Raw genomic sequence first — 72,089 nt, 5'->3', positions numbered from 1 at the left:
AATGAAAATTTGAAGATACCTCCTCTTTCAAAAGCAGATACAACCACCTCTGGTAGGAATTCAGATGATCCTATTAAGTTAGGTGATGGATTAAATACCAGGATTTGACGGAGAGGATATCTAACTTGGAAACAACTGTTGCTGATATGAAAGATCAATTGAAGCAGTTGGTGGATGCTTTCAAAAGTCGACCTTCTCATCAGCAGTTATGCCAAGAGCTTTAGAATTCGGTACAACCCATTCTTGTAGCTCAAAGGGAACTGGCTAAGATTCAACTTAATTCCCACATGAAGCTAATTAGAGTTATGGTTGACGTAAGATACAAAGATACACAGGCTGACATCAAGGGCATAAAAGAATGCATTGCAAAGTTAATTGGTACTACCCCTGCACCTGTGTCTGAAAAAGACAATGAAGATGATGCTGAAAAGAGGGAAAAGGATTTCATGAAAAACTTTGGCAAACCAACACCAAGGAATCAGCCAAAACAAAATCCAAAGCCTGCCAAGCATACTTCTACAAAATCTCCTGAAAAATATGATACTGGTAAGAAAAAGGGAATTGATGATACCGTTAACAAACAGAAAGATAAGGAGATTGAACAAAAGCAGAAGAGGAAGCATACAAAAGAGGAAGATGAAGTGCTCAACATTGGAACCTCAAATAGAAGAAAATCACACAAACACAACAAATCTCCTATTGTCATATTTCCTAAACCAATATCACCACCAAAAAAACCAACCACTGTTGCGAAACTTAAAACCACTACTGAACCTAAGAAGCCAGATTCTGATACACCTAAAACAAAACTCTCACCAGATTAACCACCTGTCAAAAAGCAGAATACAAAATCCTCATCACCACTACTAACCTCCACTGAAACAATTGTTGATGCAACAAATGTTTCAACACATGTTAAGACAACAGTGGTTGAGACACCAGTTGTTTCAACAGTTGTTAGTCAATCCACCGATTCTACCCGATTTCAATTCCCATCACAATCAACCCTTACACTCATAGCACCTTTTTCTTCCCTAACTCCTCCTTCTCCAAAATCTGTTTACAAAAGAAAGAGAAAATTCATGGTGCATGAAGAAGAGAAGGAAGAAAAAGATATACCCGCACCAATTTTGTTATCAGCTACTCCATTCATTCAAACTTCACCCAAACCATTCGTCCCACCTCCATCAACAAAGATCAACCCATTGGCAGTAACTTTCCCTCTGGAACTGCCATCAACAAAGATCAACCCATTGGCAGTAACTTTCCTTTTCGAACTACTTGCAGTTCAAGATGAAATGAATCAATTTTACACAGAGGATGATCCATCCAAAAGAACCTTCCCATCTCTTCATGGATTCGAAACTCCAAAAGAATATTTATGAACATCTGAAGCTAAAGGGCAAGCAAGCAGAAGATAAGGCAAAAGAAGAGTGTAAAGGGCTAGTAATCAAGAATATGAGCCGGGTTAATGTTATAATCATTGTTATGTTTTGTATATGATTGGGGTTCTTAGAGATTTGATGCTAAAAACCCTTGTTTGATCGGTTAAGGGGTTGGTTTGAAATTATAATTGTGTTGATTGATAAATTGCAATTATGGAAACTGTTATAATTGGTCAAACGAATTGATTGAAATCAGTAACTGACTTGCATGATTTAAGGAGATATACTACAATCGCACAAGCTTGTCGGTCGCACAAGATCAGATCGCACAAGCTCTGGTCGCACAAGACAACCGCACAAGATTAGTGCAACTGTTAATATACTATGTGCAACGTAGGACTGCATGATCGCACAAGACTTGTGGATCGCACAAGACCGTGCCGATCGCACAAGTCTTGGGCCACACACACTGTTGGGCTATATTATGTTGATTGGGCCTCAAAGCCCAATCCCAATCGCACAAGGATTGGTCAGTCGCACAAGACCATCCGGATCGCATAAGTCACCCGGATCGCACAAGATACCCATTTGTTGTTAATTGGGCCGAGTATGCTGTTGGACTGCTTAACTAATTGGGCCGGGTTTATGATGGATCGCACAACATGTTGGGCCGGGTACTATTGGGTTTATATTTGAATCGCACAAGTATGAATGTGTTATGCTCGTGACTGTTAACTGTTTACCATGATCAATACGTGTTGAGAACCTATTAGTTATGTGTAAACATACGTCCATTACTTGAACCTAGTCCTGACTTGTATGGTAACCATGCTAGGACGTGGTTGACCACTTATAACTCAAGTACCCTTTTCGTGTATCTACCGAGCAAACCAAGGTGAGTTCACACTCTTACCAAGGCATGGGATTCCCGGTGGGTAGGGAATGGGATTAAAGGAATGGGATTGAACAATTACTTAGACTTACATTGTTACTAGACTATCTACCATCGTCCTCGGTCGCGAAGGACCCTTACGTAAAACCTACGTAAACTTGTGCTTACCACTGTCCTTAGGTTTCGAGGGACACTTACGTAAAACCTACGTAAACTTATATCTACTACTGCCTCGGGTTATGAAGGGCACTTACGTAAAACCTACGTAAACCTCACGCGTACCACTGTCCTTGGGTTAAGAAGGGCACTTACGTAAAACCTACGTAAACCTCGTACGTACTCCAGTTCTCGGGTTAAGAAGAACACTCATGGTTACAACTAGTCTAGTACATACAACATGGGAAGCCCCCACTAACTGAACATACAGCATGGGAAGCCCCCACTAATTGAACATACAAATGGCTTAGTTAATAACGCATAGTTATGCAACGAACTTACTTACTGTGAACTCGCTCAACTAGTTGTTGACTCTCTGTTACGTGCCTTGCAGGACCATAGGTACTCATGGAGCTTGCACGGGAGGCACGGTCGTTGTGGGCACGAATCATGGATGTTATGTTAAACACTTTTATGACATTTCAACTTAATACTTACTCTGGGTTTTTACAGTATTGCTTCCGCTACACGCTTGTTTATGTTTGGTATTAAAAACACCTTTCTATTGATGAATGACTTTTACTATTTACTTATATGTTCAATATAATTGGTGGCTTGATCCTGGTCATGTCACGCCTCCATGCGGTGGTACTCCGCGTGTGGATTTTGGGGGGTGTGACAGATTGGTATCAGAGCCATTGGTTATAGAGAACTTGGTTTTAATAAGGAGAAAACGTTTTTATTAAAACCAGACTATAACCTGTACAGTGCTCAACGATCCACAACGACGCCTCGTTCCACGTGCAAGACTCAACATTCTAGGTAATATGGTATATGTTTTATTACCTACTTGCTAGATTACATAGAACTTTGCTCATGGTATGCTTAGATACACATAACCCCTATTGCTTGAGAACACTTGTGTGCTTACTCTCTTCTGTCATCGCACTTTTCGCGAACCTCCCTCACTTATGTTCCCTTTGATATGAAGATCATGAGTGGATGTGTTAACATGACTCAAGCCCAGTTGACGGCTCTCATTAACGAACAAGTTGCTGCGGAACTTGCAGCCGCCCAAGCAGGAGGTCAACACGTTCAGCAACCTGTTTGCACTTTCAAGAATTTCATGAACTGTCGTCCTAGCACGTTAAGTGGCACTGAAGGAGCAGTTGGACTCCTCCACTGGTTTGAAATGCTCGAGTCCGTGTTTGAGATGTGTGAATGCCCTGAGGCTCGCAGGGTAAAATACGCCACTGGTACTCTAGAAGGCATTGCACTGACTTGGTGGAATGCGCAAGTGCAGATTTTAGGATTGGCAGCTGCTAACGCCACTCCTTGGAACGGTTTCAAGGAACTTATCAAGAGGGAATACTGCACACGTGATGACATCCACAAGTTAGAAGTGGAGTTCTTTCATCTGAAAATGACAGGGTCGGAAATTGAAGCTTATACGAAACGGTCAAACAAGCTGGCCATCTTGTGTCCAACTATGGTGGACCCTCCAATCAAGCGCATTGAGTTGTATCTCAAGGGTCTAGCGCCAGAAATCCAGAGCCATGTGACATCGGCTAACCTCGATAATATCCAGGACATTCAACGTCTTGCTCATCGCCTCACTGATCAGGCAGTGGATCAGAACAGGCTGCCAAAACGTATCAGTGCTACTACTACCGCTACCACCTCCGCTACTCCTACTACTCCCAGTGACAACAAGAGGAAATGGGAGGGGGATTCCAGCAAGGGTTCAGCCACAGTTCAATCCCAGGTTCAGCAGCGAAAGATTAACAACTATCAGAGCCCTGGTCAGCAATCTTCGGGCAGTCAGGGATGGGGTGTGTATCGAGGAAATAACCCAAGGTGCAACAATTGTAACAGACACCACAGCGGCCAGTGCAACAAGGGTCTTTGTCAGAGGTGTCTCAAGATGGGTCATGAGGCCAAGGATTGTAAGAGCCCACGACCTGTAACTCAGAATCAGCAGCAGCAGCAAACACAGCAGAATCAACAACAGGGTAACAAGGGATGTTTTCATTGTGGCGCTGAAGGTCACTTCAAGAGACACTGCCCCCAGTTAAACCGAAACCAGAACAAAAACAACAACAATCACGGTAATGGGAACAACAACGGGGGAAATAACAATGATGGGAACAACGTCACAAGGGGTCGTGCATTTGTGCTGGTAGGGCCGTTCAAATCGCTCGCCGCTCGTCGCTCGCTCGACGCTCGTTCGGAAATTGCTCGGAAAATGCTCGTTCGATTTGACGCTCGGTTGTAAATGAGCCGCTCCGCTCGGTTCGGTTTGTAAACGAGCCAAGCATGAGCAAAGGTCCGCTCGGCTCGGTTCGGCTCGAATTATTATTTTTAATTAGTATGTATATACATATACATATACACATACATATATAAACATGTATACACACACACATATATATACACAAATATAAATTATACATACACACACCTGTATACACACACACACCTGTATATACACACACATTACACATACATATATACTTAAATATAAATTAAATTTATAGTTTAATATATACCATTATATTAGATTTTGGTCCACTATATACAAATTTACAACTATATCTATACGTACTAGCCCAACCACGTCAATAAAAAAAATTAATATCAAATCTAAAAGTTAAACCCTAAACCGATAAACGAAAGGCTGCTCATCGCCTTAATGTTTCATGTCGTTACCCTAGGTCGATCGTCTACTGCTCTCAACGTAATTGTTTGTGCAATATGATCATCGCTTCGTTGGCCACAACATTATTATTCATTAGAAATATATTATACCATGAAATGCGCATGTTTTTAAAGACATAAAAACTCGAGAGCAAACATTGTCACTATCTCTCTCAGCAAATTTAAATCGGGCGACATAATTGTCCAAATTGCTCGAACTTCGCTCGACGCTCGCTCGAAAAATTTATGGCTCGAAAAACGCTCGCTTGATTTGAGGCTCGGTTTTAAATGAGCCGCTCCGCTCGGTTCGGTTTGTAAACGAGCCAAGTACGAGCAAAGGTCCGCTCGGTTCGGCTCGGCTCGTGAACAGCCCTATGTGCTGGGGCAGTGTGATGCCAGGAATGATCCTAACGTGGTTATGGGTAAGTTCCTTCTCGACGACTTTTATGTTACTGTATTATTTGATTCGGGTTCGGATGCCAGTTATATGTCTCTGAAAGTTAGTCAAATGCTCAAACGTACACCCACACTTTTGAACACTAAGCATGTCGTAGAGTTAGCGAATGGTAAAAGTCTAGAGGCCACACACATAGTTCAGGGTTGTAATCTTATCCTCCTTGGTCAAACTTTTTCTATCGATCTAATTCCCATAGCTTTGGGTAGTTTCGACATCATCATTGGTATGGATTGGTTATCCCAGCAGCAAGCAGAGATCTTATGCAAGGAGAAAATAGTTCGTATTCCCCGTTCTGGTAAAGAACCTCTCGAAGTTCAAGGCGACAAGAGTGGTGCAGTGGTTGGCATCATGTCCTTCCTGAAGGCTCAAAAGTATTTACGAAAGGGCCACACTGCCATCTTGGCACTTGTTACTGATGCATCAACGAAAGAGAAGAGATTGGAGGATATCCCAGTTGTACACGACTTTCCTCAGGTGTTTCCTGAAGATTTACCTGGGCTACCGCCTCATCGCCAGGTCAAATTCCAGATTGAACTAGCTCCATGAGCAGCACCAATAGCTCGTGCACCGTATCGCTTAGCTCAAACCGAACTGGAAGAACTGTCTAAATAACTACAAGAGCTCTTGGATAAGGGTTTTATTCGTCCTAGCTCTTCGCCTTGGGGAGCTCCAGTACTATTTGTAAAGAAGAAGGACGGTACCTTCCGTATGTGCATAGATTACCGCGAACTGAACAAGGTGACAGTAAAGAACCGCTATCCTCTTCCACGTATTGATGATTTGTTCGATCAGTTGCAAGGATCGAGCTGCTACTCAAAGATAGATCAGAGTTCAGGCTACCATCAGCTGAGAGTCCAGGATGAGGACGTCTCCAAAACAGCATTTAGAACACGCTACGGCCACTACGAGTTTCTTGTCATGCCATTCGGGCTAACGAACGCACCGGCAGTCTTTATGGATCTTATGAACAGGGTGTGCAAACCTTACCTGGACAAGTTTGTGATTGTCTTCATCGATGACATCCTGATCTACTCTAAGAGTCAGGAGGAACACGAACAACATTTGCGACTCATTCTGAAGCTCCTTCGAACAGAACAGTTATACGCCAAGTTTTCGAAATACAACTTCTGGCTTCGCGAAGTCCACTTTCTAGGCCACGTGCTAAACAAGGACGGGATTCATGTGGATCCATCCAAGGTAGACTCGATCAGGAACTGGCCTGCACCACGTACACCAACGGAAATACGCCAATTCTTGGGTTTGGCAGGTTACTACAGAAGGTTCATTAAAGACTTCTCAAAAAGTGCGCAGCCGCTTACACTACTGACACAGAAGGGTGTCACCTACCGTTGGGGTAGTACACAGGAAACTGGTTTTCAGCACTTAAAAGACAGGCTCTGCAGCGCACCTATTCTTTCATTGCCAGAGGGCATGGACGATTTCGTGGTTTATTGCGAAGCATCCATTCAGGGTCTTGGATGTGTGTTAATGCAGCGTGACAAGGTCATTGCTTATGCTTCGCGCCAACTCAAGGTTCATGAACGGAACTATACTACGCACGATTTAGAGCAGGGAGCTGTTGTTTTTGCACTTAAAATATGGCGACACTACCTGTACGGTACCAAGTGCACTATCTACACCGATCACAGGAGTCTCGAGCATATCTTCAAGCAGAAGGAATTGAACATGCGTCAACGTCGATGGGTTGAGCTACTTAATGATTACGAATGTGCCATCAAGTACCATCCGGGCAAAGCCAATGTTGTGGCTGACGCCCTCAGTCGAAAGGATACTACGCCTAGGCGCGTACGAGCACTACAACTTACTATTCAGTCTGGTCTTCCTGCTCAGATACGAGATGCTCAGGTAGAAGCATTGAAACCAGAAAACGTCATGGCTGAAGCCTTACGTGGCTCAAGGCAACGATTAGAACGGAAGGAAGACGGCGCCTATTATGTAACGGGGCGTATTTGGGTCCCACTATATGGCAACTTATGCGAGCTTGTAATGGACGAAGCACATAAGTCTCGCTACTCGCTACATCCAGGTTCGGATAAAATGTACCACGATCTCAGAACTACGTATTGGTGGCCTAGCATGAAAGCTCACATAGCAACATACGTTAGCAAGTGCTTGACTTGTGCGAGAGTCAAGTCGGAATACCAGAAACCATCAGGCCTACTTCAGCAACCAAAGATACCACAATGGAAATGGGAGGAAATTTCCATGGACTTTGTTACTGGCCTGCCTAGATCTCAACGTGGGAACGATACCATTTGGGTGATCATGGATCGACTCACAAAGTCTGCACACTTCCTGGCTATTAAGGAAACGGATAAGTTCTCCACTCTAGCAGACGTATATCCTAAGGAAGTTGTCTCAAGGCACGGAGTGCCGACCTCTATTATCTCTGATCGAGATGCACGATTTACTTCAGAACTATGGCAAGCAATGCACAAATCTTTTGACTCTCGATTAGACATGAGCACGACTTACCACCCTCAGACGGATGGGCAGTCTGAGCGCACTATCTAGACTCTAGAAGACATGCTTCGGGCGTGTGTTATTGATTTCGGCAGCAGCTGGGTAAAGCATCTCCCGTTAGTGGAGTTCTCGTACAATAACAGTTACCATACCAGCCTCCAAGCCGCTCCATTCGAGGCATTGTACGGACGTAAATGCCGGTCACCTCTCTGTTGGGCAGAGGTGGGGGATAGTCAGATCACAGGTCCAGAACTTGTAGTTGATGATACTGAACAGATTGCACAGATACGGCAACGCATGGCGGCGGCTTGTGACCGTCAGAAAAGTTACGCTGATAAGCGCAGGAAACCACTCGAGTTCCAAGTTGGGGATCGAGTGCTACTCAAAGTCTCACCCTGGAAGGGTGTGGTTCGTTTTGGCAAACGAGGCAAGCTCAATCCGCGGTATGTCGGACCGTTCGAAATCATAGAAAGAATAGGCAAAGTGGCCTACAAACTAAACCTACCAGCGGAACTCGGTGCAGTTCACAACGTTCTCCATGTGTCGAATCTGAAGAAGTGTCTGTCAGAGGAGACCCTCATAGTTCCTTTGAAGGAGCTCACTATCAACGAACAGTTGCGATTCGTTGAGGAACCAGTCGAAATCACGGACCGGGATGTTAAGGTCCTCAAGCACACCAGAATACCTCTTGTTCGAGTTCGTTGGAACTCCCGTCGTGGCCCAGAGTTCACCTGGGAACGCGAAGACCAAATGAAGCAAAAGTATCCCCAATTATTCGCAAACAGTACAACCACTACTGAGGCTGAAGCTACTGTGGAATTTCGGGACGAAATTCCAAACCAACGGGGGGAGGATGTGACACCCCAGGAAAACCATGCAACTTAACTAGCTTCCTCAGTGAGTACGTACCAAATTTCGGGACGAAATTTCTTTTAACTTGGGGATAATGTGACAACTCGTAATTCGAACCTATCTTTGTGTTTAATGTAACGTATGTGGACCCTATGTGATTATGTGAACCTTGATGATTAATGAGATGTTATGTTGTTATGATATGTATGTATGTATGTAATTGGATTACACAAAACGAACCGATCGCACAACAACCCGATCACACAAGCCTTTGGGCTTTGGCTCCTTACCACTCTCGGCCCACACTCTCTCGTAATCGAACCAAGGGCAACCCAAGGGAAGGGTTCGGCCCACTCCTTTTATACGCATACAAACACCCATCGTTGGGGTTTTTGTTCTCTCATTAGTTGCAAACACAACACACACACGCAAACCCTAGCTCTCTTCTCTCTCTCGAAGTCGTCGGCAACACACCCCATCTCTTGAAGCTTTCTTGATTCGGACCATCCTTGTTTTACCTCATAACCGGTTAGTAATTCATGGTTATTATTTGTTAGATGATATTGTGAAGTATGTAATAATTCATGAATGATATGTGATTGAACATGAATGAATGTAATTGGCCATACATGTGTTTTGATCCGTATGGCTTGGCTGTGTTAGTATGAATTGGATTTGTTAATGATGAATGAAAACCGAATGCTTGTTAATCGGCTGTGATATGTTTACGTTAGGATGATTTATTGTGTTGTCATGATAGGATGTATGCTAGTAATCAAGAATATGAGCCGGGTTAATGTTATAATCATTGTTATGTTTTGTATATGATTAGGGTTCTTAGAGATTTGATGCTAAAAACCCTTGTTTGATCGATTAAGGGATTGGTTAGAAACTGTAATTGTGTTGATTGATAAATTGCAATTATGGAAACTGTTATAATTGGTCAAACGAGTTGATTGAAATCAGTAACTGACTTGCATGATTTAAGGAGATATACTACAATCACACAAGCTTGTCGGTCGCACAAGATCAGATCGCACAAGATCTGATCCGATCGAACAAGCTCTGGTCGCACAAGACAACCGCACAAGATTAGTGCAATTGTTAATACACTATGTGCAACATAGGACTGCATGATCGCACAAGACCTGTGGATCGCACAAGACCGTGCCGATCACACAAGTCTTGGGCCACACACACTGTTGGGCTATATTATGTTGATTGGGCCTCAAAGCCCAATCCCAATCGCACAAGGATTGGTCAGTCGCACAAGACAATCCGGATCGCATAAGTCACCTGGATCGCACGAGATACCCATTTGTTGTTAATTGGGCCGAGTATGCTGTTGGAATGCTTAACTAATTGGGCCGGGTTTATGATGGATCGCACAACATGTTGTGGATCGCACAACATGTTGGGCCGGGTACTATTGGGTTTATATTTGAATCGCACAAGTATGAATGTGTTATGCTCGTGACTGTTAACTGTTTACCATGATCAATACGTGTTGAGAACCTGTTAGTTATGTGTAAACATACGTGCATTACTTGAACCTAGTCCTGACTTGTATGGTAACCATGCTAGGTGTAACACCTCGAATTTTTGTGTCCAATAATGTGTTAACACGTGTCAATTGATTACACGTGGCACGGATATTAAATAAAGGACTAATATTGACAAACCTTGAAAGTATATAAATTCGAGGGTTATAAATGTCAACAAGGGTAAATATACTGTATAGTAACCCTAAATAATGCTTGTACCTTCAAACGAATAAATCATAGATCGTACGGAAGCAAAACGCGAAAGAAAGTGAGAGATTACAAGCTACAGGGGTTAACTGTGTCAACATGTTTTAATTATACCTCTGAGTGACCCTTTAACGTTCCCAAAGCTTTGTAACAGTGTTATACACTCACCAGAATATAATGTATAAATTTCGCGAAGTTTCGTTATGAAACGAGAAAGTTACGATCGAATTCGTAGGAGAAGGGTTAAAAGCGTCAATAATATAAATTAAGGCCTTCCGAATAATAAATAAATTAACCAGGGGCTTAACGATACTGGTAAATAACGCGAGGTCCTTAATTGTAATTAACCGAGGGCCATATCGCAAAGTTACCCCTTCAAACCCGAAAGGTCAGGTAATTAATTACCAAGATTTTTAATCATTACAAAAAGATTTGAAAAAGATTTAATTTTAACCCCTTACGGACCGTAAAGGGTATGCCTTACGGACCGTAAGGAAGTGAATGATTGTATTTGATCCGCCTATGGCTTACGGACCGCAAGGCCGAAGCCATACGGTCTGTAAGTGATGCCCAGCGACAGATTTTTGGCTGTTGGCTGTTTAAAGCGGCAAAACACTCAATGATGGGTCTTCCAGACGTATGGGCGCCCCCTACTCGACCCATAACACTTAGGGACACCTGCCCATCATCCATGAGCACTTGTAGACCATTGTGTGATGATCTTAGACCATGTCTTTGGCTATAAATAGCAAGCTTGTGTTCATAAGTTCATCACAACTCAAACACACTCATCTGGTCATTCCAAAAGCTCTCAAGCTTTCCTCTGTGTTCTACAATCAAGTCTCAACTTCTGTAAGTTGCTTAGTTCCTTTGTAGTTCAATTTATGCTTAGTAAAACACTAGAAACCAAACCGTCGTAAAAACGGTTTGACTTTAATATAAATCCGAGATGGTTCAGCCTTATGACGAATCAAAAGTAGTTATGAGTTGGTATTTATGTGAGTAATAAACCTCTAAAAGGGTTCCCTCTGATCACCACTCTAACTAGCTCAAATATCGAGTCAAACGAACGGTTAAAAAGTCAATAGAAAGCTATTTTTGCGATTTATGCATAATCTGTAATGTATATGCTATGAAACCTGTTTAGACACTCGTAAAACATGATAATAAGTATGTAAACTTGTTTGCGCTCGTTTGAATCGACCATTTGCTATATTGACCCGGTTCGGAGCCGAATGTCGCAAAAGTTTGACTTTTGCTTTGACTTCAGTTCTGACCCGTTTTAGTAAGGTATAGATATGCCTTAGAACTCTCTTACGACCAGGTTACATGTTGGTATAACCCTCTGTGACCGGTTCATGAATTGTCCGAGTCTTTTACGCATTTCCGTTAATCGCCTAAAAATTGACCGTAACGGCCTTTTGAAAATAAAACGAGTATTTCGGACACGTGAACGGACCAGAACCTTGCTTACTAAATTATAAGCATGTCCTTAAAGTTTCACGTCAATCCGAGGTCTAGAATGAGAGTTATGCTAAATAGCGCAATTAAAGTAAACTTTTGTAATTAACGGCGCAATTAGCATAACGCCCATCTAAACCAAGATTTCGTCACCAAAACTTTTACCCACTGTTATAAAATAATATTTTTGGAATTTTAAAGATTTTTAATAATTTTTACCCTGCTCATAACCTGCGGTTATGGCTACGGTTCGGTAAATACCGAATATGCCCTTTTCGGCCAAAACTTGAGTTCTACAAGGTCTTTTGACCCGATTCCAGTTGCTACTGATTTTAAATAATAAATAAAGTATTTTAGACTTTATAAACTGTTCGGGAAACTCAGATTTCCTGTAGAACTCGAAAAGCCCTTTAAAAGTCTTTAAAATGACCGAAAAGCCCCTACGGGGCATAATATTAACTTAAACTCGTTACGGGCATCACGGAAGGTATCCTACTGATATCACAACCTCTTTAAGGCATATTGACTTAGGAAATAAGCGTAAGACTCTCATGGTTAACCGTTTCGCCTATTGCGCGCACGGTTCGGCTTATGAAACTAGTTTTCATAAATTAGCCGATACGGGTCAAATTATATTGTTTGAACCCCAAAATCCAGAGTGTGATCATTGAACCCATATAAAACAAGTCTCTGAATTTGTTGGGTCAGAATCACATTCCATTCTCGGTTCTCGCCTTTCGCGCGATTAAACCATATCTATATATCGGAACCAACCGGTCTAGGCTACGGCTAATATAAAGACCCGTTAGGATTCTAAGAGGTTAATTAAAACCTTCGTTCCAGATTAGGAGCCCCAGTAAAAGCTATCGGTGATTTAATCAAATTAAGGAATATACTTGCAAAGGTAAATACTTTAACTTATTTCCCCTATACGGGCTTGGGTTACGGTATGTTAATACCGCTTGATTGAGCATTATATTTTTCCATCGCTTAGGTGGTTAATTAAATAATATGATCGGCTCATTTAAACAGTTTTGTTTCTTAAAAGCCTTTGGGGGGTTTAATGACCGTTGTCCCGGATATCCTTGGCATCATTTTACGAAATGGCCACGACCATCGACATCCCGGTGTAGGCGTACACCCGGTATACATTGTCGACATTAAATTAAAAGACGTAGCCGTTGGTTTTTATACTACGGTTTTACGCAATGTGGTGTGTCTATAAATCTCTAACCCGGCACGACCCGGCTACTGAACGCATAAAAGAACATGTAATACGTTCACAAGATTTTAATAATTTTCCCAAGTTATAAAAGGGTTTGTGCCTTGTGCATTCAAATCAATTTTAATAAACATTTTCAAATGTGTCAGTTGAATGTATTTACCAGTGTAAACTGACGTATTTTCCCCAAAAAGATTAAGTGCAGGTACTATACGAAATTGGCTGGTATTAGCTTCCTAAGCATCACGAATAGCCTCGCAAACTCGATGCCGTATCTGAATGAACAATATTTTATTATTTTGATCCGCTGTGGATACATTCGACTTCTGTAATATATTTGATATTACCACCAAAGGTTGAAGTATATATTTATCTTTAAAGCTTCCGCTGTGCATTTATATAATTGTGTGGTTTGACTATATTGTTGCCAACTACGTCACGGTAATCCCCCACCGGGCCCACCGGTGATACACGTGGAAGTCGGGGTGTGACACTAGGACGTGGTTGACCACTTATAACTCAAGTACCCTTTTCGTGTATCTGCCGAGCAAACCAAGGTGAGTTCACACTCTTACCAAGGCATGGGATTCCCGGTGGGTAGGGAATGGGATTAAAGGAATGGGATTGAACAATTACTTGGACTTACATTGTTACTAGACTATCTACCATCGTCCTCGGTCGCGAAGGACCCTTACGTAAAACCTACGTAAACTTGTGCTTACCACTGTCCTTAGGTTTCGAGGGACACTTACGTAAAACCTACGTAAACTTATATCTACTACTGCCTTGGGTTATGAAGGGCACTTACGTAAAACCTACGTAAACCTCACGCGTACCACTGTCCTTGGGTTAAGAAGGGACTTACGTAAAACCTACGTAAACCTCGTACGTACTCCTGTTCTCGGGTTAAGAAGAACACTCATGGTTACAACTAGTCTAGTACATACAACATGGTAAGCCCCCACTAACTGAACATACAGCATGGGAAGCCCCCACTAATTGAACATACGAATGGCTTAGTTAATAACGTATAGTTATGCAACGAACTTACTTACTGTGAACTCGCTCAACTAGTTGTTGACTCTCTGTTACATGCCTTGCAGGACCATAGGTACTCATGGAGCTTGCACGGGAGGCGCGGTCGTTGTGGGCACGAATCGTGGATGTTATGTTAAACACTTTTATGACATTTCAACTTAATACTTACGCTGGGTTTTTACATTATTGCTTCCGCTACACACTTGTTTATGTTTGGTATTGAAAACACTTTTCGTATTGATGAATGACTTTTACTATTTACTTATATGTTCAATATGATTGGTGGCTTGATCCTAGTCATCTCACGCCTCCATGCGGTGGTACTCCGCGTGTGGATTTTGGGGGGTGGGGTGTGACACCATCCCTTCCTAAAAAGCCAGTATACAAAGATGAAACCACTGTTAGACGTCGGTAGACCATTACATCTAAAAAGCTGTTCTCATCGGCAGATGTATCCATCACTGCCTTGAACCAAAGAAAAGACAACAACTGATGGATGAGGAAGATGAAAATAAGTATGCTGAGTACATAAAAGAGTCTATCAGAAATCAGTTACGATATGGATTGGATGATGCTTCGTTGCAGTTACAAGCTCAAGTTGCTCAAGCACTTCAGAAGTTGGCAAGCAGGTCTCAATCGCCAAACTCCTCTCAAATAAAACTTCTCCCAAGAAACCCATCAGATCCAAAAATACTAACGTGGAAGTCTGACAAACAGACCCATGAATTGACTTTGATCAAGTCTAATGGTAGTGTTGAAAAGATATCAAGGGAGAATGCACTTGGTCTGAATCCAGTTGACCTCCAAGATCTTTTTAACCTTCAGCTTGATAGGGATGAAGATGATACTGATTCCTTGGATTTTGAGCTCCAATTCAAAGGACAAATACGGGAAAGGTTGATGAGAGAAAAAAGATCTGCTGGCTTCTAAAGTCTGCTGATTCCTTGATTTAGTTTTGCTGAAAGTTGTTGAGGCAGGTGATTGTGTGTTTGTAGTTAACGTTTGTTGAACCTTAAGTTGTATTCAAATTCTATTAAGTACCTATGTCTATAAATAGTTTATATTGTCTTCTTGGGTAAACAGTTAATTTGTATGTAACTGATATATTAACTGATAATCTATGTTTATAGTTGTCTTTTAGTTATAATAGATAACACGTTTTGGTACGATATCTATACACGTATCTATATGTTCTGTTAATATGTGTTATGCATGGTTTTCTAAGGAACGACTCGTGTTTGCACATGGGTCTTACCGCTAGTATTAATAAAAGAATAGGTTTAATGCCACATGCCATTCTTTTCATTGATTTAGTAATAATAATGCCACACGTCATTTGCTACTTCATTCTTACAATTCTTATTTATATTTTTTAATTTAATTCTTTTATTAATATTAGATGTGGAATTAAAAGTATTCTTTTATTAATATTATATATATATATATATATATATATATATATATTATTGATTAGTTTTATTTGGATACTCAAAATATTTAAGGTTTTCGCAATGAACGAATAACAAAATATTCTAAATTAGTATTAGCGATAAAAACATTAATATAAATTATATTATCGGAAATTTAATATATTTAAACATTATAAATATTAATTATATAGTTTTTATTTCTTCAAATATTTATGCGAATAGCATTCTTTTCTTTTCTTTAATATAATATTAGTTAAATATATTATTAATTAGTTCTACAATAATTCTAATGGGTATCTAATATTATAATTAATAACCGTAGTTCTTTTTCTTAAGATGTGTTATGAATTATATTAATTTACTGATAGTATTATTAATATGTTATTATTATATTGATATCTAATATTATTATCATTAATATATTGTATTGTAATCAACTTAATATTTAAATGATGTAAAGATAATTAGGTTCTCAACGGGTCCAATCAATCCAATCGGAGAACATCTCCACCTTTGCATTTATGACTCTAATTTCCAGATCAATTATTAAAATGCATATCAGGATTTCAAGATTAAAAAAAATAGTTAATCTCAAGCTATCCATGTTCATCTAAATGGTAATCTATAAACATCACCGCTAATAATAGTTTTAACTTTACCAAAGCATACAGTTTTACCTTTTCTATTAACATACCATAAGATACCATACGCCCCCTATTATTCTTCAATATTTAAAAAAAAATCTGAATATTTTTCACAACAGAGTCATACTTGCTATGAAGTAAGTTGTACAGAAAGTAAATGATCACCTACTTTCATTGCTTCTCGACAGAGAAAAGAATAACTAAGTTATGTAAATTGGTGCACATATAAAAATAATTCACTTGTATAACTTTGTGCAGATATTGTAAAGTTACATGATTTATATCTTTAGATCTGTGTAATACACAAGCTTATAATCAATAATAATTTAATGCAAGTCAATACTTACAAGATGTCCTAAATGGAGTTATATTTTTAGGTTTGCCAAACCATTGATAATTACTAAAGGTGAGTGTTTTAGTAACGTTATTAAGAAATACTGATGGAAATAATGGTTTATGTAATGGAACTCGACTTCAGGAACTATCACTGTTTGATCAGGTTATTGAGGCATCATATTATCCGGAAGTAATACTAGCACTAGAACGTTTATCCCTAGATTTCGTTTAATACCACGAAATATATGGATTTTATCTAAATTGAAAAGAAAATAGTTTCCTTTTGCTCTATGTTTTGCCATGTAAAGTTGGTTTGTTTCTAAAAGAATCGGTTTTTACCAATGACCAACTGTTGCGTCAGCTATGGTAAAATAAATCACTTATGTAAATTTATAAAGACAATATAAAATTAAATAATTTATAATTTTATATCCTTAAACCTGTGTAGTACATAGGTCTAATAATCTAGTATACAAATATAAAGAAGTTTTGAATTAATTAATTGTAACACCCCAAATTATAATTATGCACATCTTTATATTTGTATAGTATGCTACAAGTAAGTTATAACCCCAAAAGTATTTATATATGTGAATATGTTAAAGTGAAAGTATTTATAAACATAATCGTTATTAAAATGGTAACTAGGATTATGAACCTAGTTAAAGTGTAAGTAAAAATCTTAACTTAGAGAATGGAATTTTCCCATAAAAATACAAACACCCAAACATGAGGGACCAAATTAGGATGGATGGAAAGATGAAATATAAAAAAAAATTATAAACCAACACACACACACTGGTGTGTGTGTGGGTCGACTGGAACAAGAAGAAAAGAGGGAAACCCTCTATCTTAGCAAAATCAGTAAATTGAAAGAGGAATCGAAACTTGATTGTATGCATGAAAGCTAATTCTCCATCATCTAAGCATTCTAAACATAAGGTATGTTGAAATTTGTAATTTGGTGATCTTGTATGAAATGGGTTTCAAGAAATCCATGAGCTTATGTGAAAATTAGTATGATGAAGGATTAGGAACTGAACACCACTTAGAACATGATTGATGCTTGAATTCGACTAAATTGATAATAAATGTAAAAACCCACTTGAAGTTGGAGTGTTGTGAGGAGTAATGTGAAATTTTTGTGTAAATTAGTATAAGGATTATGTATGAGGATGTTCATAACGAGAAATTGTTTGATGGAATCGATTTAGAATGAAAGTTACCTGGAATTTGATTGAGTTTGATGTTCTTGATGATATTGACATGATTTAGTTAAGTTATGCATATGATATTTGTACACTATGCTTATTTAATGGTACGCGCACCAAGTGTTTGTTAAAATGCTTGAATGAAATAATCTCATGTTAGTACAATGCTACATTGTTAGAATTGCGAAACATTAGTCGTGAACGCAATTACGTCAAGAAAGGAATGTAAACAATGACATGAGATTAATGTTTGTTGATTTTGAATTGTAGGAGTAAAGGAAGAAGGCTCAAGTCATTCCGGATCGCAAGCGAACTACGACAAAGGTAAGTTCTTACGCTTATGAATCTTAGTGATGTGTAATGTTTACGATATTTTATCATTCTAGATTTATAAATTTGCTTATGTCAAATGAGTTTATGTAAAAGTTCGCGTCATGATTATGGGTCGAACGAGTAGGAATGTCATATATCAAATTTGGAAATTTGATATTAAACCGAATAAAAAGAATGATGGAGATTGATATTGAATTCCGTTAGAAAGTGTATTTGATTGAATGCTTTGAAGTGGTCATCATCAAGTTCGAATGAATGGTTTGAATTCTAAGATTGGTTGTTCTTAAGTGACTAATTATATGTTATGATTGTAGGTAAATCGTTTTGATAGGTCGCGCCACGTTGGAATGGACACACCACCTCGCATGTTTCCGCTATGATACGTGACTAAACGGGTTAAAACTTTTGTTGGGAACTTCTATGTTATGTTCTGGCTTTTGTAAATATTTAACTTTAAAAGATTTCGGAACTCTTGTCGTTTATGTTTATGATGGTTATCTTGAATTTGGATGTAAACTTCTATGTAAGTTAACTTGGTTTGTTTAGGTCAAAGGTTTTATGGTCGATTTTATAAGTTTGTATGTTTGACCCGTTTCGTTTTTATGGTTAAAACTCCTTGTACGAATAAGAATTTTTAGACCTTACAAGTTGGTATCAGAACCGAAGTTTGAAGGATTCAAGTATCAGAGTTAAAGTACTTGAACTTAAACCGAAAGCTCATACAAAGGTGTGTTCGTTCCGAGGCGCAATGTGACGACTGTCGTAAGGGTCAATAAAAAACCTAATTAAACTACGTAGATAGTGTAAGTAGGGTATCGTATCCATGGGGAATTTGTAGTTAGCGTTAAAGAAATTAATTAAAACTAAATTATCTAAATTGGGGGTTTGTTTGTAGAACTAAAAGAAAACACAATTTGTCACGAAAAGTGTTATCAATACTAAGAAGAAGTAACCTCCATCCGGAATCCCGAATACTCGTTTTAATATAAAAACCCGTTTTCTGATTCAAAACACCACATAGACATGGCCTTGGGATTAATGGTTTTGAAAAATTGTTAAGGATAGTTTTTAATATTCACCATTCAACTTAACAACCCATTTAATTGTATCAACTACCCACCAAATTACCAACCCGCTAACAACGCAAGTATCTTGCCAATAACCTTGATAAAACAACAAGTAATTCAAACATAATAAAACGTTTATCAATAAACCAACACAAGTAGTCAAGTTATACTAGTTTGAACGAATCAGAAAAACAGAAAATTACATCAAACCGGGCAAACGTTCATTCGGGCAGAAGTCACAAGAAATTTAGCCGCGCATGGTGATCTTCGCCGCTTCAATTGTCATCTTGAATTGCTTCGACTTCATTGATTGGCTTGAGATATGAAGAATGATGAAAAGATAATACTTAATTCGTCCCTAGAATTCGTATATTGAAGGCTAAAGTTGTGATCATGGAATCAATTTATTATGATATATACACTTGTGATTTCATGGGTCCCCCTACTCCAAAATAAATGGCGTGCAATTCTCCTCAATCCCCCTCTCTTGACAACCGACTTCCACCTAAATTACCATGTGGGCTCGCTTCCTTAAAGCCCAAGATTTCAACAACCAATTTCTTTCTAAAACCCATTTAAATGCCTGATGTCATGACTTTAATTATAGTAGTTGAGCCCAAATAACATAGCCATCAACTCTTATATCACAATCCCTACAACTCTAAAATAAACATTTAATGTTATTGATGCAATTCATCTCAACATTCAATGTTAATTCATTTTTAATCTCAAAACACTTCTGAACTTACTATTAAAGTCTAATTAATTTTCATTCATGTATGTAGTTTACTTCGTAAGCTTTTCTTAATTTAAATCTTGTTTTTTTTTTACACTTCTAAGCTATGAACTCTTACAGGACACCATACAACCTAAGCACACTAAAACATACCCAAAACGACTCGAAATTAACTAAAATATATACAAAACTAATACAAATGCAACGTGTTTTTACCAACGCATCACAATGCAAGTACGTATTTTAGAATTTTGACATTTATATCCTTAGTTTGAAATGGAAGGGATTATGGTTAACTCATTAGAATAACCTGGGTAGGGACATCACAGAATGTTACTGGAGGTTTCGAAACTTCACGGAACCATTTCGGGTTGGAACGGGGCTCGGAAATGGATTTTTTGGGTTGTTTTAAGCTGAAACATCGTTTGCAGACCAGAAGGGGCGTCGGCGACGCCACCCCTGCTCCCCGACGCACAAAATTGCTGCCTACGCGAAAAACTCAGCGACACAACTTTCCGGAGGCCATCGGCGACGCCTGAACCGCCTTACTGTTTTTGTTTGTTTTGTTATGCTAAAGCTTCCAAACCAATCTGAACCCTCGTTAAGCTTTAGAAAAGCATTATAACACCAACGAAACCATGATTACAAGCCGGTTAACACGAATGTCACTAGTTAAAGTATGAATGAATAGAAAGTTGAGTACATATATGAATGTATGCTTTGATTAGCACATCTAGAATGTTTATAATAAAGAGTTATACAAGTCCATGACCTACGGGAATGAATTATTGAAAGCAAATAATGCATAGAATGTTAAAGAGGATGAATGGAATGATATCTAACATAAGTATGTGATTGTAGATGACGGACGAAGGAAACCCAAATGCTACGGAATAGATAAATCAGGATGAACTAAATAAGCTGATTTCAGATGAAGTAGTAAAGACACTTGATGCAAACATCCCACGTATAGCGCAAGAAGTAGAAAGTCAAGTGTTAAGAATGGTGGAAACCATGATGACGAGTAAGATGGATGAGTTGAAGGAAATGATAACTAGGGTGCAAGGCAAGAAGGAAGCACGACGGTGCACATACAAGGAATTTATGGCGAGTAAACCCGCATCTTATAATGGAGAAATAGATCCCGTTGAATGCCAAAGATGGATCTCCAATATAGAAGGGTTGTTCATTCGAAGTCAATGTGAGAAGGAAGACCAAGTCATGTTTGCCACGGGGCAACTACAACGGCAAGTTAAAGATTGGTGGGATGCGTATAGTAAAGAAATCGACGAGGATAAACTCCAAACCCTAACATGGCAAGAATTCAAAGAACCTTTCCGTAAGTATCATTGTCCACAATCGGCTGTGGATTGGATTCAAGAAGATTTCCTCCGTCTTCTACAAAAGAATGAAACAATTGATGAAATCACAAACATTTTCCTCGGTAAGTTGAAGTTTTGTAAGGAATTTACAAGAACGGAGAGAATGAAGATTATTTTGAAGAGTATATTTGTTCAAATATGTTTTGTGGCTAATGATGTACAAATAATTAAGAAGTTTCTTACAAAAATGATAATTAAATGCTTTAGAAACAAGTTGGATATTGATTAATATGAGCAAGAGATTGCAAGCTTATGTGATGATTATCAAGTACACCCATTTGTCTTATTGTGCTCTACAATAAAACATTTTTCTTTTTTCAACTAATTTATTACACGAGACTATAACCTATTGCCTAACAAAATAACTTGTTGATCCACGTATTATTGTGAGCCCAAAATCCATTTTTTTCGTTTATCTCATTTGACTCTTTCGTATTCTATTTCTTAATTTAAAAAGTTACCTTATTTCATTCATATCTTCTTCAATGTAATTATTATATCTAAAAGAATAATACCATAATTTCAATCATACTAAATCTCAAAATTGCGTTTTGTTGCTAAATCGTTATTACGAATTATTTGATGTTTCTTTTATTCAACCTGTGTAACACATACTTTTCTAACCTAGTGCGTACACACGCTTAGGCTAGAGGGAGTGACATACTTGGCCACCCCGAGTAAATCCACATAGGATCGGGTAAGAGGGGTAAGGTGCCCTCACCCCTCCGAGTAAGGGGATTGAGCTAGGTGGTTGGGTTTTCATACTCGAATGTGTGTGTGTGGGTATAGAGGGAAAAGGTAGTGGGTCCTGGGTAAGTTAAGTGGTACAATATTATTAGATGGTGGGTGTTTTAAAGTTTGATTGAGTAGTTTGTGTATGAGGTAAGGTGCCGCTCTAAAATTGAGTACTTCGAGTAGGTATGAGGTGCCATAAGTATACTGATTAGTTTGACCGAGTACTTTGAGTATTGGGGTAAGATGCCCCCTGCAGTAAGATAAATAAAATTGTAAATAAATCAGTAAGAAGATTATACCTCATTAATTTAACTTTTAATAACCATGGTATAGTCCTTCAAACCTAATAAGAAAAAAAAAACCATAACATCGTAACCGTATAGTTTGGGAAGATAAGTGAAAATAAATATAAACTGAAAACACTCTATAAAAAATTAAGTTTAGGAACTATAATATATTTTCTTTTCTGATATAAAAGGTATCATTCAAGTTATAAAGAATTTATAGAAGGACTTATTTTTAAAAGAAAAAGTATGTCAGAAGTGGGATTTGAACCCACGCCCTCTCTCGAAGACCAGAACTTGAGTCTGGCGCCTTAGACCACTCGGCCATCCTGACTTTTGTTTTTAACTTTCCAGTTTCGCTCTTAAAAATATATTCAATAGCTGCTATGGTTTATCAACATAGCGAGTTATGCGGTTATAATTCTGTTAAAGGTGAATAGTAGTTTCTGGAAGGCACAAACTCCGAATCAATGTGGGCATAACACAATCAGTTTTATTGCCAACTGTTTAACATTTAGTATATACTTTGTTTTTGGGATCGTGAAATTAATGATTCTTAAACTATCATTAGGGATATAAGTTGGATTATTAATAACAATGAAGTATAAAAAACTAATCAAACTGACATTGTTGTGATATTTAAAATGAGCTTGTTTTTAGAAATAAAGCTCGAATCGAGCCGAGCTCGAGCTTTCATATGTTAAACGAGCTCGAGCTCGAGCCTGGTCGAGCTCGGGCTCGGCTCGGCTCGTTTGCACCCCTAAAAATGCATATTTTGAACAAGTTTGAATCATTTTAATACATAAATTACCTTTTATGTGATTAAGGTTAGTGTTGGGTTTCTCTCAGAAAGAAAGAGTTAAGAGATGCTATTGCATTCAAAGATACTGACCAGCATTTTGAAGGGACATCTGACAGGAAAATAAACTGCAGTTAAAACATTTTCAAAGTAGGAACCAATAGGATAACATTGGATGGTCAATGAATGTTTTTTGAGCCCGGGGTCTAGCTGGAGTTGCCTCTCTATCCAGAGGTAAGATTTGCCCACATCACACCCTCCTCAAATCTTACCAATAACTGAGAGATTATACTGTGGACGTTTGTGTGTTTGTTTCTTTGGATGGTCAAGTTTGTGTGTTTGTTTCTTTGGATGGTCAATGAAAAATGCTAATGGTTGAAGAATGAAGCTGAAAATTATGGTTAATCAATTTAGAGTTAATAACTAATGATAAAACACCTTGGAAGGAGAAGTCTGCAATAGTGTGATTGTCATATATAATGCAAAAGCACAAAAGAAACAAACTTTGGCTGAAAAGAAACAGACCAACACATTGGGGAAATGTTGTTGGCCCAGGCTTCAAATCACGAACACACAAAACCAAACACAAACGATTTGGAGACTAAAAAGATCAGCCACAGCCCACAAAATACTTTAATATACATTATTTCCACTGTTGTGCAGCTGTAATTAATGCCTAAGTTTTGCCCACTTCAATTGGGGCATGTTTGTTTGCAGGCCAAGGAATTTGCAAAACCAAAAGCTAAAGAGGAGTGAAGGATATTAGAATCTAAGGTGATAATCTTTGTAATTTACAGTATTAGTTAATCTGTAGTTTAAACGAGATTGCTAGTTGCTATTTTATTATGATGTCCATTTTATATATTTCAGCTTGAGCTATTGTTGATCTTGAAGAAGTTGCAAGAGTTACACTCCAACAGGATCCAGAGTTTAGTAAAACATAGTTTTTCTTCAAACTCATTTAAAGTTTTCAGTTTCTATTGTGGGTTGCATGTCAATACACCCTATACATAGTCATTATACATACGTGTTTGTTCCATGCTATATATTTAATTCCACTGACAACATTCCATGCTATATATACCTCTCCTGTGATCCTTACATGCGCATTCTGATGACCGAATCTGAAAGCAGATCCTTTGAACCCTTCACTCTCTTCACTCTTGGTTCGGTAGGTAACTTATTCATCTTCATAGGATGGTTTTCTGAATTATAATTGATCTTAGACATGAATACTCGACTCAAATGTTTTAACTAGGCCATGTTCGTGAATTGTTTGCGAACACTTGTCGAACAGAAGTTTATGTTGGTGTTCGTTTGTTAAGGAATTTTAGTTGTTCGCGAACAATTCTTCAACACTGGACACAAACACAAACGAACATTAAACTTGGAAAAAAAGCACCATACGATAAATCAAGTTTAGGTAACTTAAGACATAATTATCTAGAGTTACTTAGACATCACAGAAAAATTTCTTTGATGTCCAACTTCTTCATATGTTTAGATAAGGATTTATATTTTACTATTTTTAAATATAATTATTACGTAATGTTTTTTTTTGGGGTGGGGTGGGGGATTGGGAGAAGGGGGGGGGGGGGGGGGAGTAAAAGAAGGGGGAAAATAAAACTTAAGATCTTTTGCAATGAACAATGGCCTCATGAAGCAATCTATAATATACTATATAAAAAAGGAAATGTGATGGACATCAATGTAATTTTACATCACATACAACTTTAAAAGCAATATGTACAAATAAAAACAACACATTTGAGAGGGATATAATAGTAAATAATATTAATTTTTAAGACACTAGAGGGATATAATGGTAAATTAATCATACTCCTATAGTTAAAATCTAGATTTCATTTCCATCTTTACCTTTTGACCCTTTTTCTACCCACAAAATTGTTACTGCTCTTTAATTATTTTAATTATTTCTTTCTTTAATTCTCTGTTATTACTACATTATGAATTTCACCAGATGAACCGATCGATTACCTTATCAAGATTATATGTAATTTACTATCCAAATTAAGATGGCAACCCAATGGTCATGCCTTTTTCCCTAATTTTTTTCATCATTTTCTTCCAAATTTGACCCCAAATTAATGTCTGTAGCCTACACGGATTCTTGCAAAAACAACTATTTATCCTAGCAGTCAGTGTCCACCCCTATTGAAAGTTATAATCCCTACACATTCTTAATTTCGAGGGTTATATGGTAATTAGTATAAAGACTGGCGGTTACAAAGTTGAGGGGCTATTTGTGACAAGACAGAACTTGGTAACCACCACCCCAAGGGTGGCGAAATCCCTTGGGAGACACCCCTTGATTGATGGTTGCAAAGGAAGAAGGAAGGGACGCGACTTTTTGATTCTAGAGACACACGTCTTCATGTTTAGTTACATCCACATATTCAAGAGACGCACCCGTTCGTGAAAGGACACGTCTATTGGATCGCACCCATTAGATTAGTATAAATAGGGATAGATAGTTTCATTTGTAATCAATTCCATTGTACAAAATTCTCAGTTTATATATTCAAGTTATTCAATTGTCTAGAGATCAAAGATCCATTAGGGCCAACAATTGGTATCAAAGCATCAGGCTCTAGGCATTGCAGGGAATTCGCGATCAGGTTTTATTATTCGTTCTCAATTCGCAAGTTAGTTTTATTTTCGGTTCAGGGTCGAACCAGGGGTTAGGAATCGAGGGTTTTTTAATTCCTGGGTTTAGTGCGAATTAGATTGTTTGATTATTACGCGTTTCGGGTTATACGCGGATTAAAGATTTGAGAGCTTGTTGAATTCAAGGGAATTGAATTTACCGGTACAGTGGTTCGTATTGGTGGCCAGGAAATTTTAGAAACAAGAAAATAAGGGTTGTGAGAATTCTAAGTTAGCAATCAGAATAGGGTTCGTGAGTGTATCGAACCGAGTACAGGAGCCCATAACAGGGTTATTTTTGTTTCATTTGGAGGGCCAGGAAGAATCAAAATTTCATCCGGTGGTTATACGCGATCAGTTTTATTCGCGGGTGAAGGTTTGAAGGCCAAATTCATAGTATAGAAAAGAAAATTGAGCGAATCAATTGGGAAAAAGAAAATCGAGTGAGTCGATCGTGAAGAAGAAGCGAGTAAAGAGGGAATCATTCAACTGATTCGAAGTGTGTTCGAAGAATCTAGAATTACCAAGTGAAGGCTCGAAGGTTTTTTCAATCAGAAACAAAGTGCAATGCGGAATAGACAATTGTAGATGTAGTGAATGCAAAGACACACAGTGATGCAGCGAATGCAAAAAAGGGAAAAATAGTGAATACAGGAAACAAGATGAGAAATTGTTTCAGTGAGTGTAGAAAAAGTGCAGTGAATGTAGAGAAAAATGAAGTAGTGAATGCTGGGAAATAACATGCATTGAATGAAGAATTTGATATAGTAATATGCAATAAAATAATCCAGTGAGTGGATCAAGAAAAAGTGAAGAATCCGTGAGGGAAGCAATCAATGATGAAGAACCCGTTGTGAGAAACAACCGTGATGACGAGATTAAATCTGTGATAGACCAAGAAGAAGGCACGCGTGTGAAGGAAACAATCATGTGATATGATGGTGGGCAAGTTAATCAAGACCGTTGGAGTTCGTGTTGAGACAACTACACAAGAAAAGGTTCGTGTGATACAAATCAAGTGCGGTCAAGACAAGTGTGAAGCAAAATGTTCGTGTGAAGCAAGTTCGTGAAGAGTAAGGTTCGTGAATAAGAAGATACATGTGAAGTGTTAAATGCCGAGAAGATTCGAGAAGATAAAACTATTCGGAGTTCAAGATCTACAACAACTACTCAAGGATGTTCGTGATTAGGGGGTGAATGAAAGTTATAATCCCTACACATCCTTAAGTTCGAGGGTTATATGGTACTTAGTATAAAGACTGGCGGTTACAAAGTTGAGGGGCTATTTGTGACAAGACAGAACTTGGTAACCACCACCCCAAGGGTGGCGAAATCCCTTGGGAGACACCCCTTGATCGATGGTTGCAAAGGAAGAAGGAAGGGACGCGACTTTTTGATTCTAGAGACACACCTCTTCATGTTTAGTTACATCCACATATTCAAGAGACGCACCCGTTCGTGAAAGGACACGTCTATTGGATCACACCCGTTAGATTAGTATAAATAGGGATAGATAGTTTCATTTGTAATCAATTCCATTGTACAAAATTCTCAGTTTATATATTCAAGTTATTCGATTGTCTAGAGATCAAAGATCCATTAGGGCCAACACTAATCTCATCTCATGAATGCGAATTTTAATATCTGAGTCAATGTTGCAGTTCAAGCGTCATGCGTTTATGTTGGTTCTTCAACTCATATTCGTGTAATCAATCTGCTTTCATTCAGATTCAATGTAACAATCAAGTCTAGAAAGGTTTTTAGTTTAATGTTATATGTTATATATTGAATTAGGGTTTCATTAGCATTTCAGAAGCAGTACAGAGGAGACGAGATGAAGCCGAACAAATATACATCTTCCGCCATCACCACCGATCCACCGCCTCCATCGTCTTCTACAATCGTTTCATCCGGTGAGCGGTTTCACTACCTCCTCTGTCGTATACCAAATTTTAGTATCAATTTACATTTTATAGCCTTGTGTACTACATGAGTGAAATGCATGGAAGGAACGAGGTATTGATGCTAAAGGAATTCGGGCTAAAGCCCATATGTTGAGCCTCGTACTGAGATATGTCATCACATGGGAGAAACATTTTTGGTTCTATTTTATTATTTCAGGGATTGCTTGAAATCATACCATCTAAATGTGTATCATTTGATGAGCGGGAAATGTAAAAGCCAGTTTGCATGTGGTTGGCCAATACAGGCTTAAAAACCAACTTGATTACTAAAAGTATTTACATAATAAAACATGTTGCAAGTTTATAGATTTTCTATGGCGATTCTGAAAATCTTGTCTTCTTTTTCTTGTTTCCAAATTGGCATAAATTTGGAATTTATAAAAGAGCTCCACGATTTACCTTACCAATTATCAAATCATCTAATATTATATTCATGTATGTTTATTTTGTCAGTTATATTGATAGTGTTGGAGTTGGTGGAGAAATTCCTTCTACATATGCTAATACAACAAATTTGGTCTGTGTAAGAACATTTATTTTGATGATGTTTCAAAGTAATTAAGCTTGTGGTTAATATGCCTAGGTTGAATTGGTGAGTGGGATTTTCATTTAGCGGCTAATTGAAATGAAATCAAGGAAACTATATAAGTCTTTAATTCATGTTGACTAAAAATTTGTTTTCTTTCTTATTTGCTCTCAACTTGGTCTGACTTGTTCATCTTGAACTTGACTCGGTGCGAGTCAATTCATGTGACTCACAAGGTCCCGGTTGGGGATTCTTCCTTAAACTTGTTCAGGTATGATTATAATTATGCAGATCTAAATTTGGGTTTTTGAAGATTTTGTTGGATTGATACTGATTTGTTGAGCAATTTAATTGGTTGTGTAGTTGGTTGAGAAGGATGCGGAAAGGGTGATGCTGTTGTTTTGGGCAACCATTAATGCTGGAGGTCGAGTTGATAGCGCGCTGAAGGATCTGGCGATTGTTATGAAACAACATAATGGGGCCGAAGAAGCAATTGAAGCGATTAATTCTTTGCTTAAAGAAAAAAAACATGTTTTTTCCGGTAAAACCCAAGACCCTAAACCCTATATCATTATGAGATTAAGGTGTGGAAGATTGGATAATCAGATTCGACTATTGTGGCATAAACTGTTCATGATACAACAAGGGACGGCTTTCAATGGGAAGCGAACTAAAACCGCAAGATCTTAAGGGAAGAAGCTTCAAGTTTCGGCTGAGCAGGAGGTGACTTGGCTGATGGTAAGAACTAACAACAACCATGGTGGATTTTGTAATAGATATGGGATTTTGATTTTAAAATTTGTTTTAAGATATATTTTCTTCAGACATGAGGTCTGAAGTGGCTACCCAAGTTTATTGCACTTTTCAAGGCATTAAAATGGAAATAGTTCTTTCAATGGTACGACTGGTCTAAATTTGCTCCTGGAAAACACAATCATTGTTGGTTTACTGATCTAACATAACATTGACTTTCTGGCCTTTTATGTTAATGTTAAAGGACTGGGTCAAACCTGTTCTCAATTATACAAGTTCTGTGTGGGCCTTGGCTGTGAGTTCTACAAGCATTGCTGTGCTTGTATGGGTTGGGGAGGGAGTACACAATGAGCTTTTAAAAGTATGGTCATACCTGTGGATTGGACTAAGATGGCATTGGGTTCAAGTGTTAGATGTCCAGCATGATGGAGGTGTAAGTATGGGCTCAAGAATGTGATGCATCATTGCATTGGGCAAGAGATGGATCACCTTGTATATGGCATGGGTAGATTGATTCTTAAGACTCTAATAGGCATCGTGGACTATGAGCTTGCTATTGGCCTTTACTCTTTCTAGGATGTTTGTTTTCAAAAGTTGTAAAAAGTATTAGTTGGTTTATAAACTCATTATAATTGTAAATATATTACTACTTTAAATACCTTAGGTTGATGTTGGGTTTGGAGTTGCAGGGCAAAGGTGCATGGCTTTAAGCACCCTTGTTTTTTCTTAGTGATCCAAAATGATGGTATTTTGCTTTTTAACTTGGGTGTTTGTGGTCTGGTTTGAAACCTCCTAAATCGGTTAACGGTATGGTGTCATAGTTGTTTTTTTTTTTAAGTTTTTGGCATAAACTCGTCACACAACATGCGCTAAAAAGATAAGTACCCGCGGCAACGTGCGAGCATTTCTACTGATGTAAATAAATAAACATTTATATGATTGAAGTGTACGTGAAGGGCCAGCTTGGGCTTTTAGGTTTTCGATTTATATATGGTTCTTTAGAGCATTCACATCCAATCAGGGGCGGATGTACATTATACTAAGGGGTGACATCCGCTACGGCTTGGCGTTCCGGCGGTAGTGTAAAATTTGTGTAAATTTTAGAAAAAATTGACGTTTTTTCGATTTCGATACCGCTTATTTATAAAACGTTACCGCTTGACACGAATCCTAGATCTGCCACTGCATCCAATCCATTAAATTATGTGTGTAAAGTTTTTATAATATAAAAAGTATAAAAAGTGGTTGTGAGTGGAGGAGAGAGAAAATGTTACTGTTCATCTATATATTTGGGGGGACACTGTTCACCCTCTATAATTTTTAATATATTTTGAAAGTTGTTGTGAGTAGAGGAGAGATAAAAGGTAATGATAAAGGTATAAAAAATATTATTTAATTGTAAAGGAGAGAGAAAATGTAGTTTTTTTAGTGTAATTTAGGGTGAAAATATGGTGAAATGGATGTGAATGCTCTTACAATATAAAATTACGAACAGAATTTCAATTGTTTATTTTCAAGAGTCGTTTGGTAATGATTTTAAATATAATATTTATTTTCTATGCTTTATTGGTTTCAAAATTGATTTCACTATATCATAATCTTCTATACTATATAATAAAAGAAATCAATAAAGGGACACATATCATTCATTGAAGCTATTTATTTTTTAGTTTTTTCCTCTATCTCATACTTAATTATAGATAATTAATATTAATTAAAAGATAATTTTAAAATTAAATTTAATATAAATTTAAACAATTCGTATAAGAGATAATAAAATATTTTGAAATATTTATCAGATTTCAAAATTATTTATCCTGAAATTAACAAAAGACGTACACTAAATATAAATTAATATAATGTAAATGATTTATTTATTTTATTAAACTAAAATAGTTAAGGGTAGAACCGATTTCAGAAATGTTTATAAGGGGTAAACAAAAATATTAATCAATGTTTATTGGTTCCATACTTTTATTTTCGTGTCCAACTCTCAACTCAAATACGGTATTCACTATGTTTACATGACATTTATTAGAACCATCACCGCAATCACACCATCTATCATATATCGAGTATATCCGTTAGTTTTATATATATATATATATATATATATATATATATATATATATATATATATATATATATATATATATATATATATATATATATTAGATTCATTCAACCCGTGTAATAAACGAGATTTTTTAAAGATATAATGTTTTTATTATTTACTATACAAAATTACATTTATGTAACTCGTGTAATACACCGGGTTTTTAAAAATATAACTTCTTTTTTATTATGTAGTATATAAAATTAGATTTATTCAATCGTATAATACACAGGGTTTATAAAGATATAACAAGATGTAACTTTTTATTGACTGGTATAAAAATTTACAGGTGCTCAACCTATATAATACATAAGGTTCTTAAAAATGTAACTTTTTCCAATATTTACTATAGAGTGAATTTCAAGGATTGTCCTTTATCTTTATACTCATTCTCCGGCGTTGTCCTTTATGTTCAAAAATTGATTAGTTTTGTCCTTTAGGCCTAACCCAGTTAGTTTTTTCAGTTAAATTTGGTCATTTGCTTTGCACATGAGGGTATTTTTGTCAATTCAAAGGTAAGTTCAACGACAGATTTACAGCTCAAAGCTTATGCAACCTCTGAATTGACAAAAATGCCCTCATGTGCAAAGCACATGACCAAACCTTTATGTTCAAAATTGATGAGTTTTGTCCTTTAGGCCTAACCCAGTTAGTTTTTTCAGTTAAATTTGGTCATTTGCTTTGCACATGAAGGCATTTTTGTCAATTCAAAGGTAAGTTCAACGGCAGATTTACAGCTCAAAGCTTCTGCAACCTCTGAATTGACAAAAATGCCCTCATGTGCAAAGGACAAAACGTGTATGATATGAAAACATAAAGGACAAAACTCTTCAATTTTGAACATAAAGGACAACGCCTGAAAAGGTGTATAAAGATAAAGGACAATCCTTGAAATTCACTGTTAATATATAAAATTAAATTTACTCAACTCGTACAATACACAGCGTTGTTAAAAATATAACATTTTTATTATTTAATATATAAAATTACATTTATTCAACTCTTGTAATAAACTATATTTTTAAAGATATATTGTTTTATTATTTGGTATATAAAATTACATTATTCAACCCGTGTAATAAAAGAGGTTTTTAAAAATACTTTTTTATTATTTGGTATATAAAATTATATTTATTAAAGAAACCAATGAGAGGACACATGTCATTCATTAAGCCATCTATTTTTTTTGTAGATAATTAATATCAATTAAAAGATAATTATAAAATTAAATTTAATATAAATTTAAGCAATTCGTATAGAAGATAATATAATATTTTAAAATATTTATCAGATTTCAAAATTATTTATTCTGAAATTAACAAAAGAAGTACGCTAAATATAAATTAATATAATGTAAATGATTTATTTATTTTATTAAACTAAAGTAATTAAGGGTAGAACCTATTTCAAAAATGTTTATAAGGGGTAAACAAAAATATTAATCAATGTTTATTGGTTATAAACTTTTATTTCCGTGTTCAACTCTCAACTCAAATACGGTAACCTCTATGTTTACGTGAGAACCATCACCGCAATCACCTCATCCATCGTATATCGAGTATATCCGTTAGTTTTTTTTAAAAAAGATATAAATTTTTATTAGATTCATTCAACCCGTGTAATAAACGAGGTTTTTTAAAGATATAACATTTTTATTTTTTACTATACAAAATTACATTTACGCAACTCGTGTAATACACGGGGTTTTTAAAACTATAATTGTTTTATTATGTAGTATATAAAATTAGATTTATTCAATCCATATAATACATAGGGTTTATAAAGATATAACTTTTTATTGTTTTGTATATAAAATTACATGTGCTGAACCCGTATAACAAATGAGGTTCTTAAAAATACAACTTTTTTTATTATTAATATATAAAATTACATTTATTCAACCCATGCGATTTTTAAAGATATTTTTTATTAATTGGTATATAAAATTGCATTTATTTAATACACAGCGTTCTAACATAGTTTCACTATATGATAATCTATCTATACTTTCTATAAAAGGAGAAATCCCAATAACATAAAAAAAGCTGATGTGTCAGTGTCAGCTAGAGAGGCTGTCCAAAAAGGCTTTTCTTATGTCATTATTACATCATAAAGCCTAATATTAGAAGACTTTAAAATTCAAAGGTGACCCACATTCAAATTCCAAAGGTCTGCCATCAAACCACTGCCCAGCTCCAAAATTCAACCTATGTTATAAGGGTACTCGGGGTGCTCACCGATTTCCCATCGGTGACCCCTCTTGCCTAATAGTGATGGTGCCGCCAACCATTTGGTGAGGTAGAGAGAGGCAACAAACCGGTGGGGAGCTGCCGAAGAGAGGGGGAGGAGAGAGGGAGAGGGGACCAATCAAAAGTTTCCTTTTTTTTAAAAAAAAAAAAAAAAAAAACCAATTCACCTAAGAGGGGAGTGCCGCCATCAATTTAGGGTGTTAGGGGAGTTTAAGAGGGGAGTTGACGTGGCACACGAGCATTGGTTTGGCGTAAGAGAGGGGACTCACCTCTTAGGTGAGCACCCCTTACACCCTAAATTCAAACCTCTGCAATTAAAATCACTGCCCATTCAAAATTTTGGCTCTAGATTCAAAATTCAAACCGTATACATATATAACCTACATTATTCTGACTCCACGTTCAAAATTCAAACCATAAATCAATCCACATCTCTCTCAAATCCAGAGCTCCCAATTCAAACCATAAAGTGGCCGGCTGAAATCGTGAGTTCTTCGGTGACCGAGCGGAGTTTATAAATGCGACCAGATTAATTTCATATTCTAATCATCTAAAGATAGAAGAGCTCCTTCCTTTTGAAGATAGAAGAGCTCCTTACTTATTTTATCACCATCATCTCATCTCATCTCATTTTCTTCATTACATTTCAGATTCTAAAACTCAACAACTCGATTTTCTGCATCAGATTCTGATCAAATTGTGAAGTCTTCATGGCGATGAAATCAACAGGACAACGCCATCGTTTCGATCATCTGCTTCCAGGTAACATCACTTCTAAAATTTAGGGTTTTTTTTAATCTGTTCGTTAAGGTTTTGATAATCTGTTAGTTAGGGTTTTAGTGATTATATTAGCACCAGGTAAGTAAGTATTCGCTATGTTTATTATGTTGTTCAACGGAACCATAGGGTTAAACAATACGTTCATTATGCTAAACTATTTTTGTTGATGGATTTGATTTATGTTAGTCACTGGTTTTTTTGTTGATTATGTTTTGGATATAGATTGAGTTGGTGTTTATTGTTGATATCCGGACTGATAAGAAGAAGATTAAAGCTGCTGTTAAGAAGATGTATGATATTCAAACTAAGAAGGTTAATACTTTGATCAGGTATGTTTATTAGTTTGATATTATTTGTTTTTGAAAGTAAAAGGTTGATTTTAGTACAAGATTTTAGTGAATGGGATATGATTTACAATGCTTGGGGGTTTTAATCTGGAATTCAGAAGTGACCGACTGACCGGTGATTAATGTAGATATGAAAGCTAAAATAACTAATTTTTTTTCATTTGCATATTGTTAGAATGGTGTGTCTATTGTGTGATCTTGTAATCTTTTCAGTAACTAATGTACAACTTTGATGGTGTTTTTATTTAATTTATGTTGGTGATAATTTCTTACATATTAAGATACGCGTTTGGTAGTTCAGTGTATTTGTGTTCATTTTTGAAATTGTTTATAGACAAACGCAAAGTTCAGGGTAGAGAATATGCAGGTGCACCTGATGATGATTGTGATTTTAGAGTAGTGGTTTTTCATGAAAAGGTCAAATATGAAGGAAATTGAAAGGCTTTATCATATATGAGCTCATAAGCATGTATCCAGTTAGTCAAGACATCATCTGCTGAATATTGAGACCGGTTCTTAGTTAGGGATCACAAAGTAACGATGTGGTGAAGAGTAGAAATTGGTAATTTTAGTTCTTAGTTAGGTATGTTTGTTAGTTTGATATTTTTAAGTCAAATTAAATGTGTGTATCCTGTTAGTCAAAAAGGTTTAAAAGAGGGTTCGTCAACAGAGGTTAAAAGGGTTAGTCAACAAAGGTTAAAAAGGGGTTAGAAAACAGAGGTTAAAAGGGTTAGTCAACAGAGGTTAGAACGGGTTAGTCAACAGAGGTTAAAAGAGGGTTAGTCAACAGAGGTTAAAAGGGTTAGTCAACAAAGGTTAAAAAGGGGTTAGTCAACAGAGGTTAGAACGGATTAGTCAACAGAGGTTAAAAGAGGGTTAGTCAACAGAGGTTAAAAGGTTAGTCAACAAAGGTTAAAAAGGGGTTAGTCAACAGAGGTTAAAAGGGGTTAGTCAACAGAGGTTAAAAGGGTTAGTCAACAGAGGTAAGAACGGATTAGTCAACAGAGGGTTAGTCAACAGAGGTTAGAATGGATTAGTCAACAGAGGTTAAAAGAGGGTTAGTCAATAGAGGTTAAAAGGATTAGTCAACAGAGGTTAAAAGGGATTAGTCAATAGAGGTTAAAAGGGTTAGTCAACAGAGGTTAGAACGGATTAGTCGACTAAATGAGTATTTCCTAATTTGGATTTGATAAGCATGTTATGAGGAGTATTATAAATATCATTCAGTAAGTTAGCTTAAACAGTGCTTGTGCTTTCTTGGTGTGTTGTATTATGTTTTTTTTTGGGGTGGGGTGGGGGATTGGGAGAAGGGGGGGGGGGGAGTAAAAGAAGGGGGAAAATAAAACTTAAGATCTTTTGCAATGAACAATGGCCTCATGAACCAATCTATAATATACTATATAAAAAAGGAAATGTGATGGACATCAATGTAATTTTACATCACATACAACTTTAAAAGCAATATGTACAAATAAAAACAACACATTTGAGAGGGATATAATAGTAAATAATATTAATTTTTAAGACACTAGAGGGATATAATGGTAAATTAATCATACTCCTATAGTTAAAATCTAGATTTCATTTCCATCTTTACCTTTTGACCCTTTTTCTACCCACAAAATTGTTACTGCTCTTTAATTATTTTAATTATTTCTTTCTTTAATTCTCTGTTATTACTACATTATGAATTTCACCAGATGAACCGATCGATTACCTTATCAAGATTATATGTAATTTACTATCCAAATTAAGATGGCAACCCAATGGTCATGCCTTTTTCCCTAATTTTTTTCATCATTTTCTTCCAAATTTGACCCTAAATTAATGTCTGTAGCCTACACGGATTCTTGCAAAAACAACTATTTATCCTAGCAGTCAGTGTCCACCCCTATTGAAAGTTATAATCCCTACACATTCTTAATTTCGAGGGTTATATGGTAATTAGTATAAAGACTGGCGGTTACAAAGTTGAGGGGCTATTTGTGACAAGACAGAACTTGGTAACCACCACCCCAAGGGTGGCGAAATCCCTTGGGAGACACCCCTTGATTAATGGTTGCAAAGGAAGAAGGAAGAAGGAAGGGACGCGACTTTTTGATTCTAGAGACACACGTCTTCATGTTTAGTTACATCCACATATTCAAGAGACGCACCCGTTCGTGAAAGGACACGTCTATTGGATCGCACCCATTAGATTAGTATAAATAGGGATAGATAGTTTCATTTGTAATCAATTCCATTGTACAAAATTCTCAGTTTATATATTCAAGTTATTCGATTGTCTAGAGATCAAAGATCCATTAGGGCCAACAATTGGTATCAAAGCATCAGGCTCTAGGCATTGCAGGGAATTCGCGATCAGGTTTTATTATTCGTTCTCAATTCGCAAGTTAGTTTTATTTTCGGTTCAGGGTCGAACCAGGGGTTAGGAATCGAGGGTTTTTTAATTCCTGGGTTTAGTGCGAATTAGATTGTTTGATTATTACGCGTTTCGGGTTATACGCGGATTAAAGATTTGAGAGCTTGTTGAATTCAAGGGAATTGAATTTACCGGTACAGTGGTTCGTATTGGTGGCCAGGAAATTTTAGAAACAAGAAAATAAGGGTTGTGAGAATTCTAAGTTAGCAATCAGAATAGGGTTCGTGAGTGTATCGAACCGAGTACAGGAGCCCATAACAGGGTTATTTTTGTTTCATTTGGAGGGCCAGGAAGAATCAAAATTTCATCCGGTGGTTATACGCGATCAGTTTTATTCGCGGGTGAAGGTTTGAAGGCCAAATTCATAGTATAGAAAAGAAAATTGAGCGAATCAATTGGGAAAAAGAAAATCGAGTGAGTCGATCGTGAAGAAGAAGCGAGTAAAGAGGGAATCATTCAACTGATTCGAAGTGTGTTCGAAGAATCTAGAATTACCAAGTGAAGGCTCGAAGGTTTTTTCAATCAGAAACAAAGTGCAATGCGGAATAGACAATTGTAGATGTAGTGAATGCAAAGACACACAGTGATGCAGCGAATGCAAAAAAGGGAAAAATAGTGAATACAGGAAACAAGATGAGAAATTGTTTCAGTGAGTGTAGAAAAAGTGCAGTGAATGTAGAGAAAAATGAAGTAGTGAATGCTGGGAAATAACATGCATTGAATGAAGAATTTGATATAGTAATATGCAATAAAATAATCCAGTGAGTGGATCAAGAAAAAGTGAAGAATCCGTGAGGGAAGCAATCAATGATGAAGAACCCGTTGTGAGAAACAACCGTGATGACGAGATTAAATCTGTGATAGACCAAGAAGAAGGCACGCGTGTGAAGGAAACAATCATGTGATATGATGGTGGGCAAGTTAATCAAGACCGTTGGAGTTCGTGTTGAGACAACTACACAAGAAAAGGTTCGTGTGATACAAATCAAGTGCGGTCAAGACAAGTGTGAAGCAAAATGTTCGTGTGAAGCAAGTTCGTGAAGAGCAAGGTTCGTGAATAATGTGAAGTGTTAAATGCCGAGAAGATTCGAGAAGATAAAACTATTCGGAGTTCAAGATCTACAACAACTACTCAAGGATGTTCGTGATTAGGGGGTGAATGAAAGTTATAATCCCTACACATCCTTAAGTTCGAGGGTTATATGGTACTTAGTATAAAGACTGGCGGTTACAAAGTTGAGGGGCTATTTGTGACAAGACAAAACTTGGTAACCACCACCCCAAGGGTGGCGAAATCCCTTGGGAGACACCCCTTGATCGATGGTTGCAAAGGAAGAAGGAAGGGACGCGACTTTTTGATTCTAGAGACACACCTCTTCATGTTTAGTTACATCCACATATTCAAGAGACGCACCCGTTCGTGAAAGGACACGTCTATTGGATCGCACCCGTTAGATTAGTATAAATAGGGATAGATAGTTTCATTTGTAATCAATTCCATTGTACAAAATTCTCAGTTTATATATTCAAGTTATTCGATTGTCTAGAGATCAAAGATCCATTAGGGCCAACACTAATCTCATCTCATGAATGCGAATTTTAATATCTGAGTCAATGTTGCAGTTCAAGCGTCATGCGTTTATGTTGGTTCTTCAACTCATATTCGTGTAATCAATCTGCTTTCATTCAGATTCAATGTAACAATCAAGTCTAGAAAGGTTTTTAGTTTAATGTTATATGTTATATATTGAATTAGGGTTTCATTAGCATTTCAGAAGCAGTACAGAGGAGACGAGATGAAGCCGAACAAATATACATCTTCCGCCATCACCACCGATCCACCGCCTCCATCGTCTTCTACAATCGTTTCATCCGGTGAGCGGTTTCACTACCTCCTCTGTCGTATACCAAATTTTAGTATCAATTTACATTTTATAGCCTTGTGTACTACATGAGTGAAATGCATGGAAGGAACGAGGTATTGATGCTAAAGGAATTCGGGCTAAAGCCCATATGTTGAGCCTCGTACTGAGATATGTCATCACATGGGAGAAACATTTTTGGTTCTATTTTATTATTTCAGGGATTGCTTGAAATCATACCATCTAAATGTGTATCATTTGATGAGCGGGAAATGTAAAAGCCAGTTTGCATGTGGTTGGCCAATACAGGCTTAAAAACCAACTTGATTACTAAAAGTATTTACATAATAAAACATGTTGCAAGTTTATAGATTTTCTATGGCGATTCTGAAAATCTTGTCTTCTTTTTCTTGTTTCCAAATTGGCATAAATGTGGAATTTATAAAAGAGCTCCACGATTTACCTTACCAATTATCAAATCATCTAATATTATATTCATGTATGTTTATTTTGTCAGTTATATTGATAGTGTTGGAGTTGGTGGAGAAATTCCTTCTACATATGCTAATACAACAAATTTGGTCTGTGTAAGAACATTTATTTTGATGATGTTTCAAAGTAATTAAGCTTGTGGTTAATATGCCTAGGTTGAATTGGTGAGTGGGATTTTCATTTAGCGGCTAATTGAAATGAAATCAAGGAAACTATATAAGTCTTTAATTCATGTTGACTAAAAATTTGTTTTCTTTCTTATTTGCTCTCAACTTGGTCTGACTTGTTCATCTTGAACTTGACTCGGTGCGAGTCAATTCATGTGACTCACAAGGTCCCGGTTGGGGATTCTTCCTTAAACTTGTTCAGGTATGATTATAATTATGCAGATCTAAATTTGGGTTTTTGAAGATTTTGTTGGATTGATACTGATTTGTTGAGCAATTTGATTGGTTGTGTAGTTGGTTGAGAAGGATGCGGAAAGGGTGATGCTGTTGTTTTGGGCAACCATTAATGCTGGAGGTCGAGTTGATAGCGCGCTGAAGGATCTGGCGATTGTTATGAAACAACATAATGGGGCCGAAGAAGCAATTGAAGCGATTAATTCTTTGCTTAAAGAAAAAAAACATGTTTTTTCCGGTAAAACCCAAGACCCTAAACCCTATATCATTATGAGATTAAGGTGTGGAATATTGGATAATCAGATTCGACTGTTGTGGCATAAACTGTTCATGATACAACAAGGGACGGCTTTCAATGGGAAGCGAACTAAAACCGCAAGATCTTAAGGGAAGAAGCTTCAAGTTTCGGCTGAGCAGGAGGTGACTTGGCTGATGGTAAGAACTAACAACAACCATGGTGGATTTTGTAATAGATATGGGATTTTGATTTTAAAATTTGTTTTAAGATATATTTTCTTCAGACATGAGGTCTGAAGTGGCTACCCAAGTTTATTGCACTTTTCAAGGCATTAAAATGGAAATAGTTCTTTCAATGGTACGACTGGTCTAAATTTGCTCCTGGAAAACACAATCATTGTTGGTTTACTGATCTAACATAATATTGACTTTCTGGCCTTTTATGTTAATGTTAAAGGACTGGGTCAAACCTGTTCTCAATTATACAAGTTCTGTGTGGGCCTTGGCTGTGAGTTCTACAAGCATTGCTGTGCTTGTATGGGTTGGGGAGGGAGTACACAATGAGCTTTTAAAAGTATGGTCATACCTGTGGATTGGACTAAGATGGCATTGGGTTCAAGTGTTAGATGTCCAGCATGATGGAGGTGTAAGTATGGGCTCAAGAATGTGATGCATCATTGCATTGGGCAAGAGATGGATCACCTTGTATATGGCATGGGTCGATTGATTCTTAAAACTCTAATAGGCATCGTGGACTATGAGCTTGCTATTGGCCTTTACTCTTTCTAGGATGTTTGTTTTCAAAAGTTGTAAAAAGTATTAGTTGGTTTATAAACTCATTATAATTGTAAATATATTACTACTTTAAATACCTTAGGTTGATGTTGGGTTTGGAGTTGCAGGGCAAAAGTGCATGGCTTTAAGCACCCTTGTTTTTTCTTAGTGATCCAAAATGATGGTATTTTGCTTTTTAACTTGGGTGTTTGTGGTCTGGTTTGAAACCTCCTAAATCGGTTAACGGTATGGTGTCATAGTTGTTTTTTTTTTTAAGTTTTTGGCATAAACTCGTCACACAACATGCGCTAAAAAGATAAGTACCCGCGGCAACGTGCGAGCATTTCTACTGATGTAAATAAATAAACATTTATATGATTGAAGTGTACGTGAAGGGCCAGCTTGGGCTTTTAGGTTTTCGATTTATATATGGTTCTTTAGAGCATTCACATCCAATCAGGGGCGGATGTACATTATACTAAGGGGTGACATCCGCTACGGCTTGGCGTTCCGGCGGTAGTGTAAAATTTGTGTAAATTTTAGAAAAAATTGACGTTTTTTCGATTTCGATACCGCTTATTTATAAAACGTTACCGCTTGACACGAATCCTAGATCCGCCACTGCATCCAATCCATTAAATTATGTGTGTAAAGTTTTTATAATATAAAAAGTATAAAAAGTGGTTGTGAGTGGAGGAGAGAGAAAATGTTACTGTTCATCTATATATTTGGGGGGACACTGTTCACCCTCTATAATTTTTAATATATTTTGAAAGTTGTTGTGAGTAGAGGAGAGATAAAAGGTAATGATAAAGGTATAAAAAATATTATTTAATTGTAAAGGAGAGAGAAAATGTAGTTTTTTTAGTGTAATTTAGGGTGAAAATATGATGAAATGGATGTGAATGCTCTTACAATATAAAATTACGAACAGAATTTCAATTGTTTATTTTCAAGAGTCGTTTGGTAATGATTTTAAATATAATATTTATTTTCTATGCTTTATTGGTTTCAAAATTGATTTCACTATATCATAATCTTCTATACTATATAATAAAAGAAATCAATAAAGGAAATCAATAAAGGGACACATATCATTCATTGAAGCTATCTATTTTTTAGTTTTTTTCCTCTATCTCATACTTAATTATAGATAATTAATATTAATTAAAAGATAATTTTAAAATTAAATTTAATATAAATTTAAACAATTCGTATAAGAGATAATAAAATATTTTGAAATATTTATCAGATTTCAAAATTATTTATCCTGAAATTAACAAAAGACGTACACTAAATATAAATTAATATAATGTAAATGATTTATTTATTTTATTAAACTAAAATAGTTAAGGGTAGAACCGATTTCAGAAATGTTTATAAGGGGTAAACAAAAATATTAATCAATGTTTATTGGTTCCATACTTTTATTTTCGTGTCCAACTCTCAACTCAAATACGGTATTCACTATGTTTACATGACATTTATTAGAACCATCACCGCAATCACACCATCTATCATATATCGAGTATATCCGTTAGTTTATATATATATATATATATATATTAGATTCATTCAACCCGTGTAATAAACGAGATTTTTTAAAGATATAATGTTTTTATTATTTACTATACAAAATTACATTTATGTAACTCGTGTAATACACCGGGTTTTTAAAAATATAACTTCTTTTTTATTATGTAGTATATAAAATTAGATTTATTCAATCGTATAATACACAGGGTTTATAAAGATATAACAAGATGTAACTTTTTATTGATTGGTATAAAAATTTACAGGTGCTCAACCTATATAATACATAAGGTTCTTAAAAATGTAACTTTTTCCAATATTTACTATAGAGTGAATTTCAAGGATTGTCCTTTATCTTTATACTCATTCTCCGGCGTTGTCCTTTATGTTCAAAATTGACTAGTTTTGTCCTTTATGTTTTCATAACTTACACGTTTTGTCCTTTAGGCCTAACCCAGTTAGTTTTTTCAGTTAAATTTGGTCATTTGCTTTGCACATGAGGGTATTTTTGTCAATTCAAAGGTAAGTTCAACGGCAGATTTACAGCTCAAAGCTTATGCAACCTCTGAATTGACAAAAATGCCCTCATGTGCAAAGCACATGACCAAACCTTTATGTTCAAAATTGATGAGTTTTGTCCTTTAGGCCTAACCCAGTTAGTTTTTTCAGTTAAATTTGGTCATTTGCTTTGCACATGAAGGCATTTTTGTCAATTCAAAGGTAAGTTCAACGGCAGATTTACAGCTCAAAGCTTCTGCAACCTCTGAATTGACAAAAATGCCCTCATGTGCAAAGGACAAAACGTGTATGATATGAAAACATAAAGGACAAAACTCTTCAATTTTGAACATAAAGGACAACGCCTGAAAAGGTGTATAAAGATAAAGGACAATCCTTGAAATTCACTGTTAATATATAAAATTAAATTTACTCAACTCGTACAATACACAGCGTTGTTAAAAATATAACATTTTTATTATTTAATATATAAAATTACATTTATTCAACTCTTGTAATAAACTATATTTTTAAAGATATATTGTTTTATTATTTGGTATATAAAATTACATTATTCAACCCGTGTAATAAAAGAGGTTTTTAAAAATACTTTTTTTATTATTTGGTATATAAAATTATATTTATTAAAGAAACCAATGAGAGGACACATGTCATTCATTAAGCCATCTATTTTTTTTGTAGATAATTAATATCAATTAAAAGATAATTATAAAATTAAATTTAATATAAATTTAAGCAATTCGTATAGAAGATAATATAATATTTTAAAATATTTATCAGATTTCAAAATTATTTATTCTGAAATTAACAAAAGAAGTACGCTAAATATAAATTAATATAATGTAAATGATTTATTTATTTTATTAAACTAAAGTAATTAAGGGTAGAACCTATTTCAAAAATGTTTATAAGGGGTAAACAAAAATATTAATCAATGTTTATTGGTTATAAACTTTTATTTCCGTGTTCAACTCTCAACTCAAATACGGTAACCTCTATGTTTACGTGAGAACCATCACCGCAATCACCTCATCCATCGTATATCGAGTATATCCGTTAGTTTTTTTTAAAAAAGATATAAATTTTTATTAGATTCATTCAACCCGTGTAATAAACGAGGTTTTTTAAAGATATAACATTTTTATTTTTTACTATACAAAATTACATTTACGCAACTCGTGTAATACACGGGGTTTTTAAAACTATAATTGTTTTATTATGTAGTATATAAAATTAGATTTATTCAATCCATATAATACATAGGGTTTATAAAGATATAACTTTTTATTGTTTTGTATATAAAATTACATGTGCTGAACCCGTATAACAAATGAGGTTCTTAAAAATACAACTTTTTTTATTATTAATATATAAAATTACATTTATTCAACCCATGCGATTTTTAAAGATATTTTTTATTAATTGGTATATAAAATTGCATTTATTTAATACACAGCGTTCTAACATAGTTTCACTATATGATAATCTATCTATACTTTCTATAAAAGGAGAAATCCCAATAACATAAAAAAAGCTGATGTGTCAGTGTCAGCTAGAGAGGCTGTCCAAAAAGGCTTTTCTTATGTCATTATTACATCATAAAGCCTAATATTAGAAGACTTTAAAATTCAAAGGTGACCCACATTCAAATTCCAAAGGTCTGCCATCAAACCACTGCCCAGCTCCAAAATTCAACCTATGTTATAAGGGTACTCGGGGTGCTCACCGATTTCCCATCGGTGACCCCTCTTGCCTAATAGTGATGGTGCCGCCAACCATTTGGTGAGGTAGAGAGAGGCAACAAACCGGTGGGGAGCTGCCGAAGAGAGGGGGAGGAGAGAGGGAGAGGGGACCAATCAAAAGTTTCCTTTTTTTAAAAAAAAAAAAAAAAAAAACCAATTCACCTAAGAGGGGAGTGCCGCCATCAATTTAGGGTGTTAGGGGAGTTTAAGAGGGGAGTTGACGTGGCACACGAGCATTGGTTTGGCGTAAGAGAGGGGACTCACCTCTTAGGTGAGCACCCCTTACACCCTAAATTCAAACCTCTGCAATTAAAATCACTGCCCATTCAAAATTTTGGCTCTAGATTCAAAATTCAAACCGTATACATATATAACCTACATTATTCTGACTCCACGTTCAAAATTCAAACCATAAATCAATCCACATCTCTCTCAAATCCAGAGCTCCCAATTCAAACCATAAAGTGGCCGGCTGAAATCGTGAGTTCTTCGGTGACCGAGCGGAGTTTATAAATGCGACCAGATTAATTTCATATTCTAATCATCTAAAGATAGAAGAGCTCCTTCCTTTTGAAGATAGAAGAGCTCCTTACTTATTTTATCACCATCATCTCATCTCATCTCATTTTCTTCATTACATTTCAGATTCTAAAACTCAACAACTCGATTTTCTGCATCAGATTCTGATCAAATTGTGAAGTCTTCATGGCGATGAAATCAACAGGACAACGCCATCGTTTCGATCATCTGCTTCCAGGTAACATCACTTCTAAAATTTAGGGTTTTTTTTAATCTGTTCGTTAAGGTTTTGATAATCTGTTAGTTAGGGTTTTAGTGATTATATTAGCACCAGGTAAGTAAGTATTCGCTATGTTTATTATGTTGTTCAACGGAACCATAGGGTTAAACAATACGTTCATTATGCTAAACTATTTTTGTTGATGGATTTGATTTATGTTAGTCACTGGTTTTTTTGTTGATTATGTTTTGGATATAGATTGAGTTGGTGTTTATTGTTGATATCCGGACTGATAAGAAGAAGATTAAAGCTGCTGTTAAGAAGATGTATGATATTCAAACTAAGAAGGTTAATACTTTGATCAGGTATGTTTATTAGTTTGATATTATTTGTTTTTGAAAGTAAAAGGTTGATTTTAGTACAAGATTTTAGTGAATGGGATATGATTTACAATGCTTGGGGGTTTTAATCTGGAATTCAGAAGTGACCGACTGACCGGTGATTAATGTAGATATGAAAGCTAAAATAACTAATTTTTTTTCATTTGCATATTGTTAGAATGGTGTGTCTATTGTGTGATCTTGTAATCTTTTCAGTAACTAATGTACAACTTTGATGGTGTTTTTATTTAATTTATGTTGGTGATAATTTCTTACATATTAAGATACGCGTTTGGTAGTTCAGTGTATTTGTGTTCATTTTTGAAATTGTTTATAGACAAACGCAAAGTTCAGGGTAGAGAATATGCAGGTGCACCTGATGATGATTGTGATTTTAGAGTAGTGGTTTTTCATGAAAAGGTCAAATATGAAGGAAATTGAAAGGCTTTATCATATATGAGCTCATAAGCATGTATCCAGTTAGTCAAGACATCATCTGCTGAATATTGAGACCGGTTCTTAGTTAGGGATCACAAAGTAACGATGTGGTGAAGAGTAGAAATTGGTAATTTTAGTTCTTAGTTAGGTATGTTTGTTAGTTTGATATTTTTAAGTCAAATTAAATGTGTGTATCCTGTTAGTCAAAAAGGTTTAAAAGAGGGTTCGTCAACAGAGGTTAAAAGGGTTAGTCAACAAAGGTTAAAAAGGGGTTAGAAAACAGAGGTTAAAAGGGTTAGTCAACAGAGGTTAGAACGGGTTAGTCAACAGAGGTTAAAAGAGGGTTAGTCAACAGAGGTTAAAAGGGTTAGTCAACAAAGGTTAAAAAGGGGTTAGTCAACAGAGGTTAGAACGGATTAGTCAACAGAGGTTAAAAGAGGGTTAGTCAACAGAGGTTAAAAGGTTAGTCAACAAAGGTTAAAAAGGGGTTAGTCAACAGAGGTTAAAAGGGGTTAGTCAACAGAGGTTAAAAGGGTTAGTCAACAGAGGTAAGAACGGATTAGTCAACAGAGGGTTAGTCAACAGAGGTTAGAATGGATTAGTCAACAGAGGTTAAAAGAGGGTTAGTCAATAGAGGTTAAAAGGATTAGTCAACAGAGGTTAAAAGGGATTAGTCAATAGAGGTTAAAAGGGTTAGTCAACAGAGGTTAGAACGGATTAGTCGACTAAATGAGTATTTCCTAATTTGGATTTGATAAGCATGTTATGAGGAGTATTATAAATATCATTCAGTAAGTTAGCTTAAACAGTGCTTGTGCTTTCTTGGTGTGTTGTATTATGATCTGATTACACATTGTGGGTAATTTACAATAAGTATTTGATTGACTTTTTTATTTGGCAGTCTAATGTTAGAATAGAGAAAAGACGAAAACCAGACCCTCAATATGTTTTTGCTGAGGCAGCGACATAGTGGACCGTTTTGATTGTTCTCGCAAAGGCCAGCCTTTCATTCAATTCGAGTTTTATGTTTTAAATATAAAAAATGGTTGAAGATGAAAGGTTCAAAGAGGTTAAAAGTCGCCTAACCCGTTTTCAAATGTTTGCAATGTCAGAAAGGGAACTCTTTACCATTCGAGTTTGTGTGGTTGTGAATTGTGACCCATGGAAGAGAAAAATAAGTTTTGAAGTGATCAAAACTTGCAACTCGATTATAGTTTTTATTATAGACGGTTGGAGAACCTTTTTTATAGGTTTTTCTTTGCCCAAAACATAGTGCTTACAAGTTACAAGTAAAGTTTGTTTCCTCTCTTGCAGGTCGGACTAATGGCATTGACTTAGTAATGGTGCTGATTGGTGAGTGGCCAAAATGGTGAGGCATCTCCTAACCTCAAGCTTTCTTTAAAAATATACGACAAAGGAGCTTAAAAGCAAACGTTCAGATTCAATATCCTCAACTAAGGGTTTTCACGGTCTGATTTTGACGGTGTTTAAGTCAAATTGTGAGCCAAACCGTTAGTAACAATTTTTTGTAATTAGAAACCGAAACCGAAATCAAAACCGAATCACTCGTAAGTTAGAATCGAACCAAACCAAAACCGTTACTAACGATTTGGTTCCGGTTTAGTTTTATGGTTTAGGTTTTTATAATAAAATGTCTCCAAAACAAGGATGAATGAATGATCTGACTATAAATCATGTATTACAGATCACAACCTTGAATCTATGTTTTTTGTATGTTCAGGCAGTAAAAAAGAAGGGAGGGTCTTTTCTTGAAGCTCCGGTCTCAGGTAGCAAAAAACCAGCTGAAGCTGAAGACGGACAATTAGTAATCCTTTCTGCTGGGGACAAAGTAAGTTTTAGGATGAGACGAAACAGGCCAGGTTGACTCTTTATCATCTTTTTTTTTTTTTTTTTCATTTAAAAATCTTGTAAATAGTAAATATATAAAAGGTGATTATTGAAACTATTACAAAAAATAATGGTCCAGTTTTCTATTACAAAAATTTAGATTCATATGCTTTAAAGTTTTATTTTCATTCATTATCTTTGTGTGCGTGTGTGGTTGTAGGGGCTGTATGATGCAATTCTTTCTGCGTTTGACGTTTTGGGGAAGAAGTATTTTTTCTTGGGAGAGGTTGGAAATGGAGCGAATATGAAACTTATAATTTTTATTGATTATGTTTATGAGTTTGATATGTGTAAAAGTGTATTAAACAACTTATAACTATAATAAGTATTTTTAAAGTCGTATAGTGATTCATTGTTTAATAAAATGAGGTATGTAAGATTTCTAAGAAACGACCCGTGTTTGCACACGGGTCTTACCGCTAGTACTATATAATAAAATAAACCAATGAGGGAACACATGTCATTCATTGGAGCTATCTATTTTTTAGTTTTTTCCTCTATCTTCTACTTAATTATAGATAATTAATATTAATTAAAAGATAATTGTAAAATTAAATTTAATATGAATTTAAATAATTCATATAGGAGATAATAAAATATTTTGAAATATTTATTAGATTTCAAAATTATTTATCCTGAAATTAACAATAGACGTACACTAAATATAAATTAATATAATATAAATTATTTATTTATTTTATTAAACTAAAATAGTTAAGGGTAGAACCGATTTAAAAGTGTTTATAAGGGGTAAACAAAAATATTAATCAATGTTTATTGGTTCTATACTTTTATTTTCGTGTTCAACTCTCTACTCAAATACGGTATTCACTATGTTTACATGTCCTTTATTAGAACCATCACCACAATCACACCATCTATCATATATCGAGTATATCTATTAGTTTTTTTATATATATAATTTTTATTAGATTCATTCAACCCGTGTAATAAACGAGATTTTTTAAAGATATAATGTTTTTATTATTTACTATACAAAATTACATTTATGCAACTCGTGTAATACACCGGGTTTTTAAAAATATAATTTTTTTATTATGTATTATATAAAATTAGATTTATCCAATCCGTATAATACATAAGGTTTATAAAGATAGAGTAAACTGCCATTTTGGTCCCTGTGGTTTAGGCACTTTTGCCATTTTAATCCAAATCTCAAACCTTTTAAATCTGGGTCCATGTGGTTTCACTTTTATTGCCATTTTAGTCCAAAATTCAAAAAACCCCTTATCTGACCGTTGAAAACTAGTTATTTTGTCTTTTTGTGCAAGGGCAATTTTGTCCATCTTAATTTATTATAACATATTAATAAACTAAATTAATTATAAATAATTCATTTAACCCCTATATAAATAGCAGATTATATTTCTCCCCCATTTAGTCATCATCTTCCCCCAAAAAAACCTACCCTCAAAATCGCCACACATCATCTTCCCCAAAATAAAACCCTAATCCCACAACAATCTTCCCTTGCAACTGTCCAAAACTGAACTTCTCTCTAATAACAGCTCCATCAGGACCATCGCCATACTTAAAACAAACATCCACCATGAACTTCTGGTATACGAAATTTTCGCCTGTATACAGTGTAATTCAATTCAAAAACACACATAATCAATAACTTCATATACTCCTATTATCACTAAACCACCAACTAAATTATCCATTGGCACACACACTTTACCTCAAATGGATATAAAGCCTCACGAAACTGCTTCGGATTCAGTTCCTTTTGCGAATGATACAACTCAGGTTTCTCAAACCAAAGTACAAATCAAGTCAAGAATTAAACAGAAACATGTAATAATTTCTTTACAACTTAAAAATTAATGAAGGAAACACAAGTACTAATACAATTATAGTATTGGAACGAGATAATGAAGGAAACACAAGTACTAATACAATTATAATATTGGAAAGAGATCAACGACCTCAACAGGCTTGATGCTCATGTGGAGCCTCAAAGACAATGGTGGTTTGCACATGTCGTTGAAGGGGAAGATTGTTGTGGGATTAGGGGTTTTTTTTTGGGAGAAGATGATGTGTGGCAATGGAGGAGAAATATAATCTGCTGATTATATAGGGGTTAAATAAATTATGTATAATTAATTTAGTTTATTAATATGTTATAATAAATTAAGATAGAGAAAATTGCCCCTACACAAAAAGACAAAATAACCAGTTTTCAATAGTCAAATAAGGGGTTTTTTGAATTTTGGACTAAAATGGCAATACAAGTGAAACCACAGGGACCCGGATTTAAAAGGTTTGAGATTTGGACTAAAATGGCAAAAGTGCCCAAACCACAGGGACCAAAATGGCAGTTTACTCATAAAGATATAACAAGATGTAAGTTTTTATTGATTGGTATATAAAATTACAGGTGCTCAACCCATACAATACATAAGGTTCTTAAAAATGTAACTTTTTCCATTATTTAATATATAAAATTAAATTTACCCAACCCGTACAATAGACATGGTTCTTAACGATATAACATTTTTATTATTTAATATATAAAATTATATTTATTCAGCTCTTGTAATAAACGGATTTTTAAGGATATATTGTTTTATTATTTGGTATATAAAACTACATTATTCAAGCCGTGTAATAAAAGAGGTTTTTAAAAATATATTTTTTATTATTTGGTATATAAAATTACATTTATTCAACCCGTGTATTACACGGGGTTCTAACCTAGTAAACCATATAAAAGAATTCACTATACGATAATAAAACATATAAAAGAAATCAATATATCACTTGTGTCGTCAATTGAAAATTGAAGAAGCATCGAATTTTGTATTTTCCGGTCCTCTATTCTCACTTATCTTATATTAATTAAATAATTAATATTAAATCTTATTCTACTTTGAATTTCAAATATAATCCTTCTATTTTTCTAATAAAATATTATCTCTAAATTTAAATTGTTAATTTAAGATATTATTCTATATTAATATGAAATTTTTTTGACACGTGTCAATCGCTGGTGGCTTCTTATCTTATTTTTTAAGTTCTTTTTTTCCTATTAAACAATACACTACTAGAAAAAGGGACAATTTTCTACAGAAATTTCCTACACAATTTTTTTCCGTCACAGATTACCACGCTTTTATGACGAATTTCCTACAAAAAAAATTTCAAGATTTTGTTACAAATTTTTGATGCATCCATGACGAAAAATAAGAAAACCCTAATTAATTGACAGTTGCGTAACAAATCCATCGGAAATAACCTACAAAACAAAAAAAACAAGGGAAAATGATATCGTTTCCTACACATTTATGATGAAAAATAAGAAAACCCTAATTAATAATCTCCTTATCTTATTTTTCATTTTCTTTTTCCTATTAAACAATAATTTAATTAAATCTAATTTAAATATGTACAATAACTTTTTATCAAACTTTAAATTAATAATAATATATAATTTGTATTGTCTTCTTTTCTGTAGGAGATAGAAGAAGTGCTCTTTTTTTTCTTTGTAGAACTAGACAAATATATAAATTTTATTCTCATTTAAATTAGATTTATTTAAATTATTTTTAATACTATTATTATTTAATATTTAATAGGATACATAAAAAATCATATTAAATCACAAACTTGATGGATCTCTCTTATTTATTTACTATTTATTTCATTTTATTTTTGCCTGTTAATAATCATTTAATATTTCATTGGTTCTATCACATGTAATACACATGTTTCTAACCTAATAATAAAAAAAAACAAATTAAAACTTTAATAAGTAAGTAGTACATAGAATTTATCATTTAAATACATATATTGACGACCGTATGTGTTAATCAATTACATTATATTTATTTACTATTGCAATGTACGGGGTATTTTTTTGATATAACTATATTGCTTATTATAAAAAATTAAAAATTATGCAACTCGTGTATAACACGGGGTTATAATCTAATTTTTAAATAAAACAAATTAAGTATGACGAAAAAGAAAGTTTGTATTAATAAATTATTTATTTTTGTTTCATTATTACAAAACTGTTATATCGATTTTATTACATAATTTATAAATTAATTCTCGTAATTGATACCAACATTTTATCACTCAAATGGTTGCTGATTTACTTCTGGAAAACGTATCTTCTTTTCAAGAACCATCTCCACAATAATCCTATTCATCGCGTATCGAGTATATGCGTTAGTTTTTTTAAAGATACAACTTTTTTATTATTTGGTATATAATATAAAAATTTATTCACCTTGTATAATAAATGGTTTTTTCAAAGATATAAAATTTTTATTACTTACTCTACAAAATTACATTTATTTAATCCGTGTAATAATGAGACTTTTAAATATACAACTTTTTTTTTCTTATTTGGTATATATGATGTATCTTCCTTTCAAGAACCATCTCCACAGTAATCCTATTCATCGCCGAGTATATGCGTTAGTTTTTTTTAAAGATACAACTTTTTTATTATTTGGTGTATAATATAAAATTTTATTCAACTTGTATAATAAATGGTTTTTTCAAAGATATAAATTTTTTATTACTTACTATACAAAATTATATTTATTTAATCCGTGTAATAACGAGGTTCTTAAAGATACAACTTTTTTTCTTATTTGGTATATATGATTAGATTTATTCAACTCGTACAATACACGTGGCTTTTCTTAAATATAACTTGTTTGTTATTTAGTACACAAAATTGTATTTGGTCAACCCTTGCAATACACAAAGTTTTTACAGACATATTACATTTATTCAACTCATATAATACACGAGTTTATTAAAGATACAACTTTTTTATTATTTAATATATACAATTATATTTATTCAACTGGTGTAATAAATGAGGTTTTTAAAGATATATTGTTTATCGTTTAGTATATAAAATTACATTTAATCTGTGTCATACACGGGGTTCTAACCTAGTATGTCATATATATATATATATATATATATATATATATATATATATATATATATAGAGTAGGGATCCTACGGAAAGTGTGTTTTTCCTAAAAAGTGTAAAAAGTCATAAAACACAATAATTTCAGGCATAAAACACACCTAAAACTCACAAATAATAGAATGAATATTACTAAAACACCATATCCAAACTCTAATAGTCCGTAAAAACTTCAAACACACCATCGTAGAACTATGAATATAAAACACACAATGCTAAACAACATAAAACACAATAATATTTGTCATTCCACAATCAGAGCCTTAACATATAAAACACAACACAAAACCCACATACATGATGTTTTAGTAATCTTCATCATATTATTTGTGGGTTTTTGGTATGTTTTATGGTTGACATTATAGTGTTTTATGACTTTTTACACTTTTTAGGAAATTTGGACTTTCTGGCCAACTCCTATCCTATATATATATATATATATATATATATATATATATATATGGAGAGGATCATGAGAAAAGTACATCTAAATGAGAAAACTAGAAAATTAACTAAAAAAGCCTAAAAAAAGCTAAAAAACATACCAATTTTTTTTACAATTTTTCTATAAAAAATCACTATTTTTTATATATAAAAAATTTTCAAATTTTTTTTTTGTTGTACTGTACATGTGCATTATATGTGTACTACACATATGCACTATAATCGTAATAGTGCACATGTGCAATACAACAAAACTTTTTTTTTATTTTTTTTGAAATTTTTTTTCCATGCATAAAAACCAGCGATTTTTTTATAAAAATTTGTAAAAAAAAATTTTGGTATATTTTTTAGGCTTTTTTAGTTAGTTTTTTGGTTTTCTCATTTAAACTAGTTTTCTCATGATCCATCCCCTATATATATATATAGGTAAAGGGTACTGTACAAATTCACTTATCGTACATTACGTACGCTACAATCTCAGCCGTCAGATCATCTTCCCGCAATGAAAATCGCATGTTGTTTTTTTTTTTGTAATAATTTCGCATGTGATAATTTTGATGAAATAGCAGGTGTTTTTTATAACAATTTCGCATGTGGTAATTCAATTTCGCATGTGATAATTTTGACGAAATATAAGGTTGTTTTTTTGTAACAATTTCGCATGTGGTAATTCATTTTCGCATGTGATAATTTTGATGAAATAGCAGGTTGTTTTTTTGTAACAATTTCGCATGAGCTAATTCAATTTCCCATGTGATAATTTTGATGGAATAGCATGTTGGTTTTTGTAACAATTTCGCATGTGGTAATTTTGATGAAATCGCATGTTAAAAAACCAACATGCGAAATTGTTACAAAAAAACAACATGCGATTTTCAATGCGGGAAGATGATCTGACGGCTGAGATTGTAGCGTACGTAATGTACGATAAGCGCATTTGTACGTTAACCGGCCCCTATATATATATATATAGGGGATGGTTCAAATGAAAACCACTTTTATTGTGAAAACTCGAAAACTAACTAAAAAAAGCCTAAAAAACACACAATTTTTTTTTTTTTATAAAAATCGCTGGTTTTTATATATAAAAAAACATTTTTTTCAAATTTTTTTTTGTAGTACACATGTGTAATAATACACATGTGTAGTATTACGCATGTGTACTACACAAAAATTTTTTTTTTAAATTTTTTTTGTATAAAAAAACTTGCGAAATTTGGTTTGCAAAAAAAAAAAAATTGTATGTTTTTTTTGGCTTTTTTTATTAGTTTTCAAGTTTTGACAATAACTAGTGGTTTTCATTTGAACCTTCCCCCTATATATATATATATATATATATATATATATATATATATATATATATATATATATATATATATATATATATATGTATATATATATATATATATATAGGAATCCGCTAAAATAAGAACCACCTCCAGTTGTAAGAACCGTGAGAACTATTTGATCCGGGGCGAGTTGGACCAAAATTTTTTTTCATAAACGTAGATGCGTAAACCGCATCTACGGTACCCGTAAACCCAAACTTGTGGTGCTCAAAACTACACACACGACATTTTTTTTTTGATTTTTTTTGCAAATGTGTTTATAATACACGCATCTACGTTTATGAAAAAAAATTTTGGTCTACCTCGCCCCGCACGGTGTACTTCTCACGGTTCTTACAACTGGAGGCGGTTCTCATTTTAGCGGTCCCCTATATTATATAGAAACGGGATCAGGAGAAAACGCTCAAAAGTGTGAGAACGGTGAGAATGCATCATGGCCCAACATGTGTCACGCGACATAGTGAAGGGCGGAGGGGCTTTTTTGTCTTTTCAATCTTCTTTTATTTTACCAACGCGGTATAATATTTTCTGGCGTCTAAGTTTTTTTTGGCCTTAATTGTATTTATTAAACTTTTTGGCGTTAAATTAATTGTCATTGTGTCACATAGATAAACCCCGTCTTTTTTAGAAGAAGCTGTTTTTGTGTCACATAGATAATTAAACGCGGTATAATATTTTCTGGTCATTTTTTTTTGGCATTTTGTGTTTTTTGTATAATAATTCACTACGAGTTATTAATATTTGCATAAGATTACAATAAGACCAATTTTTTTTGGCGTTTAGTGAATTTTTTGGCGTTTAATACATTTTACAAGGTGCTTTGCCAGCACCCGTTCTCCCAGTTTTCATACTTCTAGCGTTTTGGTGTTTGTAGTTTTTGGCGTTTTATATAATAATGTATTTTATTTATAGAGAATTAGATAACAAAACAACATATAACTTGATAACAAAACAATATAAAATGAAAATAAAATAAAAAATAAAAAATGGTAATCTAATTTCTCTTCCGAATCTTCACTGTCATCAGCCTCTATCTTCTTGAATTTGTTTTGGCGTTTTGAACCTTTTTTGAATACTTTAGCTAGATGTCGACTTTCCTACATAAACCCCGTCTTTTTTAGAAGAAGCTGCTTAGTGGCATCTTGTGTTTTGGTGTGATATTCTTGCTTGGTGGCATGTCATTTAAGATCAACTCTTGCTTGATACTATTTATAATAATGGAGTCCAAAATAGCATTTTACACTTGTGTTGATCCCTTTATTCTATGCCGATATTCATCAAGAACAAAGCTCACATGATGGCATATCACTGCCATCGGTCTCTTTTTCTTGAATATTTGTCCATCTCATTCAGCAAAATATTATTGAGATAACCCCCTCAGAAAAAGAATCCATTTCAGTGAAAGCTTTTCCATCTGTGGCGTTTTAAAGTGAGTGGTTTCAAGAGGATATGGCGTTTGTGTTTTCTGGGTGTGATCAATTTCATTGTGTATAGACCCCTCTCTTATAGGAGTTTTTTTGGCACGTAGTTTTGGCGGGACTTTTTTATTGTAATAAATGATAGTAATAAAGTAACTGTCTTTTCAGTTGCTGTTTTTATATTTATTGTGTTGATCAGCTTTTATCAGTTTTAAAGGTGATAGACGTCCCATCTTCTAAGTTTGGCGTGTTTTTTAATGGCGTTATGCAGACCAAGATGACAAAATACAATAACGGAGTAAATAAAATATTAAGCAGGAAAAATATTTTTTGTTATTTTTGGCGTTTTGTAAGGAATAACCATTTTTAGTATTTTTTTTTGGCGTTTTGTTAATAAAGAGAGAAATATATCATTTAATTATTTTAGAAAAAAGAAGATTACACAGAAGAAAAAAAGAGGAAAAAAAGTTAAAAGCCTTTGTCAGAAGGTATTTTATCCGAAAAGTATCCATCACTTGCGTCATCTTCTTCCTCTTCGGAGTCTTCATCTGGATCTTAATCCATGTCATCACCTTCACCTTCATCAGCTTCTTGTTCCTGAAGATTCTAAATCCTCCACTTGAACATGTCTTGCATTAACTCCAATTTTGAGTCTATTTCTGTGTTGGTACAAGTGGCGTTATGCAATTCTTCCATGAAACCAAGACGCTGCTTTATCATGATGTTTTCTAGCCAGTAGACTTCCTGCTCTCCGCTGTCGTATGTAACGGTCACCATGTATGTTTCATCATCAAAACGCCATGATGTCATGACAGGGTCCGGCTTCACATCTGCTTTGATTGGTCCAAATTTCCTGGTTAATGCTTTCATAAGCATATGTGTTTCATGGCATTCGTTGTCTAGAGCGATGCCAAGGGATAAGATTGCCCTCTGTATCTTTTCTTCCATCTTCAGAATTGCCCTGACTGTCTTAACATACACCCTCCTTCTGTTGTTAAAACGGAGGACGTATCGCCTGATTCCCAGAGTGTATCTCCAAAAAACGATTGTTGCCATTTTTGGCGTTTTGGTTAAGTTGGCGTTTTTGGTTAAAGATGTTTTTTGCAGAATTGGATAGATTGAAGTGATTATGGAAGCTATGTTTTACCTTGTTTATATAATGATGTTTTTGGCGCGTAATTTAGGAGGGAATTTATTCTAATAAATGTAAATAACTGAAATTCAGTTACTGTGTCGTTTCATCTTCCTGTACTATCCAACCCGTTTTATCTCTAATTTTTGGCGTTTTGTTTTTAATGGCATTTTATTTTTTTGAATGGTGTTTTATCATTTGATGGCGTTTTGAATATGAGCGGTAAAAGACCCTTTTACCCTTAATGAAGCGTGTCCCACATAATAAAATTGATGTTATTTACGAAAACGCCACCGCGCAATCTAGTCCATGGATTGTTTTGATCGGACGACCCATAAGCGTTGTCACCGTTCTCACACTTTTCACCATTTTCTCTAAATCCTGACCCTTTTGGCGTTTATCAGACGAATGGTATATATTAAATATGGCGTTTGGGGTTTTTGTGTGTGTTTTTAATTGAAGGTCTGAGTTGTTGTATATATAGGATTTTTTGGCTGTTTTTTTAGGCAGGATTTTATTATAATTAAGTTTGGCGTTTTATATCTAATGGTGTTTTTAGTTAGAATGGTGTGTGATTTTTGTTTGGCGTTTTAATTTCATGAGATGGCGTTTTGTTTCGAGTAGTCAAAAGATGCTTTTACCCTTAATGGAGCGCTCCACGTAATAAAATTGATGTTATTTATGAAAACGCCACCGCGCAATCTAGTCCATGGATTGTTTTGATCGGACGACCCATAAGCATTCTCACTGTTCTCACACTTTTCACCGTTTTCTCTAAATCCTGACCCTATATATAGGGAAATTTTATTATATTAGAATCTAAAACGCCAAACTTGAAAGATGGGACGTGTTACAGACTTCAGATATAAAGCTTGTCAAAAACAATAATTACAAACGGTAACTGAAAAGACGAATACTTTATTATATAATGCACCGCTTAACTTAGGCGCCAAAAAGACATCCTATAAAATGATACGCCTCAGCAACTTCCATTTGATCAAACCAAAAAAACAAACGCCAATACTACTCAATACCACTCACTGTAAAACGCCAAAAAATAAAAAAATCAAAGATGGCTAATATGCTTTCTTGGATATTCAGTATTGTTATTCGTGAAGTTTCACTGAATGAATTGTTAGCAGAGGCGAGTAACTCAGTAAGATTTTGCTGCATGAGATGGACAAAAATTCAAGAAAAAGATACTGATGCTAGTCATATGGCATTTTGTATTTTTTGTTCTTGAAGAAGGCTTGGATGAGGAGAAGAGATCAATGACACTAAAGAGCGGGATGATTATAAAGATGAAGATCAACATGAAGAAAAAGCGAAAACCCACCCACACGTCATAGATCTATGTCCCCAAACATCCACAAAAAAGCCACTTCAACAGACGAGCAGGCAAAATAATCAAACCGATGGGTTTGTTAAGTTTTACTTAAAACCCCATATTTTTGGTGACAGTTCTTGTACTATTAAAGAAGAGAGAGACTGATGACAGTGAAGATTGTGAAGAGAGATCCGATTAGGATTTTTAATTTATTTTCTTCGCTTGTATTTTTTTTCCTGTGGCTGAAATATAATCTAACAATTGTAAAATGCCAAGATACCACAAACGCCAAAATGTATATAAAGATTAATAGAACAATGGCCCATCTTGTTTAAAACGCCTTGAAAAACGACATTCACATAGATTTCCTGACCCCCTGGGTTCCAATGGCATACGATTTGAATAAATGCCATAAACGCCAAAATGTTAATACAATGAAACCATTAAACGCCATTAATTATTGAATTTGGTTAACGCCAAAAATCTTAAACCCCAAAAATTAAAACAATATTGGGAAAAGCGGAACTGGAAAAGCAGAAGATGAAAGGACAACCCCCCCCCCCCGCCCTTCTCTATGTCGCGTGACACGTATTGGGCCAGGATGCGTTCTCACCGTTCTCACACTTTTGAGCGTTTCTCCTAATCCCGTTTATATATATATATATATAATGAGAACCACCTTAAATTGTGAGAACCATGAGAACTAGGCATTCTAAAAGGTTTTTCTTCAAAAAAAAAAAAAAACTCAGAAATCTTAAAAAAATCATTTGTTACAGTTGAAAAATAAAAAGAAATGTCGCATTCAAAAATTTACATCGCCATAAATAAATTTTACATCAGGTGTAACTATCAACTTGACAATATTTTTTGTTTTGTTTTTTTACAGATGCGTTTATAACATTTTCATCTACGTTTGTGCAAAAAATGGTGGCTCAACTCGCAGAGGAAGTAGGAGTTCTGATGGTTTTCACAACTCGTAGTCAGTGGCGGAGCTTGACCAAAAGTTCCGGGGTGGGGGGTGGGGGAAGTCATGAGACCCAATTTATATATTGTATAAATATTTAGGCACAATAATTAGGAGGGGGGGAGGGAGTCTAGAGCTGGTACAAGTTGAGGTTATAAAGGAACAACAGAAGGTGGAACAAACTGAAGCTGATGTGATTGAAAATCTTGGTGGTGACAAAGATGAATGTCTAAATTAGATATCAACATATTAGTGCCTTAACTGGATTAGATGAAAGTCTGAAGATTTGGACCAAGAAGTAGATCTAGAAGTAGAAAACTATTTTGTGAATGATGATTTGGAAGAATGAGAGATTGTCGAGGTTGTAACTGAGGAATGGAAGTCTGACGATGACATTGCTAAAATTGAAGTGTAGAGAAGCAAAGAAATGATTGCTTATACATGTGAGGATGCTAAGACTAATTATGAATCATTTAGAGATAAGATCTATACCGAAGAAAATGTTGAAGACATTCTTCATCCTGAAGAAAAAGCTGTTCAGTTTAAAAAATGGTTTAAAAAACATTCACTAGTGTTAGCAGAAAAGAAGCAATATGTCAACACACGTGGTGAATAGGCCGGTCAAATAATTAGCTCAGATTACAAAAAAGAACATTAACTGATCAGGATTAAGAGAACAAATGGTGGCAATACTTTAAATGCAGATCTAAAAAGTTAACTAATTTGCATGCTCTTGATCTACATCATGTGCCTCATATTGATTTGAATCACAAAACGTTTGTTGGGCATTGATGTGCACAAAATGCAACATATAAATTACATCAATTGTGGCATAAAACTAACCCCTTTTTAGTACTAATGTTGGAAAAAGTGTGTTTTTGTCTTCCTTTTGTATTTCCAGGATTAAATCAGCTCAAATAAACAAAAGAAGCAAAAAGGCAGCTAAATCTAACATAAATACAAGAAAAGGAGCAAACATGGCATGCCCGACCTCCCGACAACATCTTCCCAAGCAAAACAAGAAGACAGAAGACTGAACACGCCCCGTGTTCAGTGAGCACGGGGGCGTGCCCAAGTGTCAACAGAAAAGACAAAGTGGTAGAAGCTTCCATCGCCCACCACGGGGCCGTGCTCAGCGGACACGGGGCCGTGGTCAATTATAAGATTCGCGGAATCCAGGCAAATCTGGATAGTACAGATATGCTTCCGTGTTGGATCTGAGTTTCTTTTTGATTGTATTTTGTGTTTGAAGTTAAGATGAAAATGGATGAGTTGTGCATCGGAATTAAAATGAAAACAAACTTTGCATACAATCAAATGAGAGTAATACTTTAATCAAACATCTTTTACACCATGAACCGAATGATTGAATTTAATTTCAACAACGATTACAAAGATAGATGTATGAATGCAAACTCCCCCTCAGCCCGAGCTCAGTAGTTTGTTCGTGCAAAGAAGACGAATGATGCAAAGAGCTAATAGAACAGTACAAAGTACTGAACTATTTATAGGCACTTGCAAACTACTGAGCATTTTTGCTGAGGTCACCATGAAAGTGACATCTAACTTCCTAACAAACTCTAACCTCTGATCTATACAGACACTGCTTGTGTTAACTACTGCTAATACATTCTATTACAAAACAGACTTTAAAACAGCTGCTGCAACCTTCTACTGCTGTGAACCCAGCAGCACTTGTCCGGATCAGCAGTGCTTGACTCAAGGCAGTAGATTGAATCAGCAGGACTTTAGTCTTCCATCAGATCTTTAGTTGAGCAGCAGTTATAAGACAGCAGTTTGGTAAGATCAGCAGATAGGAGGTCATCAGTAGTTGTAATCACTTTCAAGGGGACAGATTTGTGTATCAGCATCTGCTTATTCATAATCCACTGTTCTGATCCAGTTTTGGCTTTAATTATCTGTTCCTCTGATAGGGTTCAATCCCAACAATCTCCCCCTGGAACAGATAATGCCAAAACCCTTCATTATTTGTGGATACTTTATTGCCTCATTAACAGCTCCCTTATCTGACCTTTAAATTGTAATTCAAAGTCAAGGGCATCTGTATCTTCATCATCCCTGCTAAGTGGAAGATCAAGGAGATCCTGCAAATCTTCAAGACTCAGGCCAAGAGCTTGTTCCCTTGATATTTTATCCACTACTCCACCAGGCCTGAGCAAAGTCAATACGCAGGTCTGTTTGTCAGTTGCCCACTTTTGTATTTTTGAGCCTGGTGGGTTTCTTGGGAGATGTTTATTTGCAGAAGTATTTGGTGAGGCTGGCCGGTTCATCACTGGCTGAGCAATGGTAGCAGAGTTTTCCTGTTCAAGTTCTTCTTTTAACGTTCTTAACAAGCCTTCTTTTAAGACAACATTTCCAGCAAGAATTTCTTGAACAGTTTCAGCTCCAAACTGGCTTTGTGTCCTTCTTTTGTAGATGGCAGTACCAGCTGGAGCAGTGGCTCTCCTGGTTTGCAGCTTTGATGGTCCTTTTGAAACCGCTGCTTCAGGGTAGTCAGGTTTTTGAGGAATTTTTGGATCTTTCTTCCTTAATTCCTCCAACCTTTTGTAGGTTGACCTGACCAAATCTTCTTTCCATCAAGCAACTTGTCTTTTGGTACCAAATTCAGCAACAACCAATTCTTCTTTCATTCTTTTTAGTTCCAACTGCTTTTCAGGTACATTCTTTTTGAACTTTGCCCAATCAGGAGGAGTGTGAGTGACTTTCCTTTTTATCATAACTTGAATTCTGGCTGATTCAGCTTCAAGCTCTGGAACAGTCCACTCTTTGTACATGTGTCTCTCTCCTTTGTATTTCTTGTAGAACATAATGCTTTCAATGTAGTCTTTCTTCAGAGTTTCAGCTGCTCTTTCTGAAATTTGTTGACTGACATTTTTAGCAAAACGTTCTAGAGAACTGACTTGTGTGAGCAGATATTGGTAGTATCTTGATACTTCTTTGCCAGCTTTCCCTTGTGTGTTTCTTTTCGAGATATCCTCTGCTTGCGGCCTTTATCTTCAAATATTCTTCAATGTTTTTGGGCCAGGGATATCCTTTGATTGAAGGCAAACTCCTTTTGGCAGGGTCATCCTCAGTATAGAAGGATTTTATCTCTTCTCTGACAGCTTCTAGTTCAAGAGGGAATTGAACACCTGCAGGAGGTAAGGGTTTGTGCATTGGAACTGAAGAAAGTGGAACTGGTTTTGGTATATTGACAAGAGCTAAAGGTTTTGAAGATGTTGGAGATGGTGAAGTGACATCATCTTTGGGAATTAGCCTTCTCCTCTTTATTTGAGGAGGTACTGATGATGTTTTGGATGGAAAGGTGGTTGTAGTGACAGTGGTTTGTGATAGACTAACAGCTGTTGGAACAACTGGTGTTCCAACCACTGTTGTCTTTACAACAGAAGTTATAACAACTGCTGTCTTCTGCCTTTTGACAGGAGGTGATTGTGATTTTGGTGGTGATGGAGGCAAAACATTGGATGTAGTGTGTGTTGAAGTGGTGTGTGTTGAAGTGGGAGCAGATGTTGAAACTACTGAAGTACCAACAACAACTGATACACCAGGAGTTACAACAGCTGTTTTAGGTGGTGGTTTTTGAGCAGACTTTGAACGTCTGACCGGAATGGATTTGGGTAGCCTTACTTTTCTAGTAGGCTTCTTCTTTTCATCAAAGAGGTTTTCATCATCTCTTGACCCTGAAGTACCCTGATCCGGATAATCCACCTTGGCTTTCTTTTTGGCCTCTCTATCCCTTTTTACACATGCAAGTGCTTCTGCAAGTGCATTTGTAGTCACATCAATTTTCTTACTCCCATCTGGCAAAGGAATCTGTTTGGTCATATTTGAATTTTCCGGTGCGAGGTAAAGACCATCTGTTATTCCTTTTCTTCTCCATTCCTGAATTTTCTCCCCCTTTTTGGCATTATCTTCGGGGAGTTGATCAATGAAGAATACTGGTGGAGGAGCAGTGCCAGTGGAGTGCAAGATCTGAGTTTTGAGAGCCTTTAGATCAGCCTTAGTGTCTTTGTACCTAGACTCCATAGCATTTCTCAATTGTTGAACATGTTTTGCATGTTGCTGATCTGCTATTTGTGCTTGATGATGGAGAAAAGGTTGAAATAGATTCCAGAGCTCATTTGTAGCAGGTGCCTGTTGTAGAGCAGGTGCTTGAGGTGGAACAGCAGTGGAGTGTACCTTTTGTACTTGTAACAACTGTTGTAGCATTTCTTTGAGTTCTGCAACAGAGTTATCAAGTTTTTCAACATGAGCCGTCAATTTCTGGTATTTTAAACCATCACCCAATTTAATGGGATCATCTGATTTCCCACTAACAGTGGTTTTATCAGTGGTAGAAGTAGGGAGTTTACTCCAAACCTTAACCACTGATGCCCCTTTTTCTTGGTACTGGGGTCTTCTTCCTTCAACACTTGACAACCTTTTGATGTTGCCAGTAGGATAGATAAATCCACTGGTGGTTGGCAGAGGTGCTATAAAAGGAATTGCCTCCAAGGAAGTCTTATAGATGTAACCACTGTCCAACTGTAAACTTGTAGGTTCAACAGTTGTAGTGGCTGCTTCACTTGGATTACCACAAAGCGTTACTTGTAACTCAATGGGTGTAACCTCCTCAGGTTGTGTTGGTGGGTTAGCAAAGAATGATACAGCAGGCTCAGTCATTTGTTGAGGCATATTCTCATTGATAGGTGATTGAGAAGGACTGTGTAATGCCTGGTTCAAATCAATTGCATCCAACAGTAGTTGTGTTTTTGGTGGAATTGAGGATGTGATGGTGGGTGTAGAAAGCGGATTTGCTCCGGGCATTGAGCTGTGGATGATGGAAACGAGTGTATCCAGAGCATCATAATGTGGTGGCCCTTTGTGTACAACCTGTTCTTTTTGTGAAGAAGCAGGAGGAGTTATGGTTATGGGTTGAGATATTTGTACCATCTGCTGTGAGGAAGAAGCAGCAGTGGTGTCTTGTGACTCTTGTGTTGTCACAGGCATTAACTCTGGTATCTCATCCTCCAGAGTTGCCATTTTGATTGGTTTTGGGGGTTTTTGATTTTTCTTTTTGTAAGGCTTTTTGGGTTTTGTAGGTGTGGGTTTCAAAACAGTTGGGCTGCTGCTTTGATCACCTAGAGCAGTAGGCTCAGCAGCAGATACCTGAGGAGCAGTGGTTGCAGCTAAATTCTGCTCAGGTACCCCTGCTTGTGTTTTGCAAGGTGCTAACATTTGTGAAAAAGTTTCAGATGTTAGGCAGTTTATTGCAGTTATTTCACCTTGGTTTATTAAAGCTAAATCATCCTTACTGAATTTCTTTTGAAAATAATAACTTAAAAACCTTGGAAATAGTAAGAATGATTTGCTTTCAACATTATTTACCAAATCTTTAAAGATTTCCCGAGAATAATTATAATTTTCTTCTTGAAGAATTGCATATCCCAGATTTTGAATCTTTATAGGGATCTCATTAAAAGAAGTGGTTTTGTTTGACACACATAGGAGGAGGGTATGAAATAGAAATCTTGATGCAGGAGGAAAATAACCTTTTTCTAAGGTTAGTTTCTTCATCATTGTTGCTTCATACCCTCGTTCAATGAAGTCAATATGCAACTCGTTTTTAGTGAAGGAAGTTTTACCTGCCTGTTCATCGAGTTGAAAGACTTCGGAGATGGATTGTGGTGTAAGGTGGACAGCTTTACCCTTTATGGAAGAGTGGATTTCAGTTGCAAGGTCTCCTTGTTTTTCAAGGGTTGCATTCTTCCAAAATTCCCTTTGGGTCGCCAAGTAGATGGGTGCGTCGGCGGTGAGCAAAGTTTTGTACTTTGATTTTGCCATGATGGTGATAATGGAATCGAAAACATCTGTGGTTCCTGGTTTTGTGAGAAGACCCAGGAGATTGTGAGATTTTTTGAATGGAATTTCAGTGGTAGTTGCCTTTTGAGAGGCTATTTTCGATGATTTTGATGAGGGTTTTGCAGAAAGTTTCGATTTTGTCATTTTTGAAACGAAACGATCAAAGAAATTTGTGAGAAATGAGAAGAAAAACTGCTTTGAGAAGAGAATTTTTAAGAATTCAATTCGACAGTAAAACCCTGTTTTGATGGTGAGTGGGGATGTTTTAGGAAAGAGAATGAACGCTGACGTGGCAGCCGTTACAAAAGGTCTGACTGCTATGTACTGCCCACGTGACAACCACTGGTGAAAATGAAGGACAGTACTTTTGGTGAAAGCAACTGATGAAAGCAGTGGAGAGGAGGCAGTGGATGATTTTCACTATCAGTGGATAGCATATCAGTGGATAAGACACTGCTTTTGAACAACAGTGGTTATCAAGGAATGAGAAAACAGAGGTTGCCTTTCAGCAGTGGGCCGTCTTTTTGAAGTAGAGCAGACTTTTGAACAATCAGTGGTTATGGCAGACTTTAAGGATTTTAATGAAATTTTCATTTTTATGCTATTTTTAAGGATGGATTTTTGATTTTCTGAAAACATTTTGTTGCTTTTATTCATAGAAAAACAAGATGTTGCTTGTTATTCCATGTTTAGCGTCCCAATCCTAGAGACCAAGCTTTCAAAGGTGGCTGTATCAAGTGCTTTTGTGAGCACATCTGCCAGCTGGTCTTTAGTTGGAACATGATGCAGAGAAATCAAACCTTTTTCATAGCAATCCCTCATAAAGTGATGTCTGATGTCGACGTGCTTTGTGGTAGAATGGGAAACTGGATTTTTGATGATATTTTCTGTTGCCTGACTGTCCAACATGAGTGGTGTCTTTAAGGCAGTGATACCAAAATCCAATAACTGATTTTGAAGCCACAAGAGTTGGGCTGTACAGCTTGCAGCAGCAATGTATTCAGCCTCAGTGGATGTTGAAACTGCTGCTTGCTTTTTGCTTTGCCAGGATACTAAGCAATCACCTAGAAACTGGCACCCTCCTGAAGTGGACTTCCTTGTGGTGTGACATCCAGCAAAGTCACTGTCTGAAAAACCTGAAAGCTTGATATTCCCATTAGCTGGATACCAGATACCAAGTGTGGGAGCACCTTTTATGTATATGAGAATCCTTTTTACAGCAATGAGATTTGATTTTCTGGGAGCTGATTGACTTCTTGCACAGACACATGTTGCAAACATGATGTCTGGTCTAGATGCAGTTAGGTACAATAAAGACCCAATCATGCTTCTATAGAGTGTTTGGTCAATCAGCTCATCCTTTTCATCAGACATGACCGGCTTATTTGTGGCCATGGGTGTGCTGCATGGTTTACAATCATGCATATCAAATTTGGTTAAAAGTTCTTTAGCATATTTGCTTTGATGAATGAAAGTTCCATTTTGCAATTGCTGTACTTGGAGACCAAGAAAGCATTGCAGCTCACCCATTGCACTCATTTCAAACTCAGCTGTCATGAGTTCTCTAAACTCTTCACACATTTTGGTACATGTGCTTCCAAAAATAATGTCATCCACATAAATTTGGACAATCATTAAATCTTTCCCTCTCCATTTAAGAAACAGTGTTTTATCAATGGTACCTCTTTTGAAACCATTTGAGAGAAGAAAGTTGGAAAGAGTTTCATACCAGGCTCTAGGTGCTTGTTTTAGGCCATACAAGGCTTTGTTTAGCCTGTAGACATGATCAGGATAAAATGGATCCTCAAAACCTGGAGGTTGACATACATATACCTCTTCTTGCAATGTACCATAGAGGAAAGCATTTTTGATATCCATCTGAAACACCTTCATGTTGTGGTTGACAGCAAAGGCCAGGAACAGTCTGATAGCTTCCAATCTTGCAACAAGGGCGAATGTTTCATCATAATCAATCCCATCTTCCTGTCTGTAACCTTGAACCACAAGCCTGGCTTTGTTCTTGACAACAATGCCCCTTTCATCTGTTTTGTTCTTGAAGACCCACTTTGTGCCAATGGGACTAACCTCTTTTGGCAGTGGTACAAGCTCCCATACTTGTTGTCTCTTAAACTGTTGGAGCTCCTCTTGCATGGCTTCTACCCAGCTGTTGTCTTTTAGTGCCTCTTGGTACTTGACTGGCTGATGGAGTGATAGAAAACCAGTAAAAAGACAAATGTTTTGGGTTTGGCTTCTTGTGAGCACCCCTTCATTGATGTTGCCAATGATTTGATCAGGTGGATGAGATCTCAAGAAGATTAAATCTCCTTGGTATGGTATGATGGCATTTGTTGGTGAAGGCTGCAAATGTGTATCATCTGAGCTAACCACTGCTGGTGACTTTGATGACCCAGCAGTGGCTTCAAAAGGTGGTGGAATGGGTGGTAATGGAGTGGACCACTTGTAAAACCCTTGCAGGATCAATCAATGATATCAATGATATCTTGTGAAAGCGCGGAACTCAGTCACAAGACGATTCAAGATTAAACAACAATAATAATCAAAGATAGTGAAAGTAATAGAAATCACAAACCAAATATTCTTGCATTCAACGGTGAACGTAGATTGATACAAGAATAATCACAGGGACTCGCAACCGGTTCACTATCAACAACCTCAACCCTAAGGTTGAGGTGTGTATATATACTAGACACTAGGACCGAAACATAAGCCCTATAACTAATGGGTTGCGAGTCGGCCCTATAACATCCAAACCGGCCCAAAACATATATAAAGAAATAACAAAAACAACCCTTGTAACCCCTGTACTATATTCACCTGCATGAATAAACCTTCAGGTTCCAACAATCTCCCCCTAGGTTTATGCATGCAGGTTCTTGATTCTTCAAGTGTTGCTACTACCTCCCAAACGATCTTGAAAACCACCAAATCCAACTTTGCGAATGTGAATAGCGGACGCAACAGCGGCAGTCCAACCCTTCGCAATATCTTCATACTTTTCAGTTGCACGAATCTGATTTTGAGCTAAGACCTCCAAATCTTCAAGAGCAATGTTTAACACATCCACTTGATCAACTAAACGGAAGCTGACATCACCATCACAGACGAACACAGCCTGACCAAGACGCTCATCATAAGCCCAAAAATGCAGAGACTTCAGAGCACCTTGTGGAATCTTCTTGACCAACGGTATCACCTTCTCTTTGTCTGTTACCGGCCAGTGCACTACTTTCATGCGCTTTTTGGTAAATGAATCCCGGACACCCTTAAGCGGTTTAACAATTGAATCAGCAGTGCGCATCGATGGAAAGTTATGTTGAACTTCCCTCTTCAACCTTTCGAAAAATATGTGTCCAGGACCTCCAGGGTTATCATCAACATAAGGAGCATTAGATAATTCTGTCAGATCAACCTTTGTAAACGATTGAAACTGGCCAGGATGTTTGTACCACTCCACCGGACCAACTTTTCTCTTGATCCACCACCTATGTCTGTCATGGTCATAACCCCAGCTTACCACTCCCGAGCGATTGCCAACTTTATCATACAAGGTCTCACCAACATCCATCATATGATGAGAAGCCTGAGCATCAACATCATCTGGATTCAGATTCTTGTTTTTCAAAATCACCAACTCTCTTTTTCTTTTAATTCTTTCTGCCTTTGCTTTCGCTGCTTCTGGATCAGTAACTCTTTCAAAATATTTCTCCATCGCAGCATTCTTTTCAGCATTATCTTCTTCAAAGGCCTTCTTTCGGTTCTCAACATCTGTTGGATCAGAAAACTCCTGTCCAAACTTTTTCTCAAGCTTACCACGTAAATCATATACCATGGAGAATAACAAACTCACATCTCCTTGCAATTGCTCAATCTGTTGATCCTTCTTTACTATGACATCTTCAAGTTGGATGATCTTTGCTTCTTTGTGAATCGAATCTTGTTCAACAACAACCAATCTTCTCTTCATCTCTCTCATACTAATAAATTCATCTTCATCACTAGAATCATCATCAAACGGCATTCTCAACGGTTCCTCAGGCCTTTTACCACTAGAACTGCTCGGCACATCATGAGCAACATTGGAGGGGCCGGCAGAATCAGAAGCACCCAGCAATACATCACCAGCAGGCTCTGAAGCAACACTTGCAGCTTGAACTTCAACAGTAACATCAGTGGTTTCCATATCAGTTCTTTGAGTATCAACATCAAACAGACCCTCAAAAGTATCTGTGGAGGGGTTGGTAGCATCAGCAACACTCTTCTCAAAATCAAAATCATACAGATCCTCATCATCTTCATCAGTGTTCAAGGATTGATCTTTGTTCTTCTCAACATACATACCGAGCCGAGGATCCCTCCTTTTCCGCTTAACTGGAAGGGAATCAGGATCCTTTGGACGTTCACTTGACTCTTCATTTGGAACTGAAAGATCAGAAGGAGGCTTTCCCATCTTTTCAGTCACTGTCTTTAATAACTGAGCCAAAACTTCAGTAGACATCACAGGTGGGGCAGTTGAAACAGCATCAGAAACTACAGCTTCAGGTGGAAGCTCCATATCCACATCAGAATCAAATGAAATCTCAACACCGTCTTCATCAGAATCAATATTCACAAGCTCGTTCTCAGGTCCTCTTTCAGCATCTCCTTGAACATCATGCTCTTCAGCAACGATAGCAATAGCAGGTCCAACATTAGCCTGAATAGGTTGATCTATGACTGGTTCAGCAACAACGTCTTCAGTTTCAGCGAACTGACCAAACTTCTCTAAGGGAATCTTTCCTTCAAACTTCCTTTCTGTACTCTTCTTCGTAGTAAGCGCACCAAAACACGCGGGACCCATTGGTTTTAACTCTAATGTGTTTCCAGTTTTCACCAACTGCGGATAACTTGCATTGAGGATCATCTGAATAAACCTTGGATACATAAGAAACTTATCCTTCCTGACTCCTAGAACATTTCTTTTCATAGCCTCCAAAACATACTTCGAGTAGTTGAATGGCTCATTTGTGATTACACACACCAAAGCAGCAGTCTGTGTACTATTTAACTGATCAGTTCCTCCCCGATTCTCAGATATGCACAACAGAAACATGTGCACTAACAACCTCCAGTATGGATGCACAAATTTCTTGATCAGAGGGGGATATTTGCCTTCATAACTGAGTCTGGGTAGAATAGCCTCAACTGTACCAGCTGGAACCTCAATCGAATCCGAGTCTTGATCATTAAACTGCAACACCTCACGAATCATCTGCTCTGTTATTGTAATCGTGATCTTCTGAATTTCAGACACAATAACTCCCTTTCCTTCAACCACCTCGATCTTCGCATTCTTCCAGAAATCTTGAATAAGGCCTTCATAAATGACTGGATTGTCTCGTAATGCGTGAACAATACGGCAGCTGTTTAGACCTTTCATGAGCGAAGAGTATAATCTCCGATGTTTCTCTGGAGGAGGTGCCAAAAATCCTGCCTGATTATGAGTTGCTATAAACTTCAAATCCATTATCTGCACAAACCAAAAGTGTGTCACAAACATACACAATTATCAATTTTCAAAAATCAACTCTCAAACAAGATGTTTTTGACTCGAGATCACGAATCGCAATCAGAAGTTTTGAGTCGCAACCAATGTCACAGTTGAACCACGAGTCGAGACCACGAGTCGAGACCACGAGTCGAGACCACGAGTCGAGACCACGAGTCGAGACCATGAGTCGAGACAACAGATCTCGAGTAGTTACGATAAGGTTGCGACTCGCAACCAGCAGTCTCGAGTCCTTATCCATGCACACTTTGACTTTCAAACATTTTGGATCAAAACCCCATAACACCATCAAAAAGCTTTGAAGACCAAATTATGTTAATTTTTAATGTTCTTCAATTTCTTCAAATCTTCAACTTATCATCATCAGACCTGCAAAACTTCAAGCAGATCATCAAAGTACCTTCAAAAATATGAATCGAGACCGGAGACTTATGAGTCGAGACCGGAAATTATGAGTCGAGATCGGAGAGCAGAGGATGACTGTCGGAATTCTTTGAGAGAAAACCTTGAAGATTTCGAGTGAGTTATGAGGTCTCGACTCGAAATCTCCCCTTTATACATCAGCCCATCAAATGGGCTTGGGCCAAGACATGGGCTCGTTGGACCGAGATTTTTCAATGGATTTTCTTAAACAATTTTTTAAATCAGATTTAATCAAATTACAAACCATTTATCAACACATTTAATTTATAATCCATTCAAACTTTCTGAGCAAGATTTGTTGAAAAACCTAAAACCAAAAATAAATAATTAAATATACATTATTTATAAACAAAACAGGAAAACAACAAAGATTACTCAGGGATCAAATCACGGGGTTTCGGGCTTGACTTCACTTATCAACA

At 35.9% G+C, this 72,089-nt stretch overlaps 1 protein-coding gene, 2 long non-coding RNA genes and 1 other non-coding gene across 17 annotated transcripts; 3 read left to right on the top strand and 1 right to left on the bottom strand.

Annotated features, from left to right (window-relative positions):
- Positions 1 to 22,803: 22,803 nt before the first annotated feature.
- Positions 22,804 to 22,887, bottom strand: TRNAL-CAA. The gene has a single exon. It is a non-coding gene; the product is annotated as a tRNA-Leu (tRNA).
- Positions 22,888 to 27,508: 4,621 nt separating this feature from the next.
- Positions 27,509 to 29,948, top strand: LOC110917965. 2 transcript variants are annotated; one of them, XR_002580977.2, is made up of 4 exons: positions 27,509 to 27,932; positions 28,437 to 28,780; positions 28,873 to 29,050; positions 29,156 to 29,443. It is a non-coding gene; the product is annotated as an uncharacterized LOC110917965 (long non-coding RNA). The 2 variants fall into 2 exon arrangements; XR_002580976.2 differs by having other exon boundaries at positions 28,873 to 29,948.
- A 4,022-nt stretch (positions 29,949 to 33,970) lies between these two features.
- LOC110917557 lies at positions 33,971 to 41,067 on the top strand. 6 transcript variants are annotated; one of them, XR_004883060.1, is made up of 5 exons: positions 33,971 to 34,389; positions 34,630 to 34,736; positions 38,933 to 39,899; positions 39,992 to 40,169; positions 40,235 to 40,989. It is a non-coding gene; the product is annotated as an uncharacterized LOC110917557 (long non-coding RNA). The 6 variants fall into 6 exon arrangements; XR_004883061.1 differs by having other exon boundaries at positions 33,972 to 34,389; positions 40,275 to 40,989; XR_002580651.2 differs by having other exon boundaries at positions 33,976 to 34,389; positions 38,933 to 39,051; positions 39,556 to 39,899; positions 39,992 to 40,989.
- A 4,011-nt stretch (positions 41,068 to 45,078) lies between these two features.
- Positions 45,079 to 48,543, top strand: LOC110917554 (glyoxylate/succinic semialdehyde reductase 1-like). Of its 8 annotated transcripts, none has more exons than XR_004883055.1 (6): positions 45,079 to 45,493; positions 45,734 to 45,840; positions 47,195 to 47,522; positions 47,608 to 47,646; positions 48,035 to 48,142; positions 48,362 to 48,543. XR_004883055.1 is itself a non-coding variant. In XM_035984911.1 (3 exons), the coding sequence occupies exons 1-3, from the start codon at positions 47,660 to 47,662 to the stop codon at positions 48,515 to 48,517; spliced, it is 267 nt and encodes an 88-aa protein (XP_035840804.1). In that variant the 5' UTR covers positions 47,522 to 47,659; the 3' UTR covers positions 48,518 to 48,543. The 8 variants fall into 8 exon arrangements, 1 of the variants encoding a protein (XP_035840804.1); XR_002580647.2 differs by having other exon boundaries at positions 45,081 to 45,493; positions 47,608 to 47,662; XR_002580648.2 differs by lacking the exon at positions 47,195 to 47,522 and having other exon boundaries at positions 45,091 to 45,216; positions 45,417 to 45,493; positions 47,608 to 47,662.
- Positions 48,544 to 72,089: the final 23,546 nt, after the last annotated feature.

This window comes from Helianthus annuus, chromosome 16 (genome assembly GCF_002127325.2).
Source record: "Helianthus annuus cultivar XRQ/B chromosome 16, HanXRQr2.0-SUNRISE, whole genome shotgun sequence".
NCBI classification, from domain to species: Eukaryota; Viridiplantae; Streptophyta; class Magnoliopsida; order Asterales; family Asteraceae; genus Helianthus; species Helianthus annuus.
The sequence above is the reverse complement of the archived record's forward strand: the minus strand, read 5'-3'. Positions and strand labels throughout refer to the sequence as shown.

Excerpts from the sequence above, each read along its gene's own strand:
- LOC110917554 (XM_035984911.1), top strand. Across the intron at positions 48,143-48,361 it reads TCCTTTCTGCTGGGGACAAA|GGGCTGTATGATGCAATTCT; the intron begins GTAAGTTTTAGG and ends GTGTGGTTGTAG.